This window comes from Cricetulus griseus, chromosome 10 (assembly GCF_003668045.3).
Source record: "Cricetulus griseus strain 17A/GY chromosome 10, alternate assembly CriGri-PICRH-1.0, whole genome shotgun sequence".
NCBI lineage: Eukaryota > Metazoa > Chordata > Mammalia > Rodentia > Cricetidae > Cricetulus > Cricetulus griseus.
In genome coordinates this window covers 761,324-833,412 of record NC_048603.1, presented here as the reverse complement: position 1 = coordinate 833,412, position 72,089 = coordinate 761,324, and the positions used below count along the sequence as shown (strand labels likewise).

The window sequence follows — 72,089 nt, the reverse complement described above, 5'->3', positions numbered from 1 at the left end:
CTCCTTTATGCAGAGGACGACAGTCACACAGAAAGTCATATGTGGTCACAGTGCTGAGAAGTGACTGAGTGCTCAGACTCAAATGGGATTTGTTTTTGTTCTGTCCTCACAAGGCCCAGAGGCTCAAAGAACAGAGGGTGGAAGGAATGTAAGAGCTCAGGGACGGAAAAGAGTGTCACAACATGCTGCCACCCAGGTATGGCATTGCTATGGCAACCATGAACACAATGCCACTGTGAGCACCCCACTTACTGGGCCCTTCAACCTCACACGATGGATAAAGGATGTGGGCTTGAGGCTCCAGCTCTTCCTGTATATCAAATGACTATTAATTGTTACTGGGAGTGGGGAGGGACACTTTTTCTCTAACAGTGTAGCCACTTGAAGACTAGGAGAAAAGGTGGTGTTGAGAGGAAAATCAAGCAGGTATCAGAGGGTAGGTAATAGAGGTGAGTGTATGATAATACATTCACATACAGGAAACTGGCAACAAAATAAAGAAACAAATCATGAAAATATTTTTGTTTGTTGTCTGTTTTGCTCACTAAAACCACCAGTAAGCAAGATTTAAGAAATTCCTTCAGTGGATGCGTAGAATAAAAATGAAGGCGGGGTTTAAATGAGTTCACCAGATCCAAGGTAAGTGATAAATAGGTGCTATATTGGGGAACAACTTACAAAGATAAGAGCAAATAACCATGCCTTCCTGCTCCGGAAGATACAGTCTCTGCCCTTCCAGTGCTCTCTGTGACCCAAGAGAGCCTGAGCCTGCAGCTCCTCTGCCTTAAAGGGGTCCGTGCACCTGAAGCCACACCCAAAGGGTGTGGTCATTACTGCAAGTTCACTGCCAAGGCAAGATGCCACTGCATAAAATAGTAAGCCTGCTTTTGAGTTGCATCCGTAGTGCTCTCCTCTTTCTGATATGGCCTTATAAACCTCCTGGTATTGTCATCATTGTTGTGACAAGGCACACAGACCATGGGAAGTCTTTAATCTGAGACACAGTGTCATTTAAGTTCCAGGGATCTATTACATGATGTCAGTTGAGGGTCTTCGTTTGCTGTTTGTTTGCTGCTGTTGTCCAGGAGCAAAAGGCGGGAGCGGGGGAGATAAGGTGCAGTGGGGAGGACTGCAGTGGGGAGGACTGCAGTGGGGAGGACTGCAGTGGGGAGGAGTGAAGTCGGGAGGACTGCAGTGTGGGGAGGAATGCAGTGGGGAGGAGAGCCAACAGAAAGCAATGCATTATGAAAATGCCACCGTGAGCCAGACATAGTGGTGCATGCCTTTTATACCAGGTCTCTGTGAGTTCAAAGCCAGCCTGCTCTACACAGAGAATTACAAGACTATGTAGTCAGTGCTATATAGAGGAGCAACCTTTCCAAAAACAAATAAACAGCCACAACAAAAACTAAACAATAGAAAAAGGAAGAGAATAAAATGCCACAGTGGGAACCATTATTTTGCCTGATACTTAAAGAATTTTTTTTTTTTACTTTAAAAACATTTCATGATGGGAGGCAGAAAAATTTGTTGTGGAATATTTGTGCTTTGTGTGAAGATGTATTGCTGTGATTGGTGTGATACAAAGCTGAACAGCCAATAGTTAGGCAGGAGAGATAGGCAGGACTTCCGGGCAGAGAGAGGAAGAGGAGATAAATGAGGTAAGCAGGAGACACAGTCAACATTCGGGATGAGTCGGACACAGAATGGGAGAGAGGGAAAAGCCACATGGCAGAACACAGATGAATAAAAATGGGTTAATTTAACTTGTAAGAGCCAGTGGAACAAGCCTAACTATAGGCTGAGCTTTCATAAGTAAAAAGAAGTCTCTGTGTCATATTTGGAAAAATCCATCTACAAGAATTTAGCACCTAGAATGAAGATTGAGTTGGCAAAGGCTCATTGACTGTTATCTCTCATATCTCTGGAGAGCATTTCCTGTAAGCTGACCATACTCCTCAAGAGAATGCCCTGGGATGTACAGCAAAGAGCATTAGTACTAGTTAGAGAGCCTGAGCTTCTACCCATGTGGCTGTTGCCACAAAGACAACACACTGTGACATGAGTGTCAAAGACCAGCTACAGTGAGGCTGGATAGTGACCGACCCTGGAGTCACTAACAAAATTCTGAAGGTACATGAACTGCCATCTTTGCAATGTCACTTCAGTTTACTCTCAGTGCGGTTATTTTCCCCTCAAACCCTAATTTTGAAATTGTGGTTTCTTGAGAATGGATTTGGTAGCAATAAATTTAACTGTTTAAAACACAGGATGTATCACAAGAAAAAAATGAGCATATAGGTTCAAGCAGGAACAAGCAAATTATAGTCACTAGGGGAAAACATAGCTCATGGGCGTGTCAGGAAAGCTATCCACTGAAGAGTGAGCATAGTTTTCCAGACAAAACTCTGTAGCCAGAAAGTAAGGAAGGTATGTATAGTAGCTTTGAACTCAGCAGAGCTTCAGAGTTTGGAGAGGAGTAAGGGGACAGACCCAAGGAAAGTTCCAGTAAGAAAAGGCATCCTCCCTGAACCCAAAAGAAGAAGAAGTAATCCTTCCTCTACCAGAAGCAAATGGCCAAGATTGGCACTGGAAGGAGGGAAATCCATACTAAGTTGAGCTGGCAATTGTTTTATCTTAAACAAAGACCACAAATGGAATTAAGAGGATGATGGCAGACTGTAAGAGAGTAAGGAGATTCATTAAGTGAGATCCAGCATAACCAATACAAGTTCCTGGTAAGCAAGGACTCTTTTTTTTTTAATTCTAGGTTTTCCTATAAATGAATTAAGAAAATTCCCTACAGGCTTGCCTATAGCTGGATTTTATGGAGGTGTTTTCTCAGTTGTGGTTCCCTTCTCTCTGATGACTTTACTGTGTATCAATTTGACATAATCAGCCAGTACAGCCACGGTCCCATCCTGTGCCGAATTTTCAAGACAACTGTGTGTTTGGGGGCATCTGAAAAGACAAATTTGGTCAACTATGATTTTGAGGGTAAGGAGTCACCTTACCCCAGGGAATATGCCCACCTGTCTAATAAATATTCACTTAAAATATCTTTAAAATAGACAGCATAGAACCTGAGGGGGTACTCCTGAGTCAACCTACTGCAGTCTTTCTCTGGAATATGCTGATCACTTTTGACTTGATTTGCTGAATGGATTTCTGCTTGAACTACTTCCCTTCTGGAACATATGAACAGAGAAGAATCCTTCACCTGGAAACACATGAGCATCCCAAATAGACAGCTATGTCAGTTAAAATATGTAGGAGTTCAGAAAAAATGCACCAGCCTTGAAATATAAATTGGGAAAATATTTGCATTTGGATTAAGGCAGTCAGAATTCTGCAAATGAATACAAAGCTCAACTTAAAAAACAACAACAACAACAACAAAAAAAAAACTAAAGGTCAGTATTGAAAACCAAAATTCAAGGATGGTCAAAGAAAGGGAATTACAGGAATGAACACATCAGAGGTAGAAAAAAAATTAATGAAAAAACCTGAGTTTTGTTTATGTAATCACTGTAGACATTTGAAGAAAAGAAATGGAAGCTGAGTTGAACAGTATTTGTGGGAGGCAGAGACAGAAGGATGATCTCAAGTGCAAGGCCATCCTGGTCTAGGTAGTGAGTTGCATTCTAGTCATGGCTATACAGTGAGATCTTGTCTCAAAAGAAGATCATACAGACAGACATACACCCATAGATAATGTGCCATTAGCAGTGTGCGAGGAAGTGGACTGAAATGGGGGGAAGAAGAATAAAACTGAGACCTTACAATGGGAAATAGAAGCTTCTTTGTTGACAGGTGTCCAGCAATGGGAAGGAAAGAAACACTCAACTAAAAGAAGGCCTCATGTTTGTTGTGGGTTTGCATCCTGAGAGAAAAATGTAAACGTATTTAGATCCTAATGGGCAAACAATGGAGAGGGGACATCTGATGTCTGAAGATGAGCTGAAACAGGATACAGAGCTCCAGGGGAGGGAGGAGGGAGGGGGGGAGAGAGAAGGGGAGGGAGGGAGGGAGGATCGTTGTGTGTAGGGTGAGTTGCGCCATTCTTGTGTCTTAAATATCTGTTATTGTGGGGAGGAAAGATCTATATATAGATACTTACATAACGTTTTCAATTCATATCTAGATACCAGCTCCAGGTACTACAGAACACCTACTGAAGAAGATACTTGGGTTCTTCATAGGAGACTCAGGGGAGACTTTCCTGAAAGGGGGCAGCTTACAAACAGGGATGTATAGGAGGAGGGTGAATAGGAGGCAGAAAGTAAAGTAGGAGGAGGAAAATATTGCAGAGAGTATGTATCACCTACAAGAATCCAGAGAGAACACATTTGCCACTGGAAATTGTCCCTGTGTATTTGGCTTCAGGCCAGTGTCAATGCAGAATTCATCCTTTAGATCATTGTAAGAAGAAGGGCAGTTTAGTTAGCACATCATTAAGAAAGAAGCCACAGGGCAATGACAAAGGAATGGCCAGCTTCAGGCTAGAGTCTGCCAGGGCAGTCTTCCATTTAGATGAGTCTACCATGGGATAGCATGAGCCACTCTGCTGTGTCATTTCCCAGCATGCAATTCCTGCCATGTAAAATAGCCTGGCTCTGATTGGTTGGTGCTTGGTCCCGTATGGTTAGGATAAACAAATGTATATTCAGTTCCTTATTCAACTCCAGACATGTAAATGAGAACAACTCTGTGACATGGATTGGGAGCTCATTTTGTTTAGGGGCACCACTGTGCTATTTATTCATTATTGCTGTGGTGTCACTTTCTAGACCAGGCTTCCATCTAAATGATGGTGGTCCTTACAGAGAGGTGACCATTGAGGTCACGCAATACACTCAGGTTAGCTACTAAAAGCTCACCCCACCATTTTAAGGCATGTGGATTTCCTCCTGGGGGGGGATTGGGTCTGTGAAGACAGAGGTGTAAAATAAATGACAATAATAGCCAAGGCTATTAGAAGGTTACAGATTAACTTTAGATCAACCATGTAGGGAAAGTTATCACGGCACACCAAATAGCATAATCTAAGCAGAAATAGTATACTTATTTTGCAGTTTCAGGCTGCCTCTCTTTCCTCTGCGCTTGCTATCAGTCATGTGTATATACATATCTTGTTGAACTGTGTCTGCTCCTATCAGCAATTCACCGACAATAGAATAAGGTCAAGGGAAAGTTGGAAGACTTTTTTCAAAACAGTAAATTATGTAGGTCAAAATGGACTGTAAACATATCGAAGGGAATCCCCATGTGGGCGCTGCTTCTAAAAGCATCCAGAAGTTAAACATACCAGCTCCCGGGGCAAATACCTGGCATCTTGGTCAGTACGAGTCCTTCTCCAACCAGAGTCCTTCAACTGTCTTCGTTTCTTTCTGACTCCCGCTGCAGCTACAAGTTAATAGGGAAGATGGTGTTGAAAGGGGAAGGTGGACCAGTTCTGCACAGGGCACCTGCTCCGAGGCATCCTGGGTAAGTACTGCTGCTGATACCGTAGGCATTTGCAAAAGAAGATAGGTAAACCCCCATTCTACAGAGAGACATTGAGTCTCTGCTTCCTCTATGCCAGGGCTGAGCCACAGAAAGGTGTCTTGGGTCACAGTGCTTGGTTCGGAAGGGATCTGAGCACAGACTCTTTGCTTATGACTTTTCAAGTACGTCATAAACAGTCTTTGGTGTCTGTTATCCGGGTCTTTTGTCACCGGGGGCCAGTGCTCATGAAACTTGCCCTGTTTCAGCTTCCCCGGCTGTCCCCTGCCTTTCCCTCCCTATGGCACTCTGTGTTGGTGGCTGCCTGCCCAGTCAGACTTTGGAGTGAGTCCTCATATTACTTTGCCCTTGGGTGTCCGCAACCTCCTGATTCCTGACTGCCCACCTGGGTACACTTCCTCTTTGGTTTGTAGCCAGTTCAAAGCAGCTCACCTGGATTCAACGTTTTTATTCCATTTTGTCCCATTTAAAAAAAAAAAAAGAACAACAACAAAAAAAACCTCTATCTACCACATGCCATTCAGGTAGGAACCCTGACTTTTGCAGTCTCCAAAAGCCTTGTATGTCTCCCACCCCCACCCCCAGTCAAAGGCCTATCAATCATTCTCAGACCCTCCAATAAGAGAGACCTTTAGAGCATGCTCTGTTTCTCCTTCCTCTACCATGGAGATTTTAAAGCAAATTCCAAATTAAATCACAAGGAGCCCCATGATGAAGTATTAATGTTTCTATTTTTATTAAAATTTCAGGATCCAACTAAGTCCAATCATTTCTTGCAAGTTGAATAGACACAGTAAAATCAAGCTTAGGAGTATTTTAGGTTAGCAAATACAGAGAATCACAAGTCTGAGCTTCCTGAAAGGTCATTTACCTTGCCTTTTCTCTTCAAGCTAGGGCATAATTAAAACTGAATACAGGATGGAGGAAGGGAGAAAGAGAGAGAGAGAGAGAGAGACAGAGACAGAGACAGAGACAGAGACAGTGTTACATGGTATTCTTTTCAACTTCAGGACACAATTTATTTAAGCTCTCTTTCATCTATCTAGTGCTGTTCATACTAGAGATTATCAAATGTAATAAATCATCTCCACATCCCTGAATCGTTTTTACAACAGGAGGGGGGCTTTCTTGAAGTGGGTGATTATTTTGAAAAACTACCATGTGGTGCCCCACCAGCAGAGTGCAGTTCGAGCGTGGTGTTTTGTCGTAATATGGATACCTTTCTAATTAATCATAATGTGTTTCCTGGTTCAAGATAAGATTCGAAGGATCAAATCTCATGTTTCTGGTTACAAAGGAATTACTGTGGAGAACAGAGTTCCATTGCCTGTGGAGAGGGAGAGAGCAAAAGAGAGGAGGAGGAAGAGGATTAAAGACTCACAGAAAAGATGATAAAAGCAGAATCTGGAGAAGTGAGGAGGATTCATCTTCAGGCTTTTGTGTGGAGGGTGGGTTTGTTTGTTTTGTTTTCTGAGCAGGGTTTTTCTATATAGCCCTGACTGTTCTGGACCTTTCTTTGAAGATCAGGGTGGACTCAAACTCACAGAGATCCACCTACATTATCATTGCTGAGATTACAGGTATGAAACACTATGTCTGGCTTGTGTTCATTCTTGATGGCACTACTTTTTTGGGGGGAGCAGGGTCTGTTTTGCTTATTTGTTTTTGTCTTTCATGACAGGGTTTCTCTGTGTAGCTTTGGAGCCTGTTCTGGAACTCACTCTGTAGACTAGTCTGGCCTCCTACTCACAGAGACCCACCTGCCTCTGTAAGGATAATGCTACCTTTAAAATGATTAGGAAAGAAGAAATAAAGAACAAATAGTCTGTCTTTGAATTTAGTTCACAATCTAGGAGCAGCTGTTGTTTGCTGGTGGAGGATACATTTCTCAGAGATCTCCCAGGCTGTCTAGCAGTTTAGACACATTCATCAAACACCAGGAGATTCTGTCTCTGTCTCCCTGTCCTTTTCTCCCCCTCCTTCCCTCCCTTCCTCTCTCTGTTCCTCTCCTCTCTCTCTCCCTCTCTCCCTCTCTCCCTCTCTCCCTCTCTCCCTCTCTCCCTCTCTCTCTCTCTCTCTCTCTCTCTCTCTCTCTCTCTCTGTGTGTGTATGGGTGTGTGTGTGTCTGTATTGGGCCAGGAGAGAGCAAACTCTGAGTTTCTCAGTAAGAAAAAAAGTGGCAGTTCTCATAAATAAATAAATAAATAAATAAATAAATAAATAAATATGGATGGACTTGAAAGCAGAACATTGGCAGTTGATGGCGCACACCTTTAATCAAAGCACTCAGGAGGCAGAGGCAGGTGGGTCTCTGAGTTCAAGGCCAGTCAGAGCTGTTACACAGAGAAACCCTGTCTCTAGGAAAAAAAAAAAAACAAAACAAAACACAAAACCAAAGCAGAGCATTCTCAAGGCAAGTTCACAGAGTTTACAACAATGGCTATAAACTCAACTGTTACAAAGTCCAGATGGTTAACAATATCACGCCAAAGTTTATTGAACATATGTATTTGCAGGCACCAGTCTAAACAATTTCATAAAAGTATCTAATGCTCACAAACAGCCTTAGAAGATAGGCATTCTTTGCATTCTTAAATCTGCTTTGTGGAAAGAACATTAAGGCACCTGAAGTCACAGGAATTTACTAGGAACACGAAATTAGCAAGAAAGAAGCAGCAAGATTTACAGCCAGGCATCGTGGCTGGGCAGGGGTGAGGCCATATTTCCTTTTGCAAGGAAATGGATTGTTTGGGGCCCAGAGTCATTACAAACACACAAGACTACTCTGGATGCTAGCAGTCAATCCTTTCAAATGTCCATCCACTCCTGACTTTCGAGAATATGAACCTATTGTTCCAGGATTTTCAAGTTTTTCTTGAACTATAAACCACTTTACTTATTTTATTTTATGTCTAGGGATGCTTTGTCTGTATATATGGGTGTATGTAACAATTTAAACCTTGCATTGGAATGTAGTTCCATTGGCAGAATGTTTTCACAAAGTCCTGAGTTCTCTCCCAAACACTAAATAAACTGTGAATAGTACTACATACCCGTAGAGGGCAGCTGGATGATCAGAAGTTCAAGGTTATCCTTCACCACATAGGACATTTGAAGCCAGCCTGAAATACATGAGATCCTGTATCAAAGAGGGAAAAAGGAGAACTTAAATGTTACCTGGAAAATCTGTCTTTCAAAGGAACTAGAGGCTGCTAATATGTGTTAGGGAAAAGGTTAAACATTCAAAAGTTTAAAAGTGGGGTGTGCCTCTAACATATGTGTCAGCCTGGATCCAACTCTTACAAATGAAGTAAGACTAGGAGTGAAAATGATAATAAAAGAATAACAATAAAATTGAGAGAAGACGAGGAGGAAGCAAGCAAAGAAGGAAGGAAGGAAGGAGGGAGGGAGGGAGGGAAGGAGGGAGGGAGGGAGGGAGGGAGAAGAAACTTGAAAAATTACATTTTAAAAAAGAGCATTTAAAAAATGCTTAGTCAGAAAATAATCCAACAAGCATGTATCAAGAATTAAAAATGGTAGAAACCAGCAATGCAAAGAGTAGATCACAGAAGGCCTTTTAGAACAACAAAGAAAATAAATTCTGACCTACTGTCCTAGACATGCACAAGTGGAGGGAGGTATCTTTCTTCAGCACAGGAAAATATAATATGGAAATGTAAAGCCAAAGCCATAAAAATCATGTCTCACTAACAACGAGCATGTTGTGTCCAGTGAGACATTCAAAGTAAGAAGTGAATCCACGCCCCACACGCTTGCTTCTAAAAGAGATGGGGGCCTGATGTCAGTGATGCAATGGTGCCTGGCCTGAGCACATGTCTCCTTTGACTAATTAAATACCTAAAATCGTGTTCATTTCTCTCCCAGACAGGTAGAGGCAGGGAAAATGAGTGGTTCTAGAAGTCCTTATTTCAAAGGATCTTAAATAGCAAAATAATTTTCATTTACATTACTAGTTCTTTTATTACTTAGCTTGCCTGATTTTTGAGACAGGGTTTTGCAATGAACCCTTGCTAGCCTAGAGCTTACTATACAGGCTGATCTCCAACATTTAGAGATGCACCTGTCTCTACGTCCTGAATTCTGGGATTAAAGGCATGCACAACCACTCCCAGTCTGTTTGTTGAAAGATGTTTTTGGGTTTTTTTGTTTGTTTGTTTTCTTTTTCTGTTTTTTTTTTTTGAGACAGGTTTTCTCTTCATAACCCTGGATGTCCCGGAACTTCATCTGTAGACCAGGCTGACCTTGAACTCAGAGCTCCCCCTGCACCTGAGTGCTGGGATTAAAGGCATGTACCACCACTGCCTGACCTCAGCCAGTTTTTCTTAGTAAGATACAATATTTTTTACCTGTTTGTTAGACACTTTTGTTCTTTTTTATCTCATGCCTCTTTATCTACATAAAATATCATTTTAACTACCGAGTTAATAAGTTTTGAAGTATTATCTTTTTTTTTCATTTATTGAAGGCTTGGTTCTTAATGTAATGTCCAGCTTCTGAGAAGTAATTTTATCACAAGACCTGTGACCTAATAAAGAAATTAATAGCCTGGTGGGTTCTTCATTGGAGGGACTCACTGGGGCTATGCCTTATAATGATGTGTATTGGATTTGGAAATAGTTTTCACTGCTTCCTGGCTGCCTGAGGTGAGCAACATCCCTCCACCACATTCTTCTTATATGATATTTTTGCCCCATCACAGGCAGAAGAACAAAGGAGACAGACAACGACAGCCTCATCTCTGGAACCATGAGCTGAATCTTTCAAGTAGCTCACCCGCCCACCCCCTGCAACAAAAACTAACATAAGTGACCCTATATGCGAACAAGCACATAGCCCATGAAAGGCTCTTTGGGAAGCAAGTCCCTATGTGTGCCAAAGCAGTTTCACGTATTTCATTGACAACATGACTTTGGAAAAAAGATCTTATCAATAAAGATATTTAACTTCAGATGTTTTATAACAGTACAAGATTTTAAACAGCCTGAAAAACACAATCATACAAAATGATCTAAATTTGTTAAAATAACATGAGAAATGTTTGTAATATCTCTCAACAGAGAATGGTAGAGGTTATACTAGTCAGGGTTACAACTGCTGCCAGGAAACACATGACCTGTCTTGGTTTATCACAGTTCATCATCAAAAGAAGTCAGGACAGGAACTCAAATAGGGTAGGAACCAAGAGGCAGAAGCCAATGCAGAGACTATGGAGGGGTGCTACCTACTGGCTTGCTTTCCCTGACTTGTTCAGCCTCCTTTCTTGTAGAACCAGAACCATCAGCCCAAGGATGACTCCACCCACAATGGGGTGTCCCAACCCTCACCCTATCCATCACTAATTAAGAAAATGTTCTACAGGTTTTCCTGCCGTGCAATATTATGGAGGCATTTTCTCAGTTGAGGTTCCCTCCTCTCAGATGACTCTAGCCTATGTCAAGTTGACACAAAATTGGCCAGCACAGTTTGTTGGCATCATATTTAAATATATAGAGAAAAATGAGTTGGTTATGTTGTGGAATATTTGTTTATGCACGGATGTGTAAAAATGTGTTTCTGCCTAAGGCACCTTGTGATTGGTTTAATAAAGAGCTAAATGCCCAATAGTTAAGCAGGATAAGTTGGGACTTTCAAGCAGATAGAGAAAAACTGGGAGGATGAATCTAGGCAGGCGATTTTGGCAGCAGACTGGGAACATGTCATATCGGATATGCTGTACTAAGAAGAGGTAACCAATCCACGTGGCAAAATGTAGATTTCAAAAAATTGATTAATTAAGTTATTAGAGCTAGTTGGGGAAAAGCCTAAGCTAAGACTGAGATTTCACAATTAATATTAAGTCTCCAGGTCATTATTTGTGGGCTAGCAGACTATCCAAAGATAGTCCAACAAGAAAACTGACTAGAGGGTTGAAAAGAACTGTCAGCTATTGTGATCATAAAAAACCATGCTTTACTCTTACATTCTCTGTATTTGCTCGGTTTGAATGAGATGTCACCCCCGCCCCCCATAGGCTCTGGCACCTGAACACTTGGTCTCCAGTTGCTGACACTATTTGGATAGGTTGAGGAGGCATGGCATTAAGGAGGGACTATTTTCAGGAATCTTCCTCACTGCCTACTTCACTAACCCTCCACCCTCCTACTCCCAACTCCCGCCCTTGCTGATTCCCATTGACAGTTGGGAGTTGAGCTCTCAGTTGCTGCTCCAATTTCATGCTGCCTGCTTCCTCTACTCCACCCTCATGGACTAGTATCCCCCTGGAATGATACCCAAATAAACCCTTTCTTCTACAAGTTGCCTTGGCCATGGTGTTTTATCACAGCAACATAAAAGTAACTAATACACTTGGATGAAGGTATGTCCTTTTATACATGTTACCTAAGCTGTCCCCCTTTTGTTTTTTGAGACAGGGTTTCTTTGTGTAATAGGCCTTGGCTATCCCATAACTCATTTTGTAGACTGGGATAGCCTTGAACTCACAACAAACTGCCAGTCTCTGCCTCCCAAGTGCTGGGAATAAAGGCATGTGCCACCATGCCTGGCCATTCCTTCGTATTTTAGTAATGCATTTCTTTGGTTCTTAAAGGATTTGGGAATCACAAACCTTATAAACATGGTTACCTGGAGTAAATACATATGGTAAGAGGTAGGTAGGAGCCAAGTCAAGGAAGATGGGAGCTGTACCAATAGGATGCTTATTTTCCTCTGAGAAAAGCACTCTCTACTATAAACATCAAGTGTTTTTATCAAATCACATAATGTAACTGAGCCAATAGAAATGAAAAGCTGGTTAGTGACATACCCAGAAATCTGGGGTCAGCCTGAGCTTCTGCTGGAGACACTGATGCCTCCACAGGGCTCTGCCCATGCTTTGGGCCTCTGTGACAGTGACCACTGAAGCCCATCATGTTGGATAAGTGCACAGCAGGGCACAAGTGGCCACCCAATCAGAATGAGCCAGTGGGTTCTCAGGTTCATTTACTAAAGTGTGCGGACGCATCTCACACGTGGATCCTTTGCAGCCCATTCAACCACAGCTGGAAAGGTTACAAAGCACAGGTAATGAGTAGATGGACTATTTGGCTTCATAACTGGGTAGAGTCAGCTGATTCTCAAGGTGAGATATTTTTCTAATTTTGAGAAAGATATTCTTTAACTAAGAGTAAAACCAGACAAATATTCACTGCAGGAGGGATATCACTAGGATGTTATGGAGACACACATGATATTATGGAGGCCAGTCTTGTATCCATGTGAACAAAGCCTTGGAACTTGGCCTTTCAGAGTTTTGGCAGAACGTACAATTCTTCAGTAACATGAGATGAAATGTCTGTGCGAATAAGCTCTGAGACCGTCTACCAATTGCCTCTCCATTGCCCCCCCCCTTAACTCTTTTGCTTTCTTATAGGGTTGGGTGTTCTATCCCACCTAATCCAGAAGAGTAACACATTATGGCTGATATCTAAGATTTGTTCCTCAACAGCTAGGTATCTGTTTTCTGCATCTCCCTTTAGACGGAATGTGTTCCTTCCCTGTTTTCCTTTCCTTTGGGTTATTTTTTAAACCTTCAGTCATGTTATGCTTCATTTATTATTAACCTTGTTGCTGTACAACAGATTACACATCTATTATACAAACCTGATGACTTTGTAAGTAAATATATACCTCCCCAAACATCACTATGTTGTGGGAGAGAAATCCAACACCTTTGACTCACATTTTTCTCTATAAGTAATTTACTGTCTAAATTTAAATTGGGTTCATTGGATCCTCCAGACATTTCGTCTCTACGAGCTCCTTTAGCACTGCCAGGTAAATGTCTTGGTTCCCACCTTGTCTGCGTTCACATGTGAGTCTAACCAAACCCATTCAAACAAAAAGAAATGCAGTAAGTTATGAATGGAAAAGGAGACCGAAGAGCTCAAATACATTTATGATGTAATTTCCTGCCATACTGTCTAGCACTGTGTTGATTTTGCTTTCTGGAATAGCTTACTCCATAAGATGATCCTGGGAATATCCAGGTGAAAGAATGTCTTGTGCTGGGAAGATGGATCAGCAGGTAAAGGTACTTGCCACACAAGCCTGGTGGCCTGAGCTCAATCCCTGTAACCCATGTAGAAACCTAGATTCAGTGGTGCGCACATTAGTAATCCTGACTCTCTTAGGGCAAGATGTAGCATTAATAATAAAAACCCAGAGACAGATACTTAGGTTCAAGCTGAAGACCAGAGAAGCAAAGCTGCCAAGCCACCAGAGCGTTCTTACCTCTACCAAGGCTGGGGCCAATCCTGTCCTCAACGTAGCTGGAGACTAATTGCAAGGTCTGAGACTGAATGCCAGGTCTGGGACCCTACTCCTGTTTTATATACCTCTCTAGTTCTGGCATTAAAGGTGTGTACCACCATTGCCTGGCTTCTATGTCTATGGCTAGCTTTGCATTCTGATCTCAGGCACTGTTTATTAGATCATAAACAATATGTCACCATAGCAAGTGACAGAAACAAAGGAATTTCCCAGAAGCCCTTTAGCCATCCAGCCTGGAATAAGCAGTGCTGCAGCAAAAACAGCAAGAGAGGCGGGGTCTGAAGAAGATAGAGAATGAGAACTCAGAATCAACGTTGTCTTCTGACTTCTCCAAACAAGCTGTGGCACAATGCACACATTCTCCTCTCTCTCTCTCTCTCTCTCTCTCTCTCTCTCTCTCTCTCTCTCTCTCTCTCTCTCTCTCTCTCTCCCTCTCTCCCCCTCTGTTTCTCTCTCTCTTAAAAAGAAAACAGGAAGGTCTGGAGAGATGGCTGAGTGGTTAAGTTGTTCTGCAGAAGACCTGGGATTGGTTCCCAGCACCCACATGGCAGCTCACAAGCAACCATGGGTTCCAAACTGGCCTCCTCTGGCCTCTGATTTATGAATGGGTATGAAGACTTGTCAGGCTCCTCTGTGTTCTCACCTTGAAGGCAGAAAGGTAAGCTGCATGTTCTGACCCCGGGGTGTTTCAACTCATTAGAAGATGTAAAATTCCATTTCCAAAAAGATGGAGTTTGCAAACATGCAAGCCACGTCTGTACACCTCAGGATAACCCTGAAGTTGTCAGCCAACCACACCATATTCAGGTGCAATTACAAGGGCGGGTGCAGCGAACATTACAGGAAAGAAATTGTGTGGTAAAAGATGGAGTGAGGGGAGACAGAGGAAAGAGGGGAAACTGGAAAAATTGAAGACACCGTCTTTGGAAATTTCCAGTACCTGCTAATAGGACCTTGCTAATAGGACAAGTTAAGGTAGAATCTACTCTGTGATATATATGGGTTTATGTACCTATTGGAACATAGTTAATCAGGTAGATGCCTGAGAAATCAGAAATAAAACATCTGCCAGTCAAATACTAGTGAGAAATACATTATCTCCTAAGAATTCTAGTCTATTCCTGATTTCCCCTGGCCTATGCCTAGTTCTTTGTTCCAGCTACTGGTCATAGTGACCAAATCTGACCACAGAGTAGGGTTGCTAGGTTCAACAGACACAAATATAATAATGTGGACATAAATTTACCACAGAGTAGGGTTGCTAGATTCAACAGACACAACTATAATAATGTGGGCATAAATTTGAACTTCTGTGAAGCTATGCCAAGTGTGACATCACTTCTTGTTGCCTGCATATCAAGATGTAAAACTCTCAGCTCCGTCTCCAGCACCAAGTCTGACTGCATGGTACCATGTCCCATCTCTAAACTACTGAGGTTCTGAACCGTAAGTCACCCAATAACATGATTTTCCTTTATAAGGGTTGCCCGGGTCATGATGTCTCTTCACCACAATCGAAATGCTAACTAAGACGAGGTACAAATGCGATGGTTGGAGTATACTTGTGGCAAATGATTTTGTATTTTATGTGAAATTCAGATTGACTCAGATTCAGCATAGTTTATCTGGTAATACAGCTGCCTCACACATATCTCGAATTCCCCAATGAGATTTCACAAAGGCAGCAGGCACAGTGACCCAACACCTCCCATACACTTCTACAGGAGCTGGACCTTGCCCACTTGCTTCCCCAGGCAGGGTTGCATAACAACGTTTAACAACCTTTTTCAAAACTCTGCTTCTGCATGTTTCTGCCATGGTCATATAAATTCGAAAGCCAAAACACGTTTTTTAAAAACAGAATTAGTTGGCAGTTGTAGTTTGTTTGTTCCTCTTAATTTTTATTTATTTTTCCACAATTTCGTCCAGACACTTACCGTGATTGTGTTCATAACCATTATTCTCCCTTATCTTCCTGCTACTCCCACTTTTATTGTTTACTCCCTAACAGTCACGAGGTTCCTACTTTCCTGATTCCTAATACTTGTCAATTATGGATTTTACAGAAAGGAGGCATTGTAGTTTCTATTCCATGGAAAATATGGTACTAGAAGGCAAAAATGTTTACCTAAAGTCACACATCTTCTTGAACTAGGGAATTCTAATTTAGTAGCTGACTTAATTATTATAATTTTGCCCAGCAAGTACCCCTTTCCTTGATCTCACTCTCTCTATACAGATACACATATATCTGCACACACACACACACACACACACACACACACACACACACGTTCATGTATTGAGGCAGTTATTATAGATACATGTATATTTATATCTACACATACTTAATATATGCCTTACATTTCATGAGTATCATATATAAACGATGTAGCTGATTAGTTATATTGTTCAAAATGCTCACCCTATGTGTAAAATTTACCACTACAGTTTCACTGAAACTCATTTTTCAACAGGTTTTACTAGTACTTATAAAAATAACAATCGTCTGAAATTGAGAATAAAAACACACTTGCATCTCAATTATATTGAGCTAGTATTTTAATACCCACTAGTGATAACAGTTGAAAAACCAGTTCCTATAAAATACCAGAGCTCAACTGTCACGTGAACACAAAGAAATAGGTAGAAGTGCATCTCTGAATAATACTGGCTCCATTGTGAAAAATAGAAAAGGGAAGACAGCTCATTGATGTCCAAGTGAGGGTGAATTTCAAGAGAGAAGGTTAATGAAAACTCAGCATGGGAGGAGCCCGGAGGCAGTTTAACGATGTGAATCAAGCACAATGTTTAGGAAAAACTGAATAGACAGCAGACTAATTACTGTAATAGAGTACGTTTAATTAAAAAGAAGTCTTCTTTCTATTGGTTATACACACTGTAAGGCAGTTTCTAACATCCCGAAGATTGTTAAAGACAATAAACACAAAGGCTGCAGGGAAGTTTGAGGAGGAGAAATGGGTTTGCTTATTATAAGCATTCAAAGTTAGCATCCTATTTATGTAAGATCATTGTGAGCCAAGTGTATACTTATTCCTCTATTACATATAGAGTTTCCAAGAGACTAATGAAATAAAAGAATCAATCCACCCAGGTTAATCCTTGTCCAGCCTAGAACTTTTTTTTGTTGTTTTTGTTTTGTTGTTGTTGTTTTGTTTTTGTTTTTGTTTTAATCAAATAGGTCTTCTGATACCCCTTTTTCTTTCACCACCAAAAATAAAAGTTTTTGATAGTATAAAATCTGATGTTGACCTACATATATGAGATAGGAACGTTAGATTTATTTTTCCCAAGTACCATGTGCTTCGAGAAAGATGGGGTTAAAAAAAATAGTATGATAGGCTAGAAAAATGGTTCAGCCACTGAGAGCACTGACTGTTCTTCCAAAGGAGGTGGTGCAAAACAACTTGTGACTCCTGTACAGGGCCTCAACATCCTCTTCTGACTCTTCTGGAATCACACATGTAAAAGTTGCACTACATTTATATAGCAAAACATGCATATACATATAATTATAAACGCAATTTTTAAAAAGTAGTATGACATGTGCTATGTACTTATCAATTTACCAAACTTTCCTGTAAATTATTTTCCTTAATTTTACAAACAGCATTTTAAGTATCTGTTCTTTCCATAAACTATAAGCTTGATCATAAAGTATTATTCAGCACTAGAAATAAAAACTATTAAACTATGAAAGGGTGTAAAGAAAATTTAAACGTACATTCCTTCTAGAAGAAAGTCAGGCTGGAAAGTTTGTGTACTACATGGTATTCTAGAAAAGGCAAAATTTTATCACCAGAAGATGAGTGGTTGCTGAGGACTTGGAGGAGGGAAGGATGCCCAGGTGGCACACAGACAATTTCCAAAGCAGCAAAACTCCTCTGTATGATACCACAGTAGAGAGTATTAATCGTCACGCAATTTGTCCAAATCCACAGGATGTCTACCTGTGCGTGCGGGTGAGTTCTGAAGTTAGCCATGGGCTAGGGGGTGATAATGATGTGTGGAAGCCTGAACATATGTGAGAAATCTTCGTACCTTGCTCTCAGCTCTGCTGTGAACCAAAACTGTTCTAATAGAATCGCATTCTTACATCCGCAGAAACTGAAGGTCTCTGCTGAGATCTGCCCAGAGGCTACACTTGCAACATAATATAATTAGAGGAGAATTAGCTGAATAGGCCATAGCAATCTTGAAATCCTTTTCTGACAAGGTAGAATCTAGTTATTCCTGAATCTTGAGGACCAGTGATAGTACAAATCCCTAGGGAAATATTTCTTCCTGTCTTTTGGTGTGACAGTGTTCAGTATAAACTTGGCCATTTGAAATGGCTTTTCTTCAGCAAAGCCATTCTCTCTGGTATGAGATATTTGCATAAACATCAATCCATCTCTTTATTTCATGTACACTACCCTCGTTTGTCTATTGAATAAATTAGGGATGTGCCAAGATACAAAAGTAATGTTACATTTTTTTTCACGGATGGTTACTATGATGCAAGTGTTATTGTTATTAATGATGTTTAGCACACACCAGATGCTCACCTTGTGTACCGAGCCTTCTGCACACTTCTAGCAGACCCTGTACAATATAGCACTGCCTCCCCACAGAGATGTGGCACAGAAAATAAAGACCAGAGGCTCGTGGGAATAAATGTGCTCTCTGAAATATGAAACTAGACTGTGCCCCCTAAGTTACTGTTTTCATCTTCGGTCATGCTTAGCAAAATAACTGAGCGGTCACTAAATATGTATTGCCTCTTAGTTGTGAGCTTTCTATAATTAAAATCTTATCTTTGCTTTCATTTTGCCTTACTATCACCTCAAAGTAGGATAAAATGGGGGGATCTATTTATGGACAAGAAATTAAATGATTTATTCAAACTGAATAAGTCTGTTCCCACCAAAGTTCTGCAAATTTACACTCCACAGTAATTTTAGTGTAGAGACTTCAACATTCAAGTGACAATTTGTTCTCCACGTAGCATTCTTGATTGTTCTCCACTTTGAATTCTTGATTTACAGTATGTACATCTTAAGTTCACTCTGATTAAATTTCATGCTGTCCTTACGGGGTTCTTAAGATACAATTCATAGACGGGCGTTGGTGGCACACGCCTTTAATCCCAGCACTCTGGAGGCAGAGGCAGGTGGATCTCTGTGAGTTCAAGACCAGCCTGGTCTACAAGAGCTAGTTCCAGGACAGCCTCCAAAGCCACAGAGAAACCCTGTCTTGAAAAACCAAAAAAAGATACAATTCATAAATATATAAATACATACATACGTACGTACGTACGTACATACATACACATTGTAATGGAAGGTTCTCAATAACCAAATCTCCACTTGACTCCTTGGTTTCATCACAGAGATGGAGGATTTCATTTAGCTTCCTCCACCAGGTTTCCTGTGTTGACAGCAATCCCACTCCCCTCTATCCTTCAAAGGGAATGTGTGGATGGTGGAATCAAGAATGGAGGTATGAGGAGAGCTTCAGTCTCAGATTCCAGTGATTAGTGTGGTAAAAGTAGTGCCGTGGCTAACTGTGGTGGTTCACACTCATAATTCCAGCTCTCAGGAGGATGAGGACAAGCCTTGAGTTTGAGGCCAGCCTGGTCTATCCAGTGAGTTCTAGGCCAACTTGCACTACAAAGACTTTGACTAATTAAAAAGAAAGAAAAAAAGAAGAAAATGTCATCAACACTAGACTGTAACTAAGTTTTGTATGTGACTTTGTGAAGGCAGCTATGTATCTTTTCTTTTTTTTTTTCTGTCATTTTCTGAGTTTGCTTTTCCACCTTGCCTGCCAAGCCTTCAAATCCCTGCAAGTCTTCTTAATAAAAAATGTATTTCTATTTAAACTGCCTACTTTCAATTTCTGTTGCTTGCTAATTTAGAACCTTGACCAACACCCTTCATGATACTTACCATAATTTAAAGTATTTGTTCCACTGATGTCTGCTCTCCTGCCAAACTAGAAGGTTAATGAAGAGTAGGCATCTGTCAATCATATGTGCCAGTATTCCCAGTGCACAGAGCAGATTGGTTACAATACTAAATTAATCTGTGAAACAAAAGAATGACTTAAGCCAAGCCTCATGGTGCAGGCCTAGAATCTTAGCTACTAGAGGGGCTCTGCCAGGAGGATTTCAAATCCAAATGTGAGCAACACAGTGAGTTTAAGGACAACCTTGAAAGTTAATGAGATCCTGTCTCAAAACAAAATGTAAAAAAATGAAGGAGAAAAAGAAGTCATTGCTGTAATCACCCAATTGTAAAATGCTCCCTAGTGTACATGTGGCCTTATGCTCAATACCTAAACACTACAAATCAATTGATAAATTAATAATTAATAAATAAATATCCAAAAGGAAAGATAAAACTGGCATACAGAAAACAATAATATTTATGATCTACAGTAGAAAAGAGATGTATATAATGAATTTCTATATTGTTCTCTGTATAAACACACACATATATACACATACATGTGTTTGTGAACTTGGAAAGTGTTGGAAAGATGGAAAAGCTCAAATGTTGGCATCGTGGTTGTCAAGCAGGAAGCTAAAGAAGAAATCATATTTGTGTATGCAAAAGTTCAAGGAGGAATTATTCAAGGGAGAGAACACATGGAGAGATTAACACAGATGCTGGAATTCAGAGAAGGAATCAGACAATAAAACGTCTTCTATTTGATGTTTGCATAGGATGCATTAGGCAGACATCAGAAGCTAGTGGGGGGAAAATGAGGTGTGAAGGCCAGTTTTGATGAAGCCAGCGTCACTATTTAAAATTTACAAGGGAATAGAAAGAGTAGATGACAAACATTGACCTCTGCAACTTATAATATATATAGTTGAAAGAACTTTGCTCTAAATAATGGAAATAAATCGGTTATATATGAATTGTCAAAGAGGAAGAGTTGCAATAATTTGAAAACTGCCTAGAAATAGGAAGTTCAATAGAACAAAGTGGCTTTGATTTTTAAGTGAAATTTGAAACAGAATAACTGGGAATATGGTAATAGCAAGAGCAGCAGAAGAAACCAAAGGAAAGGTGAAGAGTTAGAAGCAAGTTTACTGTAGAACATGCTGGGCTTCGGGTTCAAGGTCATTTCAAAAGACAGAAGCCTGACATTTGAGAGAGACAGTGGAGTCTGAGATGTAATGACAGAATGAAGGAACTGATGTCATTGCACCCCAAGGTCAAGACCTGTGTGCCTTCGGCAGCCTTACCCCAGACTGAGTGCATGGGAGACAGGAACTACCACTGGGAGAGGTGGCAAGTCACCTTCTCCAATGACTGTCAGGTCTAGCCACCTTTCCTCAAAAAGCCAATTTAATAAAAAAGAAAATGTCAAATTGATAGTGAAAAGTAGAAAAAGAAGATTTATCCAATTTGGCCACAGGAGAAAGAGGGGTAAAGATCCACTGAACCCCTCAATTCTTTTGTTATGGTGCTGAAATGAAACTGAAGTTTACATGGAGGGTCAGGATACTTACATCTAAGGAGTCCCATCAAGGTGTGGTTTGGACAACCATCAACCCATTCTTGTCTGGACCCTGGAAAGTGTTGGAGCTCTGTGGAATCCCTCCCTGGGAGACAAACTCTCCCTCTGACTTGTGCCTTTTCCTTCTCCCAGCATTCCTAGGCAAATTTCCAATTCTTAGGGGGCCATTGTTTACACAATAAGATTGAGAGGCACATGGGTTTCTTTAAAATGTCTTCAGAATTCCTCTCCAGCTTTTGGCAGCATCAGCCTCACTTTGGCCTAAGGTCACACAACATTTCCCGGCTTCCTCAGTTTCCCTGCCTGCCTTTTACTCATTTCTACTCCAGGGTTCCCCAACCCCAGTTATATATGAATTATTTGCACAGAAATATACTTCTGGAGAGCGTTGTTGGGCGAGAGTAGTAAGGCTTCTATCCTGTTTATTGAACTTTCTATCTTACCAGTTGTCGAGAGAGGTGATGGTGAAAGCCTTCATTTCAGTCGTGGATTTCTGTACTTCATTCTATATTCATAAATACTATTTCTACACCATATATTTCATAAATTATTATAAGGTAAAATAAGAATCTGGAAAATTTAAGCCCTCTTGATAAGTTTAAACTTTTATCATTTATCACTGACTCATTTTATTCTTCATAGATTCCATGGCACTGAAAAATATTTAGTCTACTACAGCCATCACCTGAGCTAAAAATTATCTTCTCATAGTCTACTACTTTAGTATATATGTTGCACACACACACAAAAAAAAAAATTGTATTTTTCAAGACCAGGCTTCTCTGTGTAGCCCTGGCTGTCCTGGAACTCACTCTGCTGATAGACCAGACTGGGTTCAAACTCAGAGATTCACCTGCCTCTGATTCTAGAGTGCTAAGATTAAAAGCATGCACCACCACCCACGTTTTAAATACCTTTTTGTCTTTGTGTTTAAAGTAAGATCTTCATAGACAGTGAAGATCTGTTGGTCTCTTTGTCTTTGCATGGCTTTGTTTGGACCAACGGAAACATCTTTTTTGAATTCTGTATGGTTCCTTTGTTTGCTCATCAGCTATACCTTCTTTCTTTCCTGTTATTCCTTCAAAGCTCACAGGTGGTACCTTTAACTTTTCATAATCTCACTTCATGTACTAGTCAAAAAGTCTAAGTGAAGCAGGAAACTTTAAGACACTATTAGTGGTATTTCCATCTCAAGACTTTTGTGGTATTATATAGGTACACTATATTTCTTACATCTACTATCAATCTTGGATTATATTATTGTCATGTTTTAATTTAAGCAATTATAATGTAAAATACTCTTCAAATTTAAGATATTTTAAGGAAATGGCTCAGATATTTTATAAACTCAGATGGGAAAAGGTTTTCCATATTAGCATAAAGACCAGAGCTTGGATTTGCACCATCTACATAAAAAAGGGACTCAAGCCTTGTGTGGTGGCATACACCTTTAATTCTAATATTCAGAAGGTAGAGGTAGGCAGATCTCTATGAGTTTCAGATCACACTGGTCTTCATTGTGAACTCCAGACAGAGCTATAGTGAGAACCTTTCTTAAAAACAAAAGAACAAAAAATAAAAGCAAAAATTTGGATACAGTGATGGATGCCTATTAGAAATGTTGGAGAGGTGGGAACAGGCAGATCCCTGGAGCTCAGCTGCTGGACTTCCATGTCCTCCAGCAGGTAGGGCTGTAGAAGGGTCTATTATCTATTATCTATTATCCCCAGCAGGTCTATTCCTGGGGATGAGCAGGATGATGAAAGTTGAAGACCCAGACCCACCTCCCAGTCACTGGAGAGAACCACACTGAGTGGGAGACTTGTCAAAGCAGGATCTTTTATTGCATCAGGTAGGTACTTATATAGGGTTGAGGAAGTGGGTTGGGACATCAGGATGGGGTGAAGTGCAAGAGCCAATAGTATTTCAGCACGTTAGCAGTAGCTAGGTAGAGGCAGTTCTAAGTCAGGCCATTCCCGTGCAGAAGTTACAGGCCAGAGACAGGTCACCAAACTCTAGTCAGGCTCAGGAAGTTACACTGAGCTTAATAGGCCTCAGGCTCGGGTCTTTTAAAGTCCAACACTGGACAGCCTAGACAAATCAGTGAATCACAGGAGAATGGAGAGGAGTACTTATTGCTGCATGTTATTTTAAGGTTTGTAACATTTGTTTATACTGTGGAACATTTGTTTAATGCTGCAAAGATGTGATGCACTTTTTTAGGTTGCGTTTGTTTAACTCTGTGAAACTGAGTTATTTTGCCTGTCAGAAACACCTAATTGGTCTAACAAAGAGCAGAATGGCCAATAGCAAGGTAGGAGAAAGGATAGGTGGGGCTGGCCAATAGAGAGATTAAATACAAGCAGAAATCTGAGAAGGGAGATGAAAGAACGAGAAGAGGAAAGGAGGACTCCAGGGGCCAGACACCCAGCCACAGCAGCCAGACACCAAAAAAGAAGGAAAGAAAACATATACCCAGAGGCAAAAAGATACACAGGATAATTTAAAGTTAAGAAAAGCTGGCTAGAAATAAGCCAAGCTAAGGCTAGGCATTTATAAGAAAGAATAAGACTCCATGTATGATTTATTTGGGAGCTGGGTGATGGGCCCCCAAAATAGTAAAAAGCCAAAAGAGTTCAAAAATAACCACTGCTATGTGACACTGTCTTCTGGTAGTCATGAAATACAGAAGTTTCGGTTAACTTGATCAAGGTTGGAACCATCAGTAGTCCATCAAAATGGAAGAGAAGTTCATGAGGCCCCATAACTTCTTGAAAAGCTACTGACAGCCTATGGTTGCGGTCTTCCATGGTGTAATACTGGTAAAGCTGCCTGTGCTCCACTAAGTAATCTCCTACTCATGGCCATGCCAGAAACTGTCGTTCAATTCAACTCAGTGGTTATGAACAATGAATGTAAAAATGAAAATGGGGCAGTAGTGTGTGGGGGGGTTGTTGGGAAGATCGGTGGGTATGAGAGGGGGCAAGAGATGTTATTGGGGGTTGTTTCGATAAATTTTTCTGCCAAATGCCACCCTCGCCCTACCTCCACATGGGCGGTGTCCGCCAGCTGCCTGAGTTCTGCCAGCTGAGATAGGACCCAAATTAATGTATAGAGACTTGTATTATGTACAAATGTTGCTTGGCCAATGACTAGGATTCTCATCTGTTAGCTCAGTCTTAATTATCATAAATCTATATATTTTATAAGACTTATCAGACGACTTCCATTGGTGTCCTCCCTTGCCGCTGGAGGAAGAGCGAAGGGGGGGGGGACGGGCACTTCCTGGTTGTCCTTCCTTAAATATGACTCTCCCTGCTATGTCACTTCCTGCCTGGATCACCACTTCTTACTACATTTCCCAGAATCCTCTTTGACTCTTAGCAAAGATGGGACTCTTAGTCCCATCTAACTTGCTGCCTCATTGGCCAAACAGTACTTTATTCAACAATCAATAAGATGAACATACACAGTACATTCCCTATCAGGGGGTGAGAATAGTAGAGGCATACATGAATGAAATTGTCAAAGATACATTAAAATATTTGAAATGGTTCTCAAGTTAATACAGAAAAAATAAAGTGAAAGTAACGGTAGGAAGCAGCTGATGTCAGACTCTGGCCTTCATAAACACTCCTGCACATACACACATGCACTTAACATATGAATACACACACACACTTCCCACAAGCATACACAATTCCAGGTATCCTGTGTTTCCTCACCTGTGCATCCATCCTTTCTAGGCATTTCCTCTGTGTAGACTGGATTTTCAGGTGACCTCAACTTTTTCTACCTGAAAGACATCATATACCTTTTCCTGTAGCACACTGCCTGCTCTCAGCTATCTTCAATTTTTTCCATTCATGTGAAAGCATTTTTGTTTATAATGTATAGACTTATAGGGGACAATGTTTAATGATGACATTCTCCTCTCTTCTTGCTCAAATTGCTACCTATGTACAAACTTTTGCTGTTCTTGTATTTGTTGCTTCTAGATGCAATTATATTTCTTTCCTAATTATTTTAAGATTTTTATCATTGCTTTAAGCAAGTGAATTAGCGTGTGACTTGGTTTAGATATCTTCCTGTTTCCAATTCCTCCAGCCTGTTGAGTTTTAAGATCTGTGAGTATAAATTCTTCAAAATTGGATGTCTTTCTGCTATTGGTTTTCTTTTTAATATTCCCCTTCTTCTCCCATCTTCTTTTAAGACCATGATTACAAATATATTAAAATGTTCTAACTACATCTTTTTCATTCACTTACTATGTATATAACTATATACAACTATGTATATAACATTAGTTTCTGCTTCTACATCTTCAAGTTAAATGATCTCATCTTCTGCAGTAGCTAGCCTGTCGTTAATCCTAGAAAAGTTTTCATCTGTCCAGTTACAATCTTCATATATCATTCAATTTGATCAAATCTTTCTATTTGATGTGTTCCATTTTTCTTTTTTAACATATGACATCCATTTATAATAACTATGCTAATAGTTTTCCCACTGGGGAAAAAATCATCTATGCTGATTTTTGACCTGTATGATAGTTAGTTATACCCTCCTTTTATTTCATTATATCTGCTTCTTCATATGCCTGGCAATTTTTAATTCAACACTGGAATTGTGAACTTTATCTTGCTGTCTGTTGGGTATTTTTGCATTCCTATAGAATTCCTAAATATTTTTCTGTACTACATTTGAGTAAGTTATCCCTTTCCAGGCATTTTTAAAAAGGTTTGTGCCAGATATGTTGGCTCATACTTGTAATCCAAGCACTTGGGAAACTGAGGCAGGAGGCTCATATCATGAGTTCAAAGCTAACCAGACCTGGAAGACCCTAGTTCAAAAAGGAGAGAGAGACAGATTAATAAAAAAGATTTGTGATATTGGGCTTCAGCAGATATTATCCAACTTAGACTTTGCCCTAGTACTGAGGCAAAACTCTGGGCATTCTACCCAGTACTCCATTCACTGGGAGTTTGCCCACAAGGGAAGGTGGAAACACAAACTATTCTTGGCCCTCTATGAACTTTTACTCCTCTGAAATGTTTCTGCCCTTGCTTTGGGGAAATATCTCACCTTTATGTGCTAATATAATTAATCTGCACTTCCCTGGAGACTTCAGGGACCTCTTTGGTGACTCCCAGTTTTGATCGATATTCAGCTTTATATTTTTCGTAGCCCATGAACTCTAGCCCTGTTATTCCATTAAATTCCAAGCTTCCATCACCTCAAGTCTAGGAGACTGCAGCTCTTTACCAAAAAGGATCCCCTCCTACACTCTGAAAATTCTTCAACATCAGAAAACCACAGGGCTGTCTGTCATCACTAGTTTCCTATCTCATCACAGTTCTGAAATAAGTGATGCATAAGTGATAAGCAAAGCCTAAAACCCATGATTTTTCTCTTGGAGTTTAGTTGCTTCTTGATACTCAGCATAGCAAATGTTGGGTCTCCTGTTCAGGGTAGGAATCAGACACTGCTGGCTTCTGTAATAAGTGAAATGTGGGAATACAAGAGGACATTTATACAGAAGAGATTTATATAGAAGACTGAGAGGAAAGTAGAAACTGGAAGGAAAAAAAGGAAAAGGGGGAAATTAAAGGATTCATTTCCAAAAGGAAATTTAAAGAGGGAAATGAAAACCTGAAAAGGACTTCAAATTTGCATATGAAAAGAAACTGGAAGAAAGACAGTAACAGCAAAGCTGCAGGGAGTTGTTTTAAAAGCAGAGGTCACTGGGTGGGCTGATAGTGCTTGAACTTCTGTTATGCAATGCGACCAAAGGTTAACAACTTCCTGTAATTAGACAGAGTGGTGAAGAGAAAGAAAGTGTGATTCTTCCACCTCTCCCCCAATCAGACCTCTTTTCAAACTCTCTCATTCCTGAGATTTAAATATTCTGAATGGAAGTGAGCAGTTCACTGTTTGTCTAATGAGCTTGCCCGCACCCCACTTTATGGTCGGACACACAGATCACCTTGACGCCTGATTCTCATTGTTTCCTGGTGCCACACTGAACTTTTGAAATTAATATCCCATTACACAACTCTAGTGAAATGTGGTGATATCTTGCTTGTACAGACAAAGCTTGTCTGAGGATCAGAGGGTAGAGCTTGCCACTAGACTAACCATAGAGATCCATGGGTCTGCAAGGACAGACAGGAAGTGAGATGGCTGGGCAGAGAGAGGATATAGGTGGGAGGAAATAAGAACTCCATCTCTTTTCCCATGGGAAGATAATGGTGTAAAGGTAGCTTTGGCTTGTTCCTTCTCTCTGATCTCTCAGCATTTTCCTCTACATCTGATTGCAGGTTTCTATTATTTTAACCCATTAGAACTCCATTTACAGTGAAGAGACAGTGAACAGCAAGGTAATGACTCTAAGAGTAAGCCTAACATGGGAACACAGAGGGACAAGTGTTATTCTTTTGTTTAAAAAGAAGAAAAGAGAAATGCTGAGACATGAGACATATTGACAAAAGTTTATTATAAGGCCTGGCAGAATGGGGAGACTTAGAGAAGAGGAACAGGGTAACGGCTGACCGCCATGGTCGGTCACCATACAGAGAAGAGAAGAAACAGAGTAGAAAAGAAGAGAAGCAGGAGAAGAGAATGAAAGCAGAGTTAGTTGGAGCTTTATAGGAAAGACTGCGCATGCGCGAGGTTCCACGCATGCCCAGAGCAGAGTCCTCATGGGTGACGTGGTGATGACATAGCACGTTTTCTTACACATGCCCTGACTTGTCAGGGGGCAGGGTCTGTCTCTTAAAGAGGTAGAGCCAATCACCTTTCAACAAGTCCTATGAAAACTTGGACAGGGGAAAGCTGCCAGAAAGTGCTGTGTTATGATATGCAACTTAGGGGGGACATTGGGGGAAGCCCCATTGTGGTGAGAGACAAACACTCCAGGCAGACAGAGCTTAAGTGGGAAGATATTTTGGGGGGAGGGAAGAGAGAAGGAAAGAAAAGGAAGGGGGGAGAGACAAGAGATAGAGAGAGAGAGAGAGAGAGAGAGAGAGAGAGAGAGAGAGAGAGAGAGACCTGCCTCCCTCTTCAGAGAAAGAGGGAGAGAGAGAGAAAGTAGGTAGAACTTGTCTCTTAAAGGGAACTTTTGTGGCTGGATACAGAGTGAGGGTACTGTTTGCCATGCGCACCAAGGGGCGGGGCCAAAGTGTGCCTAGATGCTAACATGCTGTCCCTATGACCCAAAGGGATCTTCTAGGAACGAGTTTTTAAAGTGTAGAAGTAAATATAAAATAAAGGATGTTCTATTAGAAGGAAGGATGTGTGAGAAGCTTGGGACCGGGCAGTTACTACAATTGCAAATGGGTCGGTGGAGCTGGCAAAACCCATCAGAAACCTTGTCACAGAAACTGCTGCATTTGCAATTGACCCAGAGAAAAGCGTGCGGTTCTAGAGCAGTTATATGTAGAGTATTGACTGTGGTCAGTTTTGTGTTTAGAAATCATGTTGATGGCAGTGTTCACCGTGAGTAGCAATGGTGTGCTGTGAGGTAGAAAGAAGCAGTGAAAACAAGGAGACTCTGGTGTGTCATAGGGAGTAAAACCCAGATCTGGTAGCTGATTAAAGCGATGGCATGAGAAGGAGCTACGAAGAGAAATACCCAGTTGTTTGTCCTGGGTAACAGGATAGACAGCAGCGTTCCCAACATTCTAGAAGTTCTAAAACTCCTTGCAAAATGAGTCAGGAAGATTTGAATGGTCTTGATTTGCTTTCATCCACTCAAAACTGTTTACAGGTTCTAGGCACAAAGACTAGACCAAGACAGAAGATGGAAGCTGTGGAATAATAACCGAGAGAAAGGGGGTAGGGTAGAGGAATTCATAAGGACCAACAAAGTCTGGCTACCACAAGTAGTCAATGGTTCCAATGCCCTTTTAGTAACCCTGGGAAGTGTAATGGTAACATCAGAGAGGGTGTATGGAGATGCTGAACTGAACACAGGCTGAACACATGGAACAATGATGCTGGAAGAGAAGAAAGGGGCAAGGTAAAGAGCAGTGTGTGGAACTGATGCAAGTGCTACTAAATCCCCCTCCTAAAGGCACAGGGGGAATAGAGAAGCCAGAAATGCCAGAATGGGCCAATCAGAAAATAAAGGCAGGATAAACAGCGGAAAACCTAGGAACTGGTAATGAGAAAGAGATGAATTGGAGGGTCTTTCACAAAATGTGGTGTTCAGGAATTCCCAGTGGGAAAATGGCCCCAGATATAATTGCTCTTTACAAAGACAGCAGAGATTTGGGGAGCTGAACTGGCACAAGTATCACCTGGGTGAACACTTCATGGAGCGGAGAAGAGCACCCGCTTAATTCCAGCTGTATGGGTGCCTGAGTATATGGTTTGAGGCCAGATTGAGCAATTTAAGCAAGACTCAGCCACATAATATTAAAAGAGTGCTGGCTAGTGGCTCTAATTCAGTGGAAATGTTACCTGCCTAGCATGGGCAAGAGCGCAGATTCAATGCCCAGAACATACAGCAAATGATAGCAAGAAAGAAAGAAAAGGAAGGAAGGAAGGAAAGAAAGAAAGAGGGAGAGGAAGAAAGAAAGAAAGAGGGAGAGGAAGAAAGAAAGAAGGTTTAACAGTCCAATAAGGGGAGTTCAGAGAATATCTTCAAAGTAGGATTGCTGGGGTCAGAGAAATGGATGAAAAGATGATACTATTAAGAAATTGGGGGTGGGAAGGGAAGAAGGGGAGGGGGGAGAAGAACAAGAGGACTGAGACAGGGGTGGAATAGAGGAGGGCTAGAAAGGAGATGCCTTGATAGGGGGAGACAGTACAGGTATGGAGAGAGGTCTGGCACAGGGGAAATGTTAGGGGATCCACTTTGATGACCCCAACTAAGAATCTAGGCAGTGGTGGAGAGGATGCCTCTGATGCCCTTCCCCTATCATGAGATTGGTGTCTACCTTGGTTACCATTCCTAGAGCCTTCATCCAGTAGCTGTTCGAAACAGATACAGGCACCCAGAGCTAAGCACTGAACCATTCCCCTGGAATCCAATTGTGCAGAGGGAGGAGGGATGAGCAAAGAATCCAAGACAGTGCTGCAGAAACAGTTGAGCTGACCTAGTGAGAACGTGGAAACCCTAGTTATAATGCTGTGGAAACAGCATTGGCTCGACCAAGCCCTCTGAATGTGGGTGCTAGCTAGGAGTCCAAGACAGTTTATGGGTTCTCTAACAGTGGAACCAGTCTTTAGCCCTAGAGCACAAATGGACTTTGGGAGCCCATTCCCTATGGAGGGATACTATTGCAGCCCAGATACAGCAAGGAGGGCCTAGGCCCTCCCCCAAATAATATGACAGACTTTGAAAGACCCTGGTAGAGGGCCTCGCTATCCCTGGGGAGGAGTTGGGGGATGGGTTGGGGGGTTGGTGGGGAACATGGATGGATGGGGGGATGGATATGTAAATATGAGTAGTAATTTAAGAATTAAAAAAAAGAAACTCGGGTCAATTTTATGGAGAAAGAACTGGGAGTGAGGGAAAAGGATGCTGGAAGTATTGTCATGATGAAGAGGAAACTGGTATAGATAATGACCATGAGAAGGGAGCCTATTCTAGAAAAGCATTCATTTTTGAGTAGATATGGTATAGAAGAGAGGTGCACAGCAGCCGCCTTCATTCTGCTCACCATACTGGAAAGGGAACAGCATGGCAAGGTAGGGGCTGGGAAACACGTAGTTGCAAGCTTTCTCTTTGTTAACAACTTTAAAGTAAACACATTTGAGGCTTTACATCATGAATGGGTCTGGAAATTTCAAGGTCATTTCAAGTTCACTCAACACGATATTTTGGATACCTTGTATGCCGTTACTGAGTATCTCCATAAGGTATTCTCTGATGTGGCCTCACATTTGAAGATCTTCTAAGTGCTTCCCAGGAGGAAATGAAAAGTCCTTGCCAATCAGGGTCTGGCTACAGAAAAGTTCATCGGTCAAACAAATCGATGCAGAAAGCACGAGGTTTCCTATGAGACAAACAGCACACACAAAATGCCAGGAAGTGGTGAGTAACAGGTATCACCTCCCTAGGTGACAGGAGGTACGTATAAAGGATTTCATCCACACCCTGCTTTGTGGCTTTTCCTCTGGTGCCACCACCACCACACCTATGAGTTTCGCTCATTAAAACAATAAAGACGTAGGGTAAAACCTGCTGACAGCCCAGGCAGGGAGCAACTCGCAGACTCAGTTTGGAGACTGTCTGATAGTGTGTGTGTGTGTGTGTGTGTGTGTGTGTGTGTGTGTGTGTGTGTGTGTGTGTGTGTGTGTCCTTGTTGCTTGACTGGGTCTCCCTAGGTATCCCTAGATGTCCTATTACCGGTTTTGCAGCCTTCTGGTTTCAAATTCAGGGCAATCCTCTGGCCTCATCCTATGAAACGCTGCTATTCCAGGCTTGTGCTGCCATGCCAGGGTTAGCTATTGTTTTTTCCACTGGATCTACTTGTGTGCTGATGTGAGTCATTTAACTTATCTTCAGATGACCTTTGAGAAATGCCCCTTCCTTTGTCCCACTTACAGACATTAACACTGAAACCAAGACTACAATGGGAACGCACGAGGTAAACTGAGGCAAGGGACTCATACATAGCATCCTTTTTTTTTTTTTTTTTTTTTTTTTTTTGGTCTGCTGAGTGTTAAAAGACAGTGTCAAAGAGTACATGTGTGAGGGCTAAATGAAAAGGGTCTGTGTGGAAACGTGATGCGGCTGACATCGTTTGTAGACAGAGCAATGATACAGATCTCGGGATTGGAAAAGTAGCTGCCGTCCTAAAAGCTACAGTTTACAGAGCGCTTCCTGGGCACTGAACTTTTCTGTCCCTCACTGGCGGATATCCTCATAGGGATTTCCCGGAACAGAGTAGGAAACCTCAAAGCAGCCCTCCGGGGACCTACGGCCAGCCATCGACTCCCAAGTGCCACACGACCCTGGTGACATCTTTGAAAATTCCATTACAGTCCCCTTTAAAACAGGCATCCCGCTTTCCAGGTGTGCCTGGCGACTGGCGTTTGCTTTCTGAGTCACAGTCTCTGTCTTCCTGCCCAACTGGGGACAGAGGGTGAGGCCCGGGTGAGAGTGGGGTGGGATGGAGAGGTGGGACCCGCGGGACATTTAGCGCAGGGGCAGCAGGTGATCGCGAGAGCCTGGGCGAGCTGGTGGCCCTGTAGCCGGAGCGCACCGCGCACCTGTACGGGTGACCCCTGCGGGCGCCGGGGCGGGGACGTGCTCACCTGCGCCCACGTGACGGGGCGGGGCTCTGTGTAGAGGGCCCTTGGCCACGCCCTCTCGGCGAGCGGCACGCCCGGACCCCGCGGACCGGATCGGCGGCGGCGGCGCGCGGCGGCGCGGCGGCGGCGGCAAGCCCGGGAGGGAGGCGGAGGCGGACGCGGGAGGCGGTGGCGGCTGTGCGCGGAGACGTAGCAGCGGCAGCATGTCGGCCGGCGGAGCGGCAGTCCCGCCGCCCCCGAACCCCGCTGTGTCCTTCCCGGCGCCCCGGGTCACCCTGCCCGTGGGCCCCGACATCCTGCGGACCTACTCGGGAGCTTTCGTCTGCCTGGAGATTGTGAGTAGGGTAGCAGCGTAGGCGACGATCGAGCCCCGGGGAGCAGGGACAGGCAAGGCAGCATCCTTGCCCCCAGCCCGGTCTGGTCCCCCCGGCGATCACCTTCTCCTGGAAGTGGCCTTTTCCTGCCCACGGTCTCGGGGTCCCCTCCACTCTGTGTCCGGGCCTTTTTGCTTGGCACCTGTTACGCGGCCACCTGCTCGCCGGCCTGGAATGGAAATGTCCCCTAGAGTGCGAGCAGGCAAAGGGCCCAAGATTAGGGACTTGGGCAGGAGAGGGGTGTTAGCGCTTGGAGGAGTCGCGGGGACTGGGCTTTGGACAGGGTCTACGCTTGCCTGGTGGAGGAACTGGCGCCCTCGGCCCCTCCTGTCGCTAACCTGCCATTTTGTTGGGTGGTGCAAAGGTGTACCGATGACTGGGTGGCCAGGAAGCTGGTAGGATGTGGAAAGCCGGGGCGGAAGGCGCCAGGGAAAAGGAGGAGCAGGAGGAGGCTGAAGCCTGGGTATGGTTTTCACCCCACTCACCCTTGCCATCGTCAGTGCCCTTTGGATTGGGGAAGAACGGGGCAGGGAGGACGGTGAGATTGTAGGTGCCGTTGGCAGTGTGTAATCAAGAGGCCGTGAGAACCAACCGTGGGGAAAAGTGGAAGACAGACGTGGGGCTGTCAGCTCCAACTCTCGCCTTTGCCCCTTGTCCATTTTCAGTTTACCTGAGAATTCCAAACCTCCTCGGAGCACCTCGCTTGTACCTAGGAAAGTTGAAGTCACAGGCCCGCCCTGCAACCTTGTGGAACTAGACACTTGAACTTGGGCAAGGAATGCTGTACAGTTGGGAGCTTTCGAAGCTCCTTGTGGACAAGGGGGATGTGTAAATATAAATTGGGCAACTGGGGTTGCATCATGCCCGGAGAATGTCAAATAGAAAGAAATGTTAGCAAGGCAGGGCCTTTCCTGCAGGCGGGTTTTGTTTGCTCCCTTTAGGGTTTTCATGTCACTCATCCTCCTGTGAGTTTGCATAACCTGGATCTGGGTCACTCTGGCTTCCCTTTTGTGCTGTGGAGCTGAAAACCGTGGGAGCCTTGGTTTTCTGCCCCACTATGCTTTGGTAGCCAAGCCACCTTAGGTTTAGCTCCGATTTGAATCGGAAAGCAGAGGCGGTGGCAGCTGGGATCAGACTGACTGTGAGTCTAGAAGACCCTGGTGTGGGTTCGGGTTTAAGCCCAGTACAGCGGCATAGGAATGAGACAGTGATGCTATATATATTAGTCTTGAGATAGGTGTGGTCTACCACTGAGCTCCTAACTTGCCAGCCCCTCGGTGTTGGCCCAAGCTATCCTTCCCTGTTACATATTTACCATATATTTGCCTAAGTTTAATACAAAGTTGATCTTGCAAAACCAAGCCTTTTAGCTCAGGCTGAAAACATTAACACCAAAATTTATCATTTTCAGGGGCCAGGACAAAGGATCAATGAGTAAAGGACTTGTTGCAAAATTGTGAGGACCTGTGTTCAAATCCCAAGAACGCTTGAAAAGCTGCCCTCCGTGGTAGAGTTGCTGCCTAACCTTTGGCTAGAACTTAGCTTCATCCTCAGCAGTAATATACATTGCATCTCAAATTTGATATGTTGGTTATACATTTCTAATAGTTATTCAAATATATTTATACAATTAACTTGTATGTATACATATACATGGCATATATGTATATATATACATATATATATGTATACACACATGTGTATATGGAAACATATGCATAGAAGTGTTGCCCACATGTTATCAAAACAAATGCTACTCAGGACCCACCTGACGGTGTGGCACATTTATGGAACACTAGTTCTGAAGGTGACTTATTGAACTCCTTCTAGCTCCATATCTCCTTTTCCTATCTACCACAGTAGTTAGTTCTTAACTCTGGCTGTATTTAATAACTTGGCAGCTTTGAAAAGTACTGTTGCCAGCCTGGACTAATTAAACCAGTGTCTCTAAGGGAGCACCCAGAGTCAGCTAATTTTTTTTAAAGTTCCCTGGAGATCCCAATACACAGAATAACTGCAACTGACTGATAGTGCCTTTGGACCAGGATCTGCAGAAAGGAGAACGTTTTTTTGTTCATTAGGATGGATAGGAGGATTAGATTCTGGAAGTGTGGGGAAGTATCCCACATACTTCCTGCTTTCTTAGTCTTCTTAGCCGCTCCTCTGGCAACTTACCTAACCCTGACACGGGTTAGACTCTTATCAAAGTAGAGGAGTCTCTTCCCAAAGCCATTTGGACTTGCACGTGTGTGTGTGTGTGTGTGTGTGTGTGTGTGTGTGTGTGTGTGTGTGTGTGTATCCTCGTGCCTGTGTGTTTAAGTGTATATGGAGGCCAGAGAACAACATTGAGTGTCATTCCTCAGGAACTGTCCACCTTTTCTTTTTTAATATTTTGCTTATTTATTGAGGGAACAGAGGGCACACCCATTCCACAACGCTTGTGCGGAGGTCAGGGGAGAACTTGCAGGAATCAGTTCTCTACTTCCACCATGCGGGTTCCAGGGGTCAGATTCAGATTCTCAGACTTGACATTAGGCACTGTTCCCACTGAGTCATCTCACTATCCTTTGGACTCTTTTGGGCATAGGGATCAGGATGAGCAAGATCTCTTACTGGCCTGTAACTTGCCAAGCAGAATAGGCTGGCTGGCCAGGGATCCGCTTGGCTCTGCCTGTATAGCACTGAGAGAACACATCACCCTCTGCAGCTTTTCTTTAGTATGTTCTGGGGGTTGAAGTTGGGACTTCAGGATTAAAATGCAAACACTTTACTGAGTAGGCTGCCTTTCTAGCCCCACGGTTTTATTTTTATGGCCAAACATCCTTCCAAGTTTAAGTCAACGGTATCTTTTACCTCCTTCCCCGAACCTCCTGTTACCTCTCCCCAAGGGGAGGATCAAAATGTACCAATGAAACCAGTGACCTCAGGGAAATGAGAGGCCACTTTGAGCCAAACCAGCAGTTCCTTCTTGGCCTCCATCCTTCTGGAATGCTTAGTGACACTGGATCATAAGATTAAGAAAGCAGCCTGCAGGTGACCTTGGTGGTCTTCTACCTACAAAGCCCACTCCAAGTCATTTACAGGCAAGAGCTAAGACATTCATCTGAAGCACATTCATCCCTAAGTTTCACAGTTGCCGTAGGATTTTTGATTCTAAGTCACAGACTCCGATGGCTCCTCTTCAGAAATTATTCTCCCAATAATTAAATGTGAGCATTTTCTAGGCACAGTCTCAAACACAAAGTGAACTCCAGCCTGGAACCAATTATTTTAGCTTCTGATGATGTTTCTGGATATCTCTAGACTCCTTTTTAATTTTTGACCTTCCATTGAGATCCATTTATGTCCAAGATTTCTTCCTTCGGTGTCATGTTGCTCTCTAAAGCTATGCGAACTGTGCTCAGTGAGGATGGTTTTATCTATCAGCAGGAGACTCAGCTAATGAGACTATGGTCTTGGAATTAAGTCTTCATACTAACTTTGCTCAAGGAATTTAATTCCAGTCTCTGGTACTGCACAGCACTCATAACTCTCTGTAAATACTGCCTGCCACTAGAACCTACTAAGGCAGTTTACAACACGTTTCATAATCGAGGACTCTTCCAACTTTCCAGGCCTTTGGTGTTAGCCCAAGCTATCCTTCCTTGATGCATATTTACCATGTATTTGTATAAATTTAATACAAAGTTGCTATTGTGAAACCAAGCCTTTTGGCTCATGCTGAAGACATTAACACCAAAATTTGTCATTTTCAGGGGCCAGGACAAAGGACTTGTTGCAAAATTGTGAGGAACTGTGTTCAAATCCCAAGAACTTGAAAAGCTGGCCTCTGTGGTAGTTTATGCTTGAAGTTGCTCCTGTGTGAGAGCCTTACCTAGGTGGCAGTGAACAACAAAACAGACCCTTTCTCAAACAGTGGAATTGCTGAGGTTAGACACTCAATGTTGTCCACACTAGTACAGTGCCACTTGGTCTCGTGAACAAAAAAATTACTATTTTTCCAGTCCTCTCAGTGCCTCTAACTACGTACTGTGTACGAAACTCTTTGCATGTCTCCTCACCTGAGAGCCCCTATAATCTGGTTAACAGGATATACCAAAGAAAAGATTACTTCTATTTGGGAAAGAAAAGCTGTCTTCATATGAAAGGTGAAATACAACTGAAGCATTTTCTGTCCAGCCTAGCTGTAATAATATCAGAGTGTATTTACTCCCAGACCACACAAGATATTTAGGGTCCTGTTCTCCATGAAATTATTTTATAAAATGTGTTAAGAAAGATCAAACACAATACCATTAAATGTGGAAAACAGTGACATTGATTTATTCAGTGAATCTCACAGCTTCAGTATTGAAGAAAACACATTCAAATTATTTGTTTAGATTTCTCTTTGTGAGAAATCTCTTTACACATTTTCCCAACTAACTATAGTGTTTTAGTGCCAGAATTACTTTCCTTTGTTTACTGTAATAACATATTAAAGAACACACTGCTTATTGGACCTTCTCTTTATGCCCTGGGAGTCTGATAACTAATATGTAGTGTTTGCCCTTAAAAGATGTTGTGTAGGCCAGGCACGTTTCCACAGCCAGGCAGCCCAGGTAGGTAGACCCCAAAGATGGTTGGTTGATGCAGTGAGTTCCAGGACAGCCAAAACATAGTTAAAGAGAACTTGTTTTTTTTTAAAAAAAAATAAAAGTGTAGCAGGATATAAAGGTCAAAAAGCATTTACAGTTTTACAAAATGCTGAGGTAGACTTATGAAAATACTATGAGAAAGGGAACATTTGGCTCCTGGAGAGCTAGGACAGGACACTTTGATGGGGTGGAGGTAACATTTGAGGGTTAGCCTAAAATGGTGACTGAGACAAAATCCAGGAAGAAAGGAAGCCATGGACAAAGCTCAGAGATTTCGAAAAAGAAAAACATATCAGGCCCTGCCATGCAATTTCTAGCAATCGTTAGCCTCTTGGTGTGACTGATGAGAAGGTGGGAAAAAGAAAAGGAAGATGTTGCTGGCAAAACTGAGGCTGTGGTTTGCTGGCAAATAGGTCAGGCTTTGAATATGTTCCCCCCACGGAGCACCTCAGGACAGGTTTAAATGTGGTCAGACTTGTGTCTTCAAAATCTTTAATGAAATTTGTTTGTCAAGCACGGAGATTAAAGTTAAAAGGCCAGGAAATCAATGAAGGAAGATTGGGTCTTACTATTAATATAATTCAGATAAGTTGTGATGAGACCCTGAAATAAAACCAAGGAACAAAAGGATTGAGAAAATAAAGGAGAAAGACCCGAGGCTTAGTGGGTCAGCTAACATGTGAACTTGGATGCTCTCACAGGTGATACTGAGTCTGAAGTATAAGATGTATCTGAGATGAGCTGAAAGGCTGATGGGGAGGGAATGCGTGGAGGCAATCCCACAGAGGACTCTGGAAGGTATTTCCAGTTATTTTCAACCGATGTCTGAGTGTAGCATGACTAACATGTCAATGTTCTGGTATATCGAGCTTTCTTTTCTTGGCCAGAAAATAGATTTTGATTACAAAGAGACACTGTTTCAGGAGGCCTAGCAACCAATGTGTTTGCCTCTCTAGATGGGTTTTTATCCTGTACATAATTTTTATCCCCCTCTGCCTAGGGAGTCAACAAGCCAAGCTCTAATCACGGGAAAATAGCCTTTACCTTTTTGTAAGGGGAAATTAGCCAGAGCTCATTGTTCAGACTCTGTGTTCCCTGACTCACAGCCCTGCAGGAAATATGAACTGAAAATGCAAAGACTTTGAACCAACCAACTTGCTACAGAGGGAAAGGTCAAGGGGACCAGATTTGGTTTATCCTGTGGTATAAAACTGTGCCTGCTTATGAGAGCTGTGGTCTCCACGTATGTATCTGCTGCCATTCGGCTGAATTAAAAAGGTCCTAAGATGATGAAAAACTGGTTATCTATATGACACACAGACAGAAGTCAGCAAATGCTATGCTATAAGCTATGGCTTATAAGACAGTATGTAAGAATATTCTAGAACAACTGGCTAGTGCAGAAAAAGCAGTTTGGGAGCAGAAATGCTTTATATCACTGCAAATACTAATATTTTTTTCCAGTCACACAGTTTGACCTGAATCCTCATTAGCCAGTTTTATAGAAGAGGGTTGAGTCTTCGAGAAGCAACCCTGTCTGGCAGTCTTTTGTATGAAAAATGTCAGATGGAAGACAGTCAAAAGAAAGAAGGAGGTAGTGGCCTGTCCAATTCTTGCCAGGACATTGGCATGCAGGCGTTTTGAATCTACATGGTAGGGAATTGATAAATACAACTGCAAAGAGTCAAGGACCTCGTTTCTCTCCTATACTGTTTGCTTTCTATTTTAGGGTTTGCATTACCTATTTAGAAGACTGAGATGGAAGTTTGAGTCAGATGAGGTGAAGGTATAATTTTGTAGCGCTGACAAATGTACATCAAATACAAAGCAGAAAATTAAATTTATTTTGTAATTAACAGACTGTGTTCACAGACCGAGCCTACATATGTCTCTTCTGCTGTTGCTTTTCAGAATTCATTCTTTCCCTAATTCAAACAAGGCAAATCTTGTTTACTTCAACCTGTAGATTAGTGTGGTGTAAAGCATGCAACTTGTACCAGGGTTAATCCAGGAGCAATCTCAGTGAATGTCAGGACAGTTAATGAGCAGAATGGCATGTTCCTAGGGGCTAGCCTGATCAAAAGGTATAGTGGCTGTTTCAGTGCTAATAGAGTAAATGGATAAATGGGGAACAAAGAGGATTGAGAATTGGTTTGCAAGATAGACCATGTTTCCATCACCTTCCTCCCCATCATCCAAAGATCTTGTAGTAGGTGGTGATTGCTGCTATCGTCACCCAAAAATTGAGGAGGACATGCTTCTACTTGGTAGTCTCCTTACCTGCTTTTGACATCCATTATGTATCAGGATATGGGCTGGACTTCAGACAACCATGTGTTCCTGGGATCTGAAGTTGCCCTTGCAGCACTCTAAAGCCCAGTGATTGGTCTCTGTTCCTCTGGAGCAGGACACAACTGAACACCTTAGGTAGACAGTGCCCCCTGGGTTCCCAGTGTTCAGAAACATTTAAGGGAATGTCACCAATTTTGACTTCACAGCCCAGTGAGAGATAGGCATGCGAATCTGTGATTTCAATCTAGACGTTGTAAATGGTTCAACGGATACATGCATCATTAACCACCTGAACGCTGAGGATGGCTTCCAGCCAGAGAGGTCTTTCTGGAAGATGTGGTACCATAGGTCAGCTATACAGCAGTTTGTGTATGCTAGGCAGTTGCATGGACAAGTGAGCCTAGTTCTTTGTAGACGACGAGACAGTGGACTGGAATGCAGAGAAAAGGAATTGGGAAAGGAGCATCCCTCCCAAAAGAAGGGGGAGCTTGAGGTGGGTGGGACCCAGAATCTCTAATATTGCTACCACCCAGAACAGCTACATCGTAAATGAACTTGAATTTTATGGTCTGTTTTGTCAAGGTGTCTACCAGCCAAAGGTTGTATTTCTTAACATAAGTTTGTTTCCAGTTTAAAAAACAAAACTAAAACCTTTCAGAATATAAGCCATATATAACATGGAGTTAATTACATATTCTGTCTTTATGTAGGTGATAAATTCTAGGTTTATTAACCATTTTTATAACATAATGTTGAATTCAGCACCCATTAAAACAGAAGCACTTAACAAGTAGGTGACGGGTTCAGATGTTTTGCATGGAACTGCCCTATGCTACCATCTTGTCAGTTTGACATAACTTGAGGCAATCATTTGGAAAGTTGATGGAAATCTCAGTCTAGAATGAACCATAAACTTTAAAGAGGCAGAAAATTATACGGATAAAAGCATACGCTCTGGAACCCAGTGCCAAGCCAAGTCCCATGTCTAACATTTGTTAACTGTGTGACTTTGGCAGTTACCAAGAGCTCTGCCCCTTAACTGACCTCCCTGCAAAAGGGGCCTCATAATATCTCTTGGGCTCTCTGAGGATTAAGTTGATAAAAATAAAATTCTTACAGCAGACTTGGCCATAAAGACCCAATACATGTTAACTAATATGTCCGTTATTGTATTACCTTCTACTTTATATTCATACTCGTGTAAGCCATGCTAGGAGACTGTTATTTCCCAACCCCAAAGCTTACTGGTTGTTTGGTTTCCCTGCAGAAGAAAGATGGCATGGCCAGTTGTGTTGATAACAAGACAACACAGAAAATTCTAAATAATTAAGTCATTTTCTCTAAGGGGTTTTAGGTCTGGTAATTTGTCTCTTAAAATTGGTGTTCTCGTCTATATTCTCCTTTCCAACATTAATGTACATCAGTCATCATAGATATTAGCCAGTTTACTTAAGACAATAGTATGGTATACAAAACTGGAGGTATCAAGTAGGTTAGAAAGTTATTAGTTAAAAATTCAGAGTGTGTGCTTTAAAACAAAATAAAAAGCACCTTGTCAGGAAATCTTTTGAAAAGAGAAGAGATATTTGATAAACTGACTTCTTTGGGAGCATAGGAGAAGTCATCCAAATAGGAGACAGGTTGAGATGTCTGTAATCCACACAGTCAGAATCACGGATGTTGTGTCCTTGCCAAGACCATGTTTTCTTGTGGGGCTGTGCATTTTTACCAGCCAAAAGTTTCTAGGGAAAGCATGCTTCAACTCCAACTGTGAGGCTTCAGGGTTGTGTGATCAGTAGGTGAATATCCACTGCCTTGGTTTTCTTATGGGAAGATGACTCTAGTCAAGCCATACCCTTCTAGTCTACATAAACCACTGGTTCACAGTTTGCTTCAAGGAGACAGTTCATCATGGCCGTGCACATCTACTGCTCTTATAACCAGGTTATAAGAGAGCTCAAGCCAGAAAGGAGACTAGGCTATGACCCTCAAAACATGACCTGAAGTGGCCCACTTCTTCCAGTTAAGCCCCACCTCTAAAAGATTCTGCAGCGACCCAAGATAGCGTGCAGAACATTGCACATTCAAAGCCTAACAGGTAACAAATGAATAACTTCACCTCAGAACGTAATGGAGCCTGTGTGTGCCAGGTACCTATAAAGTTGGGCCAAGATGAGGACAGCCAACCATGAGGAAAGCTGGTGAATGTTTCTAGAAGGCTTTCTGCTTGGTGTTACCTGGTTGTAGAGGAGCCTTTTGTTAGAGTTTGAGCCCTGATTAAATTCCTTACAGAAATTTGAAGTGAAAGCACATTTTACACGTAATTATCATGCTTTTCAGACAGCTAGGGAACTGGAACAGGCAGAGGTAGACATGAGGTCAGACTGTGGACTCAGATCCAAGACGAGAACGTGGGTGCACCGTGGCCGTTTGAATACCTCTCTTTGCAATATGTACACTTGTTGTTGCCAGGACACTTTATCAGTTCGGCTCCCTCAGATTTTACCCCTTTCAGTGCTCTGGTCATCCCTAAGAGCAGGACTCGCTCCACTAAACAGGGGCACTAGCGGTTATCACTTATGTGGGAAATGTTCCAATCTTACTGAAGCCCAGAATTGGAAGCCAGTATTCCAAGCACAGGCAGCCTCACGGGGAAGCCCACTTATTAATGTTGAAGCCAGGTTGTGACGCTTAACAGGAAAAGGTAACTTTCAAGGAGAGGAAATTGATTGAATAAGGGAAGAGATACTTAAGTCAAAGCCAGAGTGACCCCAACAGCAGCAAGCTATTCTTTTTGTCTATGTGAGAATGGGGGTCAAACCCAGAGCCTCGTAGATGCCAATCAATGGTCCTCTTGGTGTGGGGAAAATGACTATCTAAAGTGATCTGATTTGTGCCGTCCACTCATTCTCTTCAATGAGAGCTGAATTGCACTAGTCGCCTGTCATTCAAAGCCCATGAGCCTAGGGTTGCTGTGTGGGTGGGGCTAATTGAGAAAGCAAGAACTAGCAGTCACTCCCTCTCCCCCCCCCCCGCCCCCGTTGCCATGCCACCCACACACCACAGATGAGGCCAATCAGATCACTTCTTCTGAAAGTACCGAGTTTCCTTTAAGTTTCCTTTCGAAAGCTTGAGGTGTAGAAAAGGCTATAATTTTGAGTTTAATAGAGCTGTTAACCCATACTCTTTCTTTACATGTTAATCCTCCCTGGCCAAGCCTGACTTCAAATCTGCCTTGCTGCCCACCTTTCGGGATCCCTCCTGTTCCCCTCTCCTACCCAATGGAACTCACTGTGCTCAGTTCTTTTTATAGCACTTACCACAATCTGTTCCCAAATCAGATTTAATGGTGTGCATTTCTCTCTTAGTTAGAACTCTAAAAGCGGGGACCTCACCTGTTTGCTTTTTTTTCTTGAATGTTCTCGCTCGGTGTCTAGCAGTAAGTTCAGGACCCATCTGTCTGAATTCAGGTTTATTAAATACTACTTTTATTCCAAATGATTATTTAGAGATGTGAGCTTACCACAATGTCTGCTTAATAAGGCTGTGCTTGTCTGTTCAATTTGTCTGTTCTAATGAATGATGACCAGCTGTTCTTTATTTTTCATTATCCTTGCGCATAGCTGCGTAGGAAAGGATGCTTGAATTAATTGAAATTTAATACTGATTTACAATTCATAAACTTTTTAAAAAGTAATACCAATTATTTGTAGGTAGCTAATAGGAACAGGCTACTAGAAAGAAGACCCATGGAAACAAGCAAAGACTGATGCATTCAAGATATATATCCTTCTGCCTTCATATACGAGTTAAATGATATAAGAGAGGAGATAATCTCTTTGAGGAACAAATTTATTCTAACTTTAATGATCCCTGATAAAGCAGCAGTTAAAAATTAACATGCATTGGGCTGGAGAGATGGCTCAGTGGTTAAGAGCACTGCTTGTTCTTCCAAAGGTCCTGAGTTCAATTCCCAGAAACCACATGGTGGCTCACAACCATCTGGAATGAGATCTGGTACCCTCCTCTGGCCTGCAGGCAGCATGCAGACAGAACACTGTACACATAATAAAAAAATAAATCATTTAAAAAATTAACATGCATTAATATTTATTACTTAAATTTATTGTACAAAACATTGGGGGTTGTTAATTTTTTATTTGAAAGTAATAGGAATTGAGATATAATACCACAACTCTAAGTTTATTAAGGGAACACTTGAATAATCATTACACAAGAAGTAATTTATTCTGTCTGTAGAATTTTTTTCCAGAGTACATCAAAACATATGGCTGAGCCCTTTGTCTTAAAATGTGAATGTTTTTTATCTTGTGTGACTTGTGCAACTTGGATATTGAATATGACTGTTGGCCTTTCAGATTTGGAGCTCAGAGAGCTCTCATGTAAGCGCTAGTCTGTTTGTTCACTAAACAAATACTGAGAACATCCTGTGTTGGCGGGGGTGGGGGGTGGGGGTGGGGTGGGAGGGGTGTGGGGATGGTGGAGGGGAGTCTTACCTGCCCGATGCATCTTTAAGGCAAGGATGTGAGCAAGCTTCCTGTGTTGCCAAATCTACCATACTCTCTAACTGATAGGAAAGAATTGCCCTGGCATTAATGAATGATTTGGATACAGAGATATAAGAAGTAGTGTAATGCCAAGAAGGTCTTTTAGCGAAGGCAGAGAAAAAGCCAAGGCATTCAGTTCCCCTGTGTGTCTCCTCCTAGGAGAGCATAGCTGAGAACGGGTAGAACTTGGTGGGGATTTTTTTTTTTTAAGATAATGGTTCAAGATTAGGTATGAGTTAGTGATTCAAGTACACTCCAGTGACATTCTGGGCCAGCAATGCCAGCCACTCAGACATGAAAGAGCTTTGTTTTTGAACTGTGGGTTTTTTTTTTTTTCTGTAATATAAAAAATGGGAAGGGCTTGGTGGCATAAGACAAGGATAAACAGGACTGGTAAAATCACAAAAGGCAGCCGGGGATTGGTGGCGCACGTATTTAATCCCAGCACTTGGGAGGCAGAAGCAGGCAGATTCTGTGAGTTCAAGGCCAGCCTGGTCTACAGAGCGAGTGCCAGGATAGGCTCCAAAGCTACACAGTACACAGAGAAACCCTCTCTAGGGAAGAGAGAGAGAGGGGGGGGAGAGAGAGGGAGAGAGAGAGAGGGAGAGAGGGAAGGGAGGGAGGGAGGGAGAAAAACTATCACAAAAGGCCTACTGTGTCTTGCAAAGGTCATGCCCTTTTTCTTGCCTTAAGGGTTAGATGGATGAAACTGATTGTCTTTGCTTCTTTTTCTCCTCCTGTGTTTGTTTTCTCATGCTACCCTAGTTTCCCCCGCCAGCAGCCTCTCTTTACTTGCCATGCCCTGTATCTGATCAGGTACCATCATCATCTACTTATAAATTCCTATCTAATCCATTACCTCCTCTCTGTACTCCAGGCCTTCATGGTAATTCATGCTGTGCTGTCGTCCCACCTAGGCCTGAGTCCCTCGCCCTTCCCTCTCTAGTCCATTCTCATATTCTAGCCAGACAAACTTCTAAGTGTAGGTCTTGAAGATGCTACCTCCTGCTCAAGACAAGCATGACTGCCATTGTGCTTACATGAACTGAGTCTCCCTGACTGTCCTCAAGACCCTGCTCACCTGCTCACACCCTGCTGATCCGTGTTCTCTGTCTGGGCTGCATGGTATCCTGGCTCCTACCTAAGCATCCCCCACTCATACCCCACCTATATTCTTTCTCCATCATCCCAGCCCAGACCTGGGGCTTATGACTTCCCGGATAAGATTCCTGATTGTGTCTGGAATGTTTCCTTTGTGGAAGTATAGATCCCAGTTTCTTCCCCAGCTCTGCCATTGTTTCAGGGGCATTTTCATCACTTGCTTAGCTGTCCGTTTCCTAGATTAGACTGAGTTCTGTGATGACAGAGGCCACTGTAGCTTGATTTTATTTCCAGCACCTAGCACAGTGCCAGGGTGGCTACAGACTGTGGCATGAATCTGGGGTACAGATTTGACTTCCAGAACATGGTAGATAGATAATAAATGCTGGTGGCTTGTTAATTGCTTATGCTCTTACAAGAGTTGCAGCTATGGTGATATAGGTAGGAACTGATGTCCAAACTACAAGTGGACAGATGATGATGAAGACAGAGCAATGTGCACTGCACACGGGAAACTAGACTCACAGCTATTGTTCTCTCAGACACTCTCTAACAAGCAATGAGAGCAGAAAGAGAGGAGATGAGGACCGAGCAGTGTGTACCATGTTGACTGGTAGGAAAACCCATCAGCAAGGTAGTGGTTAGAGCGGCAGCAGGATCACTGGATGGCATGTGTTCATGTCTGGAGGATACCACAGGTGTGTGGGGATGTCTGGAGGACACCGCAGGTGTGTGAGGGTGTCTGGAGGACACCGCAGGTGTGTGAGGGTGGCTGGAGGACACTGCAGGTGTGTGAGGGTGTCTGGAGGACACCGCAGGTGTGTGAGGATGTCTGGAGGACACCGCAGGTGTGTGAGGGTGGCTGGAGGACACTGCAGGTGTGTGAGGGTGTCTGGAGGACACCGCAGGTGTGTGAGGATGTCTGGAGGACACTACAGGTGTGTGAGGGTGGCTGGAGGACACCGCAGGTGTGTGAGGGTGTCTGGAGGACACCGCAGGTGTGTGAGGATGTCTGGAGGACACTACAGGTGTGTGAGGGTGGCTGGAGGACACCGCATGTATGTGAGGGTGTCTGAAGGACACCAAAGGTGTGTGAGGGTGTCTGGAGGACACCGAAGGTGTGTGAGGGTGTCTGGAGGACACCACAGGTGTGTGAGGGTGTCTGGAGGACACCACAGGTGTGTGAGGATGATTGGAGGACACCACAGGTGTGTGAGGGTGTCTGGAGGACACCGCAGGTGTGTGAGGATGATTGGAGGAAACCGCAGGTGTGTGAGGATGATTGGAGGACACCGCAGGTGTGTGAGGGTGTCTGGAGGACACCGCAGGTGTGTGAGGGTGGCTGGAGGACACTGCAGGTGTGTGAGGATGATTGGAGGACACCGAAGGTGTGTGAGGGTGTCTGAAGGACACCAAAGATGTGTCAGGGTGTCTGGAGGACACCGCAGGTGTGTGAGGATGTCTAGAGGACACCACAGGTGTGTGAGGGTGTCTGGAGGACACCGCAGGTGTGTGAGGGTGGCTGGAGGACACTGCAGGTGTGTGAGGATGATTGGAGGACACCGAAGGTGTGTGAGGATGATTGGAGGACACCGCAGGTGTGTGAGGGTGTCTGAAGGACACCAAAGGTGTGTCAGGGTGTCTGGAGGACACCGCAGGTGTGTGAGGATGTCTAGAGGACACCGAAGGTGTGTGAGGGTGTCTGGAGGACACCGCAGGTGTGTGAGGGTGGCTGGAGGACACTGCAGGTGTGTGAGGATGATTGGAGGACACCGAAGGTGTGTGAAGATGATTGGAGGACACCGCAGGTGTGTGAGGGTGTCTGAAGGACACCAAAGGTGTGTGAGGGTGGCTGGAGGACACCGCAGGTGTGTGAGGATGTCTAGAGGACACCACAGGTGTGTGAGGGTGTCTGGAGGACAACGCAGGTGTGTGAGGATGTCTAGAGGACACCACAGGTGTGTGAGGGTGTCTGGAGGACACCGCAGGTGTGTGAGGGTGTCTGGAGGACACCGCAGGTGTGTGAGGGTGTCTGAAGGACACCAAAGGTGTGTCAGGGTGTCTGGAGGACACCGCAGGTGTGTGAGGATGTCTAGAGGACACCACAGGTGTGTGAGGGTGTCTGGAGGACAACGCAGGTGTGTGAGGGTGTCTGGAGGACACCGCAGGTGTGTGAGGGTGTCTGAAGGACACCAAAGGTGTGTCAGGGTGTCTGGAGGACACCGCAGGTGTGTGAGGATGTCTAGAGGACACCGAAGGTGTGTGAGGGTGTCTGGAGGACACCGCAGGTGTGTGAGGGTGGCTGGAGGACACTGCAGGTGTGTGAGGATGATTGGAGGACACCGAAGGTGTGTGAAGATGATTGGAGGACACCGCAGGTGTGTGAGGGTGTCTGAAGGACACCAAAGGTGTGTGAGGGTGGCTGGAGGACACCGCAGGTGTGTGAGGATGTCTAGAGGACACCACAGGTGTGTGAGGGTGTCTGGAGGACAACGCAGGTGTGTGAGGATGTCTAGAGGACACCACAGGTGTGTGAGGGTGTCTGGAGGACACCGCAGGTGTGTGAGGGTGTCTGGAGGACACCGCAGGTGTGTGAGGGTGTCTGAAGGACACCAAAGGTGTGTCAGGGTGTCTGGAGGACACCGCAGGTGTGTGAGGATGTCTAGAGGACACCACAGGTGTGTGAGGGTGTCTGGAGGACAACGCAGGTGTGTGAGGGTGTCTGGAGGACACCGCAGGTGTGTGAGGGTGTCTGGAGGACACCGCAGGTGTGTGAGGGTGTCTGGAGGACACCGCAGGTGTTTGAGGGTGGCTGGAGGACACCGCAGGTGTGTGAGGGTGGCTGGAGGACACCACAGGTGTGTGAGGGTGGCTGGAGGACACTACTGGTGTGTGAGGTTGACTAGATAACTTTTGGGTGAGGAAGAGAATCCAACATGAAAATCCAGGTACAGAGTTGACCCAAGTTCTGGGTAGCACTGCTCTTGCACCTAAGGGAAGAACACATCTTGTGTAATGATACAGAAGCAATGATAAATGGAGTATCAGGGGTGAGCACAGGGGCCTAGGGTGGAAAGTGGAAGAGCAAAGTCTATACAAATGTGTTGGCAACAGTGGCATGAAACAGCGCTGTAAAGCAAATCTGCTACTCTCTGTTACCTTTGTTGCTGTTGTTGTTTCTTTCAGGTGCTGGGTGGACTTGTCTGGATTTTGGTTGCTTCATCCAACGTCCCTCTACCTCTGCTCCAAGGATGGGTCATGTTTGTGTCTGTGACCGCTTTCTTCTTCTCCCTTCTCTTCCTGGGCTTGTTCCTCTCTGGTATGGTGACTCAGATTGATGCCAACTGGAACTTCCTGGTAAGAGATTTTCATTGTAAGTCTATTGTTCAGAAACACTGAGTGTCCGCTCTTTTTGTGGAGGCATATAAGAGAAATTAGGTCTGCATGAGGGGTCACTGTGGTGCCCAGGGGTAGTTCCGGTAGATGACCGGACCTCAGTTTGTGATAGAACTGAGCAAACACACTGTTACTTTTATAATTTAGATCACTCTCATTAAAAAACAACTTCATATCACGCAACAAATGGATCACATTATACCCAAACAATAGAAACTGAGTCACCTATGCCTTTAAATTTTCCATCCATTTCTTCTTCAGATATTTATTTAAATAAATTTAATCATGCCTTAGTAAAAGGGGAATTGATTGCATGACATACCCTCAAATCTCAGGTATTAATGTCTACATATCCTCAAGTCATATTATGTCTGAATATATGTAAGCACCTATATTTAATTAAAGATGCAGGTTTATTTTCCACATTACTCACATACATTGTGCTATAAGGTTTAAGTCATTGCAGGTTATTTCGAATACACGACACAATGTAAATGCTGTGCTCATAGTTTTATTTTATGTATGAATGTTGTACCTGTGTGTCTGTGCACTGTGTGCATTCCTGGTGTTGGTGGAAGTCAGAAGATAGATGAGAACCATGATGTCCCATGAGCTGGGAATCGAACCCAGGTCCTCTACCAGAGCCCCAAGGGCTCTGAACCACTGAGCTAGTCTCTGAATATAGCTTTTATACTGTATTGTTTGGAAAATAAAGCCAAGAGAAGAACATATCTACATGTTTAGTATAGACACATTTTTCCTCAATATTTTCAGTGTGTAATTGAATTCACACACACAGGAACAGACAGACACGGGGGGGGGGGGGCAGACTAAGTACTGACTGACAGACACAGGAGGCGTACTAGGAACCGACACAACACAAAAAATAAAAGACCCAGAGACAGATATTGGGGTTCAAGCTTTAGGCTGAAGATCAGAAAAGCAAAGAAGCTGGCCTCTAGCTCAGCCCAAAAGGGGTGATGCTGTCTCCACAAGCTTTAGCCAAGCCTCAGACTGCTGCCTCTCCTCAACATGGTGGGAGACTAAATCTCAGAATGCAGCCTGAGACACTGAGCTCCTGTCTTTTATATACCTCTCTGGGGCTGGGATTAAAGACAGGAGCTCTAATTCTCCTTTAGACTGATTCGATCTTGTGTAAATCTGGGTGACCTTGGACTCACAGAGATCCGTCTACCTCTGTCAAACTGCCCAGTTTCTATGGCTAACTAGTGTAGTTGCTGGGATTAAAGGTGTATATTACCATTGCCTGACCTCTGGAGCTTGTGGCTGGCTTTGCATCCTGAAGCCTCAAGCAAGCTTTATTAAATTATATATCACCACAAGGAAGTGCACAGACACAGAAGGGGGCAGGCTGCCCAAACTTTTCAGAAAACAAGTAGCACCATATTGTTTTCCCAGTGTTTTGAAAGAGAATATTTTATAATCTGTTCATCTCCAAACGAAATTAAAACAGTGACTCTTGAAGGAAAAATTGACAACACAGTATTAAACTCAATGCTTAAAATAAGGCACCACTCACTGTGATTGACTGACCATATTTTTCATGTGTGTAGTACAGAGCCTCTCTTCAATTCTAGTGGTCCTCTCTGGAACAAATTAGAAAAGGCCAGTGTGAATGATTCCAGCCTGTGAGAGGCAGGGCTTTAGTGACACCCATAGGGAACCCCCATCAGGTTCTCAATTATAGTTGGGTGTTTTGAAACTTAAGCAAGATGATCATTTGATCTGTATGCATTTCTTTAGAGTAAATGACATTTCCCCTAGAAGCTTTAGGACAAATGTTACAGGGAAATGTTTTATTCACAAAACATAAGGAAAGCTATAATTACAAATGTTTACAGCAAGTAATAGTAAGTACCTTACCAGATGCCATTAAAGGATAATGGAAACAATGGGTTGCCTCGTGCTCAGCTCTGTGTCTGGGTTATAATCACCAATCAACCATCTTTCTAATTCAGAACTTTGATGTTCTGGTTCCAGGAGGCTGCAGAGATAGTGTCTTCCTACATTTTCCCTGATTTCAGTATTTGTTACTCAATCATGTAATAAAGATCCAAGGTCCCTAATTAGAATACAGATAGATGTTTCATCGCCTCTTTCTGAAGGCCTAGCTTTCTCATGAGAAGGTCTACCCAGGAATCCCCAAAGTTACTAAGGGAAATCAGGTCTTTAAGGATCAGACTCAAAGAGGTTCAGAGGTAAGTTTGTCCCACTCTGCCCATACTGGTGCTTCAAGGTTCTTAATAGTTACAGCCCATCTCTCTTGCTCTTCCCAAATGCTGTATCACACACCACCAGACCCTTCTCCTAGGATGCCTGGATCTCCCGATTGCCTAGCAACTGAAGTGTTCAATCTGGAAACATCTCCAGGATCCTGCAGCATCCAGTATTCTTCCTAATTGATACACATACCTTCTAAATGTATACTTTTTGGATGTCATTCTTGGTCTTGTTATACAGATTCTATACTGTATCCCATCCTCCCCCAATGCCAACACCCCAACTCCCCACCACTCCTGATGCCTGTGGTGAAGCATGTTTTTGGTGAAGCTAAAGTGGTTGTTAGATTTCTTAGTAGTTTATTGTTTTTTCCAACTTTGCATTTCCTACTTGTTTGTAGCAATGTGTGATGGCCAAACAATGGAACCGTAAGTGTTCTCATTGTTTGAATTGTACCACTATATCAAAGTGATTATTGGAAGGCAGGGCCTGGTGGTACAAATCCATAATTATGCAGTGCATTGCATGAGGCGGGAAGGGCTCAAGTCCAAGGCCACTTTGGGCAGACAAAGTGAGACCCTGTCTCAAAAACAAAACAAAACAAAACAAAAACAAAAACAAAAACAGAAACCTTTAAAGAAATGGGTACAGGCTAAGTGCTTAGAACCAAAAGTGTCTCCAGTGTGTAGATTTTTAAAACTTTGGAATATTTACACAAACGTTACTACTCAAAAATTTTCCACATTAGAATGTTTCAGATGTCATAGTTTCAAGTTAATATTATCCACCATGCAATAGCTGTGCACAGCATGGGCTACCGTGGTTGCCATGGCACCGGACTCATTTCACAGTGGGCATACTTCCCAAGAGCCAGCCCTGCCTTCTTAGAGTTTATTCAACGCTGCTTTGGTTCAGAATAGATTTCCCTTCCTTGTTGTCTAAGATTTTCTTCACATGGACCCAGGTTCTGATGACCTGTCCAGCTTTGCATGGGTTGTAATGCTTACTGTGCACTCCCAAGCCAGGACAGTTTCTGAGTCATGCACATCATGGGGTCATCCTCAGATCGGTACAAGTTCTAATACCTGCATTCCAGAATTATTAGATGCTACCTGCTAAAAAATTGTTTTCCCCTGTGAATAATTTAATGCTACCCCTGTGTTATGACTGAGAGAAATAGGAGTACATTTTAGAAATAATATACTCTCTACAAATGTTTGTTGTAGAAATCTGGTGTTGATGGCTTTTTTTTTCTTTTTCCATGTTCACTGTGTGTGCCTGTGATATGTATGTGTGTAGTTGTACATGTATGGACACGTGTGTGGGTAAATATGCCTGTATGTGCCTAGGCCTGTGAACCCAAGTTGATGTCAGGAATCATCCTTAATGACTCTTCCACGTGATTCTTTGATGCAAGGTCTCATTCAAGCCAGAGCTCACTGATTGAAAGGCAGGTCTTGGTACCCAGCTTGCTCTAGGAATCCCCAGCCTCCAGCTTCTAGAGCTCAGATTATGGGTGGGGCAACCACACCCACCTGGCTTCTAAGTAGGATCTTGAGATTCCAGACACTGGTTCTCTTGCTCACCTGGCAAGCTCTTAAAACTACTAAGCCATTTCCCCAGCACTTTTTCTATGTTTTATTCATTGGGATCAAAACCATCATGTTCATCATACAAGATACATTTGGAGTGTTTTCACAGGCTTCCTATTTGGGGTATAATTGGTACAGTAAAAACATTACATACGAACTGTGTTGTGTGATGCTAGAGAAGGGCCCTCAGGCCTTCTGCATACTAAGCAAGCTACATGTCCAGCCCCTTTTCACTTTTTATCTTGAGGCGGGGCCTTACTTGCCCAGGCTACCATTGCATTTGCTTTTGCCTCAACCTCCCACCTGCCCCAGTAGGAAGTCGATTTTGATTTTGAAATAGCTGTGGTGGATGTGGCTTTCTCCCTGCCCCACATTTGATGCTAACAGCACTTTGGTATAACTTAAAAACAAAATCCTATGTTTATACCCCTCACTTTTGAGGGTATCCTTCCTGTTTAGAAGAAAGATTTTTTTTAAGCTGATACAGTTAAATAACTCTGCCTTTATTTTCCGGAAGTCTAGTGGGCATACATTTAATCAGATTCTGGCTATGAACATCTCTTAATAATTTAAACATACTGAACTATAATCTATGTCACTTTCACTGGGACTATTGTTTCCCTTTGAGACAGACTGTGTGTGTGTGTGTGTGTGTGTGTGTGTGTGTGTGTGTGTGTGTGTGTGTGTGTACACCAGGGTGTAGACCAAACTGGTGATCCTCCTTGCTCAGCCTCCTGAATGCTAGAATTAGAGTGTGTTCTACCAGTAATAAAACTCAAGTGTTAGTGGCTTTCTTCCCTTCTCCATGCTGCCATGTAACCAGGGTCCACATCAGTGGTGCAATGATTTCTCTTCTTTTCTTTTCATTTCTTCCTTCCTTTATTTCATCCTTCCTTCCTTCCTTCCTTCCTTCTTAGTGAATGTTCATCCCTGAGCAAAAGAGTAGAACACTGACTCAAATTAGAATTTTGAAAATGGTCATGTGGGTTGAAGAAAAAAATTCCAAGCAATGTTTGGGGCGTGTGAGTCCTGGTGGGATTGTTTAGTAGAAAGCACATATGAAGAAGACTTAGAGCAGGGCTGGACCCAACTTAATGAAGAACTGTCAAGGATGGTGTATGAAAGGTAGTCCCCAACCAAGGCATCAGCATTACCTGGAACCCTATCAGAAATGCGCAGTCTCAACCCATCCTCTTCAGACTGCTGAGTCCAAAGCTGAGGATGGGGCCCATTCATCTGTGCTTGAGCAAGCTCTCTAGATGGTTCTGCTGCATTCCAGTATTTGAGAACCTCCAGTACAGTGCAAGTGTTCTGAACCATGAGTGAACCTTGCAGAAGACAGTTCCTGTAGCTCTTGTGCATAACAGGAATTGGAATAAGACAACCAGTGTGGCCAGCTGTCAGCGGGTAGCTCTAGTGGTCAGAATGCGCAGGCCCAAGAGAGGCTTTTAAAACATCTCTGCAGCAGACAGGCCAGCAAAAGAATAGTCGTGCAGTTAATAGCTTAGCTAAAACTGCATAATGGTCAAGAAGTGGAAAAAATAAATAAAAACAACTGAAGTATCTCAAAGCCACTAAATAACAGGTTCTAAGAAGGATTTAGAAAAGGAGATTTTGTTGTAGGTGATTGGTGTTTTGGGTTTTTTTGTTTGTTTGTTTTGTTTTGTTCTTTTTTTTATTTTGAGGGTTTTTCGGGTAATATTATTATTATTATTATTATTATTATTATTATTATTATTATTATTATTTTATTAGTTCAAATTAGAAACAAGCTTGCTTTGCATGTCAATCCCATCTTCCTCTCCCTCCCCTCCCACCAGCCACTACCTCATGTTTTATTTTGTTTTGTGGTGTATGTATGTGTGTCTTTTATGAGGAGGAAAGTAGAAATACCTGTATTAGATAATACAGAAGGAAGTAAAATAAATGAGAGAAGCCTCATTTGTGTTGTGGCGTTGACTAAGTCCATGAGAAGCTCCAGAGCACTCCTGTCCATTGGTCCTGTATTGGACCCAGGGACTAGGCTCAGTCCAAGTGTACTGCTTCTCCTTGAATGCCACCCAAGAAGAATGGGTCTCCAGTTCAGACACATAAGCATGTCCCAACTCTATTGAAACCCAAGACGCAAAGTGCCCTAAGAACCAAAGTCCAGTCACAGGAACTGATAGACAAGCAGTAAATTTCCAACAGGTGCAAGTACTACCACTCTGCTTCATCCAAGCCTTTCTGTGTGAAAGATACAAGGGGTATATGTATAGTAACGTATGCATGTTTGTGTATATGCATATGTCTGTAGGGACTTGGGTCTTATTCCTTCTTAGGGGCCATCCTCCTTGTTTTTGGAGACAGAATTCCTCACTGGGATCTGGAACTCATCTAGACTTGCTATCCATCAAACCCCAAGGTTCTGCTGTCTGTCTCCACCTCCCCAGTGCTGAGATTACAATTGCATGCCACCGCTCCAGGCTTTTTAACATGAGAGTCAGAGTTAGAATTCAGGCCCTCTGTTTGTATGGCAAGGACTTTACTGACTGAACTTTCTTCCCAGCCCCTCTCCTGGCCTTTTAAGATAAAACAAAACATTCCTGAGAATCTTTAGTAAATTAAATGGGTGATTAATAATCAATCTCAATAGACCTCAAATTGTTACATCTATTGATAATTAATAACCCAAGCAGATACAATTAACTCATGAGTGCACTGACATCCCAATTTGGATATTGATCTTTGTTGATGAACATTTATTGAGTAACCACATGTATCTGAGCATTGCTTATGGCTAAAACATGTGGTCAGTAAGTATGGGGGTTGATTAGCAATGTCAGGTGTCTCAACAGAAAACATTTTTACATTATACCTTATGTGTCTTACCTTGGTAGAACATTCTAGGCATTATAAGCACAGTTCTATGGTGAACACTATTGAGTGGACATTTATAGAGAAGGAAAAAGTTGACTTTGAAGAAATTGTTAGTAGGAATGTAGATTAGTAGCGTTACTATAGAATATGTATGAAATCTTCTCCAAAACTTAACAATGGAGCTATCATAGGAGCCATGAACCTCTATACCCAAAGGTAATGGAGTCAGTGTGTTAGTGAGTTATCTGGGCCCACATGTTCTTTGCAGGATTATTTATAGTGGCCATTATATGGAACCAGCTTAAGTCATCATCAGTCCGTAATGGGGTAAATAGAATTTAGTATATATACATAAAGCTATTTGGCTTTTTAGAAATGAAGGAAACTCTTCATTTACAATCACAACTATTTCCAGTCAGATAGGTGAACATAGGTAACACAGAACATGGAAATTTTGTTAAATGAATGAGCCGGGCACCAAATAACATACATGACATAATTTCACTAATGGGTGTAGGTGAAGAAGTTGAGCTCACAGAAGTGGAGAGCAAAGTGGTGGTTATGAGGGTTGGTGGAGAGAGTTTAAGTTTAATTTTAATTAAAATAAGATAAAAAGGTCCTTAAACTTAAAACTTTTGGCATTTGCCAAAGAGGGTAAAGCATTTCAGCAGAAAGTGAACGTTCAAAGGCTCTGTCATACAGATGGTAATTGATGACAGTGCCATACTGGAAAGTCGCAGAGTGGATTCTCAATATTCTCCCTATTAAAAAGGTGAGTATGCGAGATAACACATTTAGTAAGTAGTTCAGTTTAGGTATTTTATAATGCATGCATACTTTAAAACTTATGCACAATAAATATATAATTTCTTTTATTTATTAAAATTTTACATTTATTTTACATCCTAATCAGAGTTTCCCCTTCCTCATCTCCTTTCATTTTCCCCTTAGATACATAATTTCTATTTGTTGGTTAAAATTATTCAGTAATTTTAACTTTTTAATGAAAGAAAGTTGACTTTAGGAGCAGGTAAGCATGGTGCTGATCCCCTTCCCTAAAGTTAACTTTTGTGTGAAAAGAAAGACAAAATTTTGTTTGTAAAGCAGATAATAAATGATAACGGATAACCGTAAGAATGAGAAGCTATGCAGACTAAGTTGTTGAAATGTGGCAGCTATAAATATAAAATAATGTGTGGATGATATATTAATTCAAGTAAAGCTGAATTTTCACATTGATTCCAGTAATACACGCAGTAGCCTAAATAAATAATTATTGTTTTGGAGGACTGTATAGTCTCTGTTTTTAATGTCAGGTGAGGTTGTATGTCATTGAATGCTATCACCAAGTCTATCTTGCAGAATTATAATATATAATTACAATTGTAATAACAAAATTCAAAATATTTAATAAGTACATGAAATTTATGAAAGGATATAGCTTAAATATAATTTTACTTAAACTTTAAAGATGGTATTTAACTTAGTTTTAAGTTTAAAGACCTTTTTATCTTATTTTAATGAATATTGACATCTCTGTATATTAATCTAAACTGATATTATGTTTTTATTATAAAACTCAATATATAAGAAAGTTTCCTATTATACCAAATAAAATAGATCTGCTGATATTTTCATTCTGTGAGAGCTTGGAACTCCTCATATAGCACGTTTTGGTCATAGCCACCCAAGCTACCCACTCTATAGCTCCTTTTTAAAAATAGGCTTCAAGACCAATTTATGCTTCCCAAGTGCTTTGGAATGTGTGGTCATCTGCTGTAGCATGCTCAGCCAGCAGCTGCCATTCCTCTGCAGGTAGGGGTGGGCTTATTTAGATCCCAATGGCCTGATTTTGCTAAAGTCATCAAAATAAACGGCGGATATACTGAAGACAACTTGATTACATGTTCTGAGCTTTCCTATCTAAAACTTGGTTTGAAATAAGGAACCGGCAAACATCTTATACTTCACCTACAAGTGCCTTTTCTCGCCTCTTTCAGGATTTTGTCTACCACTTTGTAGTGTTTGTCTTCTACTTTGGAGCCTTCTTACTAGAAGCAGCAGCCACCTCCCTGCATGACCTGCAATGCAACACTACCATGACTGTGAGGCCGCTCCTGAATGATAACCAGTACAACGTCAATGTGGCAGCCACAGTAAGTGCTCCAAGGGGAAGGAAGGTGCTGTCTCTGCATGGCCAGGCATCCGGGAGACTCCTCAGGCAGCAGTGGTCCTTTAAAAGCAGCCTTTAGAATTAAACATGTAAGCCAGGAAGTGGTGGTGCACACCTTTAATCCCAGCTCTCAGGGGCAGAGGCAGGTGAATATCTATGAGTTCCAGGCCAACCTGGTCTACAGAGCAAGTTACAGGACAGCCAGATCTATATAGAGAAACCTTGTCTTGAAAAACAAACAAGCAAGCAAACAAACAAACAAAAATTAAGCATGTAATAGCTATGTATCAGTCTAGTGATCTTCTGAGCAAGGTAATATCATCACCTGCATTGTCGTGTGTGACTCAACTGTAACCCAAAGATGTTGACATTATTTGAGATGACAATGAGAATTATAAGAATTCTGTCTTTCTAATTCTCCCTGGCGAGGGAAATCTGTTTCTCACTTTGGATCCACATTTTTAATTGCCATTATTGGCTGCAATACTTACTATGGGCCTGCCAAGTAAAAGGATGTTTTTTGGGGGAGTGATATGAATAAGTTTCACTTCTTATTGTTGGGGTCAATGCCAGTGAGTGGGAAGGCAAATTCACCAGCCATTATAATAGACAAATACAGGAGAAAGCCTTCCATAGGGATTTAAAAAGATTTTTTTCCTCTTTTATTCATGCACTGTAGTGAATTTGACATTTTGCATTAAATAATACAAAGAAATACTGGGGTTTTTTTTGTTTTATCCATGTTGTTTTTCATGGATAATTTTTTAAACTATCACAAAATGAAATTACTTTCTTAAATGAAGTATTTTGATTGATATTTAGTAGTTCCTATAGTGCGTTACTGATTCTAGTGTCTTTTCCTTCTTAGCCCTTGCCCCTTACAAGGCCTGACTTTTTGGAGTTCTTTAGAGTGTTCTTTTATAGATGTGCCTCATCTGGAAACCTGTCTCCTTCTCCCTCTGCCAGAGAGAAGCCACCTCCGTGTGTGGACCAATGCTTCCAGTCTTTTGTGGCATTTCATTTTATCCACCCACTCTGGTCCAGTCAGAACTCTGGTTCCTGAGTTTTCAGCAGCTAAAATTGACCAGGCATTCCTGTGTCACGTTGGTTTAAACCTCTTTCTTTTCTTTTTTACTCAGTATAGTTGAGATGGAGAGAATTTCCTTCTCACTAATAATAGATTCCCAAGGCAGTTATTCTCACTCAGTGGGTCTTGTCTGCATTAGAAATACACTACAGAAACAAGCAGCATAGGAAGGGTTAATTAAGTTGTGACAAATTTCTGTGGGAGAATCTGCTCCCACTTCTCAGGCTGCAGTTTCCTAGTTAAGAATCTTTCCCCGAGATAGTGATATTTTATCATTTTGGATTGTATTGTCTTGTGGTCTTCTTTTTATCACAAGCCTCTGTGTGTCACGTGAGGACAATGTGGATTAAATGCTTGCCCGAACTAAGTTGTGGTTAGTGTGCACAGTTGGGATTAATGAAGCCTTCAGTGGCACCAAAGAAGCAGCTCAGAGAAGGGCTAGGGCTTCTGGATGCCACAAGAGCAAGAACCAGACTCACGATTCATTCCTGTGGGTTTTGTCTACTGAGTTCAAAAACTCACAGAAGTGATTTGATGTCTCCCCAGTGACTGTCTTCTTAGCTGGGAAACTACTGGATGATTAGATAACTCGGGCTAAAGTTCTTAATCCAGTGCCTGGGGCTTCATATGTACTTACCACGTGAGCCTGATATGTGAGCAAATGTTGGCTGTAAGGCTGACTGTAGATTTGAAAATTAAGAGCTATATTGTACAAAGGGAAGCTCAGTGCTGTGAAGATTTAAAACAAAATCATCAAAACATAGATCACTATGAAATAGTTTTTTGTACTGGAGCATCTTCAGGTCAGTTGGCAAGTGTTCATTTGGTGGTCTCTTTGGGATGCATTTTCTAAAAGTCCGTGTTGTGACCTGACAGTAGTTTTTCTTTTTGTTTCTTAGGTTTTTGCCTTTATGACGACAGCTTGTTATGGTTGCAGTTTGGGTCTGGCTTTGCGAAGATGGCGACCATAACACTCCTTGAAAACTGACAGTTGTGTGCTAGTTTCATTTGTCTACTTTATATGTCTGATCACTTGGGTACCATTTGTCCCAGTATAACATTCCAAGCATCATTTGCTTTGTCCAGGGAGAACCGAAGTGAAAGCTGTGGTTTGTTACGTTGTGGGATCTTAAATTTATTCTGATGTTAGACAAGTATCTTTTCATTTTTCCTCTCTCTTTTCTTTTTAAATACACCCCCCCGTATATCCTTAAAACATGCAGACACTATTCACAAAACAATAGTATCCCTTTTGTTTCTTAAGTCACCTGAACTTTAATAATAGTAAATAACTAAAACAGTATATCCCAAGCAGGCTTCTCATTGAATTCTATCTCTAATGCAAAACAGGGAATGATACACTTTTTTTTTTAACAAAAGGCCTGATAGCACATATGTAGGCCATATGGTTTCTATGGCAATCGTTCTATCCTGTAATAACATAAAAGCAGCTATAGATGTCATTTAAATAAATGCACATGTCTGTATCCTAATAAAGCTCTATTTACAAAAAGGAAGCACGACTGGATTTGGTCCACAGACCACAATCCAATCAACTACTGCCATATATTGAATTAATCATGAAAGTTTCTCAACCTCATTAGACAAGCCACATAATATATTTTGTTTCATTATGCAATAATCACATTGTCTTTTGTTAATAGTCAGATACTTAAGCCTTGGAAGGGCAGACAGTTTCTCAAGCAATCCCCAGCAGAGCCTTGGGTGTAGAGAAAAAAATAAGGTATGAAGTAAACTCCAAACTAATGATTTCCTACAGCTCATCAAGATCTCACATGGGAGTGCTTAAGACAAGAGCCCCAGAGGCAATCACTACTGGAACTGGTATCTTGTGCTGATGTCTTATTTTGGTTTATTTATGCCATAGGATGGTTGTTTGCCCTGTGCATGAATATATAAATATTTATATATGTTAAGCTTTTCCAGATAGCTCTCTGAAGAGTTGAATTTTTACTTCTGATTGTTTTTGTTTTTACTTTCAGATTTAAATTTGAGTAGAATATTAACTATCACATAAAGCTATAGATTCTTATATGCTTTGACAATAGCCAAGATATCTGTGTTGTATTTACATTGGTGTCAGACAGACAAAGTCAGTTTAAAACAACAGCCAGCACAAAAGCTAACTCTGGCTGAGTAGTACAAGAAAAAGTCCTAATCCACCTGTTGACATCATGGGCTTGGCAATGTACCACAAATGGCTTGAATCAAGAACAAATCAGAGCTAGGCCACAGTTCCCACCATATTCGCATACAAGCTACCTGTCCGTTGCTTTCATGGGGCTGCCTCCAGAAAAACGGGGACTTGAGGATTGTGTTCTAGATGACCCATCACCAAGAATGCCTTGCACAGTGGAGTATTCACTCTCATGGACCATGGAGAAAAACATGAATGAACAGCATAACCAATGTTCAATAGTGGCCAAGTGCTGTTTATCGAATACGCCCCGAGAAGAAGTACCTACAGGGGTTGGCTTTGTGATACAGTTTCGGTATGTAGCTTGAAGTAATCCATCTCACAACCTGACTGTCATGTCTTATCTATTCTATGATGCCGTACTTCCTTCATTTTTTCCAACTCCAGGCCATACACCAAAAACCTGTATTATGAATTATATATTGTTGAAGTCATAAATGTGCCATAAATATACATTGTACATGGTAGTTGGAATCACTAAAATGTAATACACGAGAATTTAGTTGAGATTTTATTGTTTCCCAAGGTGTGACAGGCTGTGCTTGGTGTGGTATTAACTTAAATGAATTCATTCAGATATATTGGAGGTACTTTTGTAAATGGATTCTTCTAGATTAATAAGGCCCAAACTCAATGCTCACTAACTGTGAATACTTAGATCTGTAAATTGATTGCATTCTACATGTGTGAGCTGTGCTCGTGACAAAGCACTTGAACAAAAATGATGGCGTTAAAGAATCTCTACATGTCTTAGCTGTAAAAATGAGAAAGTATTGCTCTTAAAATCTGAAAAATTTATTTTGTAAGTGTTATGACTCTAATAAAGTATTCATTTGATAATCTTTTTGATCACATTTTTTTTTGTGACATTCAGTTAACTGTTTAGTAGAAACTAGATTGAAGTTCCAAACCCATGAATGAGCTCTATTTCAGGTAGTTCTGTATAAAAGGGAGTGTCTCAGGAAATGTCAGTAAATCCTTTTCTGGGGTGAACTTAAGGAGGTAAACCTGGGGAAGTAACATTAGAGGGAATTTGAAATGTGAAGTACTCCACTTCCTTTAGAAAGCCCTTTGCCTGTGTGTCTGTATCGGGGGTGTTTTGAAGCATTTAAAAAATAGGTGGTGCACACCTTTAATCTCAGCCCTTGGGAGACAGAGGCAGGTGGATTTGAGTGAGTTTGAGGCCAGCCTGGTCTACAAAGGGGGTTCCAGGACAGCCAGGACTATATAATCTCACCTAATCTTATCATAACTACTGGAAGGCCTGGATACTGTTATCTTATTTAAAATATTAGGGGACTAAACACTTAGAAGGACATCTAGGGTCCTCCTCTTATCACGAGAAAGCTGAGCTTCAGAGCCTGGCAGTCTGTCTCAAAAGTCCAAGCTGTTGGTTTCTCTGTATGCCTCCATTCACCCATATTTTGACTTCCTTTCCTAATACAAAAATGTATTTAGCAAAATGTTTAACCACTAATCATATCTACTCTTAGACTATGTTTGTCTTAAATAAAAAACATGGTTTTTGCTACACTAACTTAGGCCAACCGGGGAAGATGGGAGTGTAGCTCAGTTGTCCTGCATGCATAGCTCTGGTTTTGATGCCTAGAACCATAGACTATGGTAGCATGTATCTGTAATCCCACCACTCAAGAAATGGAGGCAGAAGTATTAGAAATTTGAGGTCATCATTGTGAGTTCAAGGCTAGCCTGGAAGATGTTAAGACCTTGTTTCCAAAAAAGGGAATTCAGGCCAAGACTATGTGGAGAGGAGAGTCTTAGGTAGCCATAGTCTGTCCACACCCAGAATTTCTCATCTGCCCTATTCTCTAATTTGTTAATCTTGGTGTGTAGGGAGATATGTTACAGGTGGCAGTGGACACGTCTGTGAACTTTATTACCTCATGCGAAGTCATCTAATTTCCAAATTGTCCTGGCTGCATAGTGATCCCTAAAACTGACTTTGACAGACCTTCCTAGGGTGCAGTGTCCAACATGCAACGTCCAAAAAGTGGACTGATGTCCTATACTTGTTTGATGGATGCGGTGGGTAAGAAAATGAAGTGAAAAGCTTTGGTTTTCCAAAAGAGTTGATAATTACTGCACTTTTAGAGTGACAAAATTATTCAAATCCCCCCACAGTAGGCCTTTGATAAACATACTCATTTGTATGGAGAAAATACAATCTCGATGAATAAACATGATTCTATATTCATTCTTAATGCAGTATATTTTAAATTTTGTTATGTTTCTTTACCTTAAAAGCTATATTCTGTGAACATTTGGAAAGTTCTCACATAGCATGGGCACAGCTTTCTGGTTATAGTCAATGTGACAGACATTTAAGAAGAGAAAAAAATATTTCTCTTAACAGCAGTATGACAAAGGCAAGTTACTTGTTCATACCCTCCATATCACCAGATCACTCAAGTCCATCAACAGGTTCCCTGCAATGAAATAGAACAATATGCTTTTGAAGGTAGTGTCTATGAGAAAGCTTCCTTCCTGCAGGGGTGGCTCTTGTGAAGGCAGAGGAGTGGAATTAGGTAGGAAGAGCTTCAGCCTGAGCTCTCCTGAGAAAGTGTTATTGGAAGCTAGGCATGCACTCCAGCATCAAGGTTGTTCATAGGAAAGTCTAAGATACCTAACTCTATCCCATCATCATGACCTACCATTGGTGATGGATTACTCAAAAAGTATTCAACCCCAGCTCATTGGCTCAAAAACATGACAAAAATCTGTAGCAGGCTTTCTTGGACCACCAGCCTCTGAATCATGACATGGAGACTTATTATTAATTATGAACTCCAGGCCTTAGTTTAGGCTTCTAATACTGGCTCTTATATTAACCTGTTTCTCTTCATCTACATTTTGCCTCGGGGATTTTTTACCTTTCTTTCATTCTGTAGGTCCTACTTTCCTGTTTCCTCCATGTCTGTCTGGCAGCTACCGGGCTGGATGGCCTCGGGCATATCTCTTTCTTTCCCTCTAGTTCTAGCTTCTTCTGAGCCTAGATTCCTCCTCCTACTTAATTGTCTCTGTCTTCCATCCCTGCCTGTCCCTCTACTGCCTACCTATTAGCCATTCAAATTTTTGTTGATTGATTTAATCAGGTGCCTTAAGAAAGCCAGGTAAAAAACAAGCATAACACATCTTTACACAGTTAAACAAGTGCAGCATAAATAAATGTAACAACTATTTACATAGTTAGTCCAATATTTTATTCTGCAACAAAGATCCCATAAACACCTGTATCTAGAAGCTATCAGACGAAAGTGTAGCTTCGGTGTATGGGTCGCTGCTGGAAATCTGAATAGTACTAGTATATACCCTAACTTCTGTTTTTTTGTCCCTTTTGCCAAGTAAATCTACCTTTTCATACATGTCCTTTAAGCCATTCCCTAGTGTTGTAGAATAGAATATTTGATTAAAGAGGTCTTACATTTGCTTGTGTTGCAGAATAATTGTTTAACTGTGAGAAGATGTGTTATGATTAGTTTATGCTGTGTTTGGTTAGCTAGGCAAAGATGTGTTATATTTGTTTATACTGCATTTGTTTAACTTTGTAAAGATGTGCTGCATTTGTTTTACCTTGCCTGCTTAAGGCACCTGATTTGTCTAATAAAAAGCAAAGCAACCAATAGCTAGGCAGCATAGGTATAGGCAGGGCTGGCAGACAGAGTAAGTAAGAGGAGGAATCAATGCTCAGAAGAAGAAAGAACTAGGAAGAAAGGGAGGGAGATACCTGGGGCCAGGCAGCCACCAGACATGGAAGAAGCAGGAAAAATAGGATAAACAGAATGAAAGAAGGGTAAAACTCCCCAAGGCAAAAATATAGATGAAGAGAAATAGGTTAAAATAAGTTACAAAAGCTAGTGGGACAAGCATAAGATGAAGCCAAGCATTCATAACTCTCCATGTCTTGATTTAGGAGCTGGTTGGTGGCCCAAAAGAAAGCCTGCTACACCCCAATGAGTCTTTTACCAGAATGAAAAGACATAGAAAGGTATTAGTATATAAAATGAGCTGTAGGTGATTGGGGAACCACAGCTGTTTTTCATCATTTCCTTCTCCAGTGGTCAATTCTGAATTCTATTGGCTATTACTCACTGAAGACAGTTTCTTTCCTGCTTGGTCCCTCAGCTCTTTAGTGCCAAATAAACACAGAGAGGCTCATATTAATTACGAACTGTTTGGGTTGTGGCTCAGGCATCTTATTTGCTAGCTCTCTCCTAATTACTAACCCATTTCTATTAACTATGTATTGTGACAAGGCTGCGGCTTTCCCATAATGCTCCGGCGTGTTACTCCTTTCAGTGGCTACATGGCTTCTCTCTGGCGGCTGTTTCCCTGCCTTTTCCCTTTCCCAGAATTCTCCTAGTATGGTAGCCCCGCCTATATTTCCTGCCTGGCTAATGGCCATTCAGTATTTATTCGTCAACCAATAAGAGAAACAACATACAGAAGAACATACCCCATCAACTCAACTCTCTCTACAAGTCTTTGTGCAGTGTCTGTGTGTGCCTGAAAGCTACATGCCTGAGGCGTTTTATCCTCTTACAACTTTTGCAAATGGGGCTCTTGAACTTACATATTCATAGTCAGAACTGAGCAAGAAAGGACCAAAAGGGTGCCCACATGGATGAGTTGAGTCTGTTCATATTCTCTCTTGCACCCACTGTGTCAAAACAGCTGTCCTCTTCACCAATATGTGCTGAATACCCACAAACAGAGCAATACCTTCTTATGCACTGATTAATAAGGGTACAGAATGTTTCACCATCACCCAGTGCTGATGTTCCCTTTGTTCTGCCCTAGGAACAGAACAAATCATTGTTCTGTTCCCTAGGAACAATGAACCCAAAATTTCAAGGACAGAATGTTGAGGATATTTGATCACACTATGAACCCAAAACTGTGTTACTTAAATAAAATCAACCATAGGTCAAGAGGCAGAGCAAGCAACCGTTGACTGGAAATAACTAGAGAGAGATAGGGTAAGTCTTTAGATGTCGGAGAGAGGCAGAGGCACAGGAAATAGAAGGGAGAGACATCCGGTTGGAGGAGTTTTGTTTCAGAAGACAGCCTTCTTTCTGGGACAGTGGTGGAAAAGGAAGAACCTGGCTGCTTTCTCTGCCTTTCCAAGATAGCAGATTTTGCCCTAGCATCTGGCTCCCAAGTATTTATTACTAAAGTAAAAAGATAGAAAACTTAGTAAAAAAAAACAACATCCCCCCAAGGTGAGGCAGCCAAGGTAGCGGCAGAGACAACAGCAGCAGCCACTTGTGTCAAAGACAAAAACAACAATAGAAAGTACCAAGTTCTTGGTAAGTCCTTGGTAGTACGAGTACATGGAGTGAGTGGTCTCTGTTTCCATCTTTCTCTCCTAACCTTATAGCTTCTCCATTCTACTTCTTCATTGCCTTGTAAAAAAATCTCAGATTCAATGAGTATATGACATCCAGAGACCTCACTTGAACTTCGAAGTCTGTACGGTGTCTCATGCTTTCAGTGGAACACTCCAACACTCAGGCAGCTGCTTCTGGAAGGCACACTGTATGGTGTGATGCGGATATCACCTTGGTTCTGTGCTGAATTGACTCTAACTCAAGGAATACATTCAGAAGCCCACTGTGTTGCAAATGTACATATTCTCACTTTGGGACACTTTTCTTCCACAAATGGTGCATAAGATAAAATTTAAGGGAAAAAAAAGAGAGAAATAGATCCATGTGACCTCGCAAATGACTTAGATTCTTCCATCTCCCATGTAATATTTAAAGGACACTAAAAACAACAGAAAAAGAAATGGGTAAAATGGATTTTATGATTAAAACAAACAAATGAAACCACAGTTATATATCAGAGAGCACTATAAGGATGTGGAATTGATAACACAGAGAATGGGAAAGTCATCTCTTGATGGTATGGTACATAGAATGTATAAAGCATTTTTATAACTCAAACACTCAACCCAATTTAAAATTTGTCAAAGGATTTATATGAAACTAAAGAATAGCTAGCTAACCAGCAAGCCACTAGAAGTCAGAAACTGTAGCCATCAGTAAATCAAACAGAAGCCACAATGAGATATCATTTGACAATAGTGGGGTGGATTGCTACTTTTTAATGAAAATGATTATATTGGAACCTTCTATATTACAGGTGAGCTTATAAAATGCTAGTTACTGTAGAGTAAGGACTTTGGGCATTCCTCAAAACACTTGGAGGCTAAACACCATTATAGTTCATGATAATCATTGAACCCCATTGTTTAAATGTCCCATCCCATGCATGTCTCAGGGCTCCACCAGGGCACTGAGTTTACAGTTACATATTTGCTTCATTAACACATGCAATTTTAGACATCAATGAATTTGTAGGATCTTGGATTTGTTTCTTACCTGTGTTGCTTTTATACTGCAAAAGCCAGGCTCTTCTTTATAAAACAGGCTGACACATTTCCTTGTTAACCCTCAGTTTCTCATTATCCCTCCCTAAGACATCAGTTAAACTCATCACCAGCTTTTCTTTGTCACTCAGTGTATCCTTCTCTCTCTACCTCCTAAGGTCTGGATCATGACACTTGTAGTTCTCCCTCCTATGTCACTATTATCAGTTACAATGGTTATATTGATCCATTAAGGTATTGGAGCTTTGAAAATTTTACCTCATCTCATTAATAATACAAAAAAATCTAAGTGTGCTTTCCATTTATCAAAGTAACACCATTTCATCTAAAGCAGTTCTCAACCTTCTTAATGTTTCCACCCTTTAATACAACTCTTCATGGTGTGGTGACCCCAACCATAAAATTATTTTGTTGCTGCTTCACAACTGTAATTTTAATACTGTTAGGAATCATAATGCATTTTGATATGCAATCCCCAAAGTGGTCAAAGCCCACAAGTTGAGAACCTGAGAACTGCTAGTCTATAGAATCATGTAAATCGATCAAGTTTTCAGTGAATAATTATATCGTCTTCTTCTCTTCCTCAAGCTCCTCCTCCTCCTACGTCTCCTCCTTCTTATTCTTTCTTTGGTTCTGTTTCTGCTTCTCCTCCTTCTTTTTCTTTTGTCCAAAGGGATTTGAGTAGATTGCAATGGATTTGCCTTTCCAGTATAGAAAAGGAAATCAGGTAGCTAGCTAAAATAGAGTCGTAGGATATTGTCAGGGATTCCCACAAGTTAGCATGGATGGCTCTACTCAAGTGAGCCCATGGTCTTCACCCAGCCATGTTTACTTATAGTGTATGTTTATCTGATACCATTAATATTTGTCTCAGTCAGGATTTCTATTACTGTAAAGAGACACCATGACTATGACAACTTTTATGATGGAAAACATTTAACTGCAGTTGGCTTACAGTTCAGAGTTTTGTCCATTGCCATCATGGTGAGAAACATGGCACTGTGCAGGCAGACATGGTGCTGGACAGCCAGCTATATCTGTTATATCTGAAGAGAGTTCTACATCTGGTTTCACAGGCAATAAGAAGAGAGTGACACTGAGTCTGGTTTGAGCATTTTGAAACCTCAAAGCTCACTCCATTGACACACTTCCTCCTACAAGGCCACACCTACTCCAATGAAGTCACACCCACTAGTAGTGACACTCCCTATGGAGCCATTTTCAATCAAACAACGGTAAGAGTGAACACTGAAGCCTCAACTATCTAGAAATCCTCTTCCTGCTTCTGACTCTTCTACTTTTGAATATAGTGTTCATTTCATGAAATAGGAAATCAAATTGCTAAAGCTCAACTCAGATTATTGGAGGACGCAAAATAGTTGCCAAAGTATTGAGTATACTTGCTTTTTTAGAATTGCAGAATTTAGACATTTATTTGGAACTATTTTTCACATTTTGCAATAAAAAACTCAGACTATTCATACTCTCCTATTCATACATTCATTTGACAAATATTTTTTAAACCCTTATATGTGCCCTATGTGTTCTAGATGTGAAGAAAATTATCTACCTATTCTTATTAGGCTTCCATTTAAAGGCAGGGAGCCACCAAATACATGCAAAACACAGTTGTCCTTCTGTAGATTGAGACCCTGTGTATCTTTAGGTTCCACTGACCATGAATAGAGAACATTAAGGAAATCAATTAAGTCTGAATTAAACATGTGCAAACTTTTCCTTGCTATTATTCATTACACCATATGGCACAGCAACTATTCACATAGCTTTTAATGTATAAGTAATGTTGAGATGATTTATGGTGTATGGGAGAGGTGTATAGGTTATATGCAAATGCCACCATTTTATATTCAAGACAAGTATCTGAAGATTTGTTTCCAAAGAATGTCCAGGGGCCATTTTCCATTGATACTGAGAGATGGCTATTGTGTATGAAGAAGTAAATGTTCATTAGTGCTAAGGATAAAAATCAAAACAAATAGAGTATAGTTTTCACTAACCTCTGATAGGACGAAAAGTCCAATGCAGAATAGGCAAGAGGAATCCTGCAGCTGACAGAGAGAGTCATAACCTGGTCTGGAGTAAAGGTCATTTAGGCATCTGTGGTCACAGGACATCTTATGAAGACTGTTGAGAAACTAGCTGGTGTGACCAAGTTTCAGCAAGAAAGGGTGTTGTACCCAGGGAGTCAGGAGTGGAAGCACTGAGTGAGCTAAGGTAAAAACCAGTGTTGGGGAGCAGCTCCTACAAAGAAATTCTCATTGAATTGAAGGAATCTTTCTCTGTTGACCAGGAGGCCGGGAAGACATTAAGGAATTATGTAGTCTCTCTAATTTATATGACAACACTGGGCGGGGACATACTCACTGGCTCAGGGGTAGTGTGACTGCCTAGTATGCATAAGGTCCTGGGTGTCTTTGTGTGTGTGTGTGTGTGTGAGAGAGAGAGAGAGGGGGGGTAATCTGCTATAGAAAGTTAATGGCATAGAGCAAGACTCTGGGAGCTGGCTATGATTCATAACTCCACTGGGGCATCAGCAGAAGCGGGGCAAAGGTGAAAGTAAAGCCAATAAAACATATTAATGGGTTGATTACACAGGGTGAGCAGAAGGGAATCAAGATTAAGATCAGGGGTAAAGAAAGTACTCACTGCTTTGTGGGAGGAGGTGGTTTGGATGGCAAACTATTAGGTTTTGAGCATTGTAGTAGTTTTCTAGGGCAATCGTAACAGACTACTACAAACTGGTGGTTAAAACAGAATAAATACAGTTCTGTGCGGAGGAAATCGGAATTCCGGGATCGGAGGAGTCAGTGTCCCTCTGAGACACACAGCATCCTTCCTTGTGTCTTCATAGCTTCTAGCAGTGGCCAGCAGTCCTTGGCATTCTTGGATGGAAGCTTCATTTCTACTCTCTCAATAAGTGATGCATTAGGAGTACAAATTCTAAAAAAGGAAGCATTCTGTTTTTAGCAATGACTTTGACAGTGACTTGACAATCTTCAGAATTTTTTGGCATTCTTTAGGATGCCCAAAGGGTGACTTTACCAGGAAGGTGCAGAATCAACTTGAAACTGGAAGTTCTGAATGATTTCCAGCGAAACTGAAGAAGACTTAACCCCTGAGAACAACTAATGACAACCAGGGTAGGTCGGTCACTGTCCAAGAGGTGGACTAGGATGGTGAATAGTAGGTCCATGAGGCAACTTGCCTTGCAGAGAGGCAGGAAAGCAAAGGTGCAATAGCACGGAACTGGTTAACCTTGGAGAGATGCTGTGAAGGTTCTGGTAAAGATAACTACTCTGGTCTGAAAAGGAAGTGAATCAGAACACTTCTTGGTAGACAAAGTGATAGATGGGAGATCTGGAAAGTCGGTCAACAAAAGCAGAGCAGTTATGGGGGGTGGATGTCTGCTTGGAAAGGCTCAACAGAAGAGATTGCACTCAGAAAGCCCCCGGTGCTGCTCAGTGTGTATGTAGGTGGAAGATAAAGGAGGTGATGCCCATAGGACCCATGCTGCAGTTGTTAGGAGAGGCTAACCCTCAGATCAAGCTAAGGAATTGTGCTTTGTCCTAAGGGCCTCCTCCTCACTCCCATAATCCCCTGAGTGACGTCCATGGTGTTCTGTGAACTGACATTCTAATATGACAACTCAATGGCTTACAGTGGTCCCTCTTCCAAAATCCAAGGCCTGAAGTCCCTCTTGCTTTTCAGTTGGGGCTCATCTCGCATGTGACACAATCGATTGCACAGTCTCCTGTGGTCAGAACGGCTGGATTGACGCTGGATGAAAGGAGGCAAAGGCAGAGTGAGTGAAGAGAGGGCACAGCTGGGGTATTAGTTATTGCTGGACCACTTGGAATTCCCATTTCTCCTTCAGTTTGAATAATAAAGCTTTCTTCCCATATCCATCATATGGGTTTTTATTATGCCTTCCTCAAAATTTCCCATTAACCTATAAAATTCAAATCAGTTCTGACATTTCGAGCTGTCTGTTACAGAGTTGATCTGAAGGCATTTGAATAAAGAACTCACTTCAGAGAGTAGAATAGTGCTAGCCAGAGGCAGGGAAGGTAGAGGGAGACTGGGGCAACCAAAGGCAGAGAAGACAGAGGGAGACGGGGAGAAGGTAGCCAGTGGCTACGAGCTGGATGGGATTAAAGTTGTGATGTTCCCATGACCAGTGGGAGACTGTAAATAACAATAACAAATTGCATATTTCAAAATCAGTAAAGATTTGTTGTTTTATATATGGGCTAATTCCCCTGCTGGAATGATCAAGATATATATATATCTATATATATATATAGATATATATATATATATTATAGATAGATATAGATATAGATATAGATATAGATATAGATAGATATATATATGATATGTTGAAATATCATACTATGGGTATAGTTACATGAAAAAATAATAAAACCTAAGAAAGACTTAACCAGATTTACAAAACAAATCTTCATTTGTATGTTGTGAGAATCTTA

The 72,089-nt window shown here is 42.0% G+C and overlaps 1 protein-coding gene across 1 annotated transcript; it reads left to right on the top strand.

Annotated features, from left to right (window-relative positions):
* Positions 1-32,834: 32,834 nt before the first annotated feature.
* On the top strand, positions 32,835-59,922 carry Mal2 (mal, T cell differentiation protein 2). The gene is made up of 4 exons (XM_027431409.2): positions 32,835-32,966; positions 48,790-48,960; positions 57,692-57,847; positions 59,851-59,922. The coding sequence occupies exons 1-4, from the start codon at positions 32,835-32,837 to the stop codon at positions 59,920-59,922; spliced, it is 531 nt and encodes a 176-aa protein (XP_027287210.1).
* Positions 59,923-72,089: the final 12,167 nt, after the last annotated feature.

Coding starts and splice junctions, on each gene's coding strand:
- Mal2 (XM_027431409.2), top strand. CDS start 32,835: ATGTCGGCCGGCGGAGCGGCAGTCCCGCCGCCCCCGAACCCCGCTGTG. Junction 32,967..48,789: donor CTTTCGTCTGCCTGGAGATT/GTGAGTAGGGTA, acceptor TGTTTCTTTCAG/GTGCTGGGTGGACTTGTCTG. Junction 57,848..59,850: donor ACGTCAATGTGGCAGCCACA/GTAAGTGCTCCA, acceptor TTTGTTTCTTAG/GTTTTTGCCTTTATGACGAC.